Source organism: Brassica napus (genome assembly GCF_020379485.1).
Source record: "Brassica napus cultivar Da-Ae chromosome C7 unlocalized genomic scaffold, Da-Ae chrC07_Random_2, whole genome shotgun sequence".
Classification (NCBI taxonomy): Eukaryota; Viridiplantae; Streptophyta; class Magnoliopsida; order Brassicales; family Brassicaceae; genus Brassica; species Brassica napus.
Window position 1 is genome coordinate 1 of NW_026014330.1, and position 55,740 is coordinate 55,740.

General features: G+C 39.6%; 4 protein-coding genes across 11 annotated transcripts; 1 reads left to right on the top strand and 3 right to left on the bottom strand.

Moving 5' to 3' along the window:
* The first annotated feature begins 7,092 nt into the window (after nucleotides 1-7,092).
* LOC125575148 (probable LRR receptor-like serine/threonine-protein kinase At1g29720) lies at nucleotides 7,093-20,227 on the top strand. 6 transcript variants are annotated; one of them, XR_007330066.1, is made up of 25 exons: nucleotides 7,093-7,275; nucleotides 7,358-7,550; nucleotides 7,641-7,712; nucleotides 9,232-9,303; nucleotides 9,448-9,519; nucleotides 9,595-9,666; nucleotides 9,738-9,809; nucleotides 15,740-15,811; nucleotides 15,898-15,969; nucleotides 16,047-16,112; nucleotides 16,202-16,273; nucleotides 16,655-16,714; nucleotides 16,799-16,867; nucleotides 17,020-17,070; nucleotides 17,154-17,192; nucleotides 17,285-17,328; nucleotides 17,431-17,834; nucleotides 17,936-18,134; nucleotides 18,254-18,274; nucleotides 18,376-18,510; nucleotides 18,589-18,707; nucleotides 18,793-19,003; nucleotides 19,097-19,328; nucleotides 19,422-19,555; nucleotides 19,629-19,871. XR_007330066.1 is itself a non-coding variant. In XM_048770961.1 (25 exons), the coding sequence occupies exons 1-25, from the start codon at nucleotides 7,101-7,103 to the stop codon at nucleotides 20,022-20,024; spliced, it is 3,141 nt and encodes a 1,046-aa protein (XP_048626918.1). In that variant the 5' UTR covers nucleotides 7,098-7,100; the 3' UTR covers nucleotides 20,025-20,227. The 6 variants fall into 6 exon arrangements, 5 of the variants coding, with proteins under 5 accessions (XP_048626918.1, XP_048626919.1, XP_048626920.1 ...); XM_048770961.1 differs by having other exon boundaries at nucleotides 7,098-7,275; nucleotides 19,405-19,555; nucleotides 19,629-20,227; XM_048770962.1 differs by lacking the exon at nucleotides 7,641-7,712 and having other exon boundaries at nucleotides 7,098-7,275; nucleotides 19,405-19,555; nucleotides 19,629-20,227.
* On the bottom strand, nucleotides 17,885-22,490 carry LOC106421814 (pyrophosphate--fructose 6-phosphate 1-phosphotransferase subunit beta 1). Of its 3 annotated transcripts, XM_048770966.1 has the most exons (7): nucleotides 22,304-22,490; nucleotides 22,008-22,166; nucleotides 21,800-21,921; nucleotides 21,625-21,678; nucleotides 21,422-21,528; nucleotides 20,402-20,463; nucleotides 19,949-20,285 (listed from the first exon to the last, which is right to left on the bottom strand). In XM_048770966.1, the coding sequence occupies exons 3-7, from the start codon at nucleotides 21,854-21,856 to the stop codon at nucleotides 20,248-20,250; spliced, it is 318 nt and encodes a 105-aa protein (XP_048626923.1). In that variant the 5' UTR covers nucleotides 21,857-21,921; nucleotides 22,008-22,166; nucleotides 22,304-22,490; the 3' UTR covers nucleotides 19,949-20,247. The 3 variants fall into 3 exon arrangements, with proteins under 3 accessions (XP_013718092.1, XP_048626923.1, XP_013718090.1); XM_013862638.2 differs by lacking the exons at nucleotides 19,949-20,285; nucleotides 20,402-20,463 and adding an exon at nucleotides 17,885-18,214; XM_013862636.3 differs by lacking the exon at nucleotides 20,402-20,463 and having other exon boundaries at nucleotides 20,058-20,401.
* A 10,833-nt stretch (nucleotides 22,491-33,323) lies between these two features.
* Nucleotides 33,324-34,610, bottom strand: LOC125594977. The gene has a single exon (XM_048770967.1). It carries the CDS (start codon nucleotides 34,608-34,610, stop codon nucleotides 33,324-33,326), a length of 1,287 nt encoding a protein of 428 aa, XP_048626924.1.
* A 12,602-nt stretch (nucleotides 34,611-47,212) lies between these two features.
* LOC106421736 lies at nucleotides 47,213-47,734 on the bottom strand. Its single transcript, XM_013862568.2, has one exon. The coding sequence runs from the start codon at nucleotides 47,732-47,734 to the stop codon at nucleotides 47,213-47,215; it is 522 nt and encodes a 173-aa protein (XP_013718022.1).
* Nucleotides 47,735-55,740: the final 8,006 nt, after the last annotated feature.

The following is a 55,740-nucleotide window of genomic DNA, read 5'->3' on the forward strand; positions in this document are numbered from 1 at the left end:
GAAGACTATCTTTTCTGCAAGCTCTTCAAGTACTCAATGGCTGAGAAGCTTCGCGTGGCTTAAGCAGTTACCACCAAGATCTCTCCCATCCTGGCTGATATAAGAATGTTTCTGCGCAACTTCTTTGATGAGTCACGAGCTGAGGACTTAAGGAGCAAGATTTCTACATTCACTCAGGAGCCTACAAAGTCATTCAAAGCCTCCTGGATCAGATTCAAGTCTTATTAGAGAGATTGTCCACACCAGATTCAATGAAGTGCATCAGCTCAGTACTTTCTTCTGAGGCATCGCGCTGGCATATCAGATGGCTCTGGACACAACTAGTGAAGGGAACTTCAACACTAGGAATCCGAAGAAGCTGTGAGATTGATTGAAACTTGGCGTCTACCAAAAACACTGATTTTGAGAGGAGAAAATCGGCCACCCTAGGAAAGGAGGAGTTGGACGATGTTAAGGCTAAGCTGGACAGTATTCACAAGCTTCTCAAGAAGCAAGTTAGCTTCGCAGAGGATATGAAAGCTGTAGAAATCAACAGTGATGGAGATCTAGTAGAGGATGTAAAATTCATTAGTGGTACAAGCTTTCAGAATCAGATGCCTGGAAATCAGAGTGGATAAAGAAACTCTTATGGGAATGGACAGATGAGTAATTTCAACCAGAATTCACATTTCCAGAAACCATACAACAACAACTTCAACAACAGCAACAACATTAACTATGGCAATTCTTCCTACCAGAACGTGCGACCACAGAGTCGAGAGAGCAAGATAGAAGAAATGATTGATCAAGTTCTTGAGGGTCAGCAAAAGCTTATGGTGAATGTTAATGGGAAAATAGATGGTGTATACACTGAGCTGAATACAAAGTTTGAAACTTTGAACACACATGTGAAGAAGTTGGAGACGCAAGTGGTTCAGACAAGAGAAGCTGTTTAGAAGCAAGAAACTTTCATCAAAGGCAATGAAGCACTGAATTACCACATCAATGCCATCATAGAGGATAATTTCTGCAAGTGGTTAATGAAGAAAAGCTTCAGGAGAGAGATTTCGATGTCAAAAGCTCCATGAGCTTCGGCGGTTCACATTGGTGTCGACCGACACCAAGAGATGAACATCGATCGATGGAATGGGATGAACAACGATCGACATCGGATGTTCAACATCGATCGATGGAGTCAGTTGCATCATGCGAGACGGTCATGATTATGACCCATGACGAGTTCGCAGCTAGACACCCTCATCCACCAAAACCCTTACATGTAGACATCGATCGGCAGAGTAAGCATGTCACCGATCGACAGAGAGATTCAACCGGCGATCGACAATCAACCTCAGTCATTTATCGACGAGCACCTCTCTGCTACCGAGTGAAACTACACAAGATAGATGTAGCACGAATGAATGCACTCAGAAACCCATCTCACCTTCAGAGACACCAATAGATAACATCAATGAACAAACTGAAGATGCAGCAGAGCCAATGCAAGTTAATCAGGCTACTGTGGGAAGAACCTTGAGGAAGAGGAAGGAAAAGGTTCCCAAGCATCTGAAGAGAGGAGCTAATGATAAGGAGATGTAGAATTTCAGAAAGATGATTCTAAGGATCCCATTAGATAAGCCATTTGAGGAGGCATAAGCTGTGGATGTTCTTCAGAGAAACCAAGGAAACTAAAGAGGACATTAGGAGAATGTTCCACCATGTCAGAGAGAAGAAGAGACATAGGATTACCCTGAAGAAGAAGAGTAATCTGGAAAGTTTGTAGTACTCTGCTTGATAGGAGGCATTGACTACCCTAGTGCGCTCTGCGACACAGGATCTTCAATCAGCATTCTACCTAAGGTGATGGCAGACCATCTAGGTCTGAAGATATAGCCTTCAGAGGATTCATTCACTTTTGTGGACTGTTCTCAGAGGAACTCAAGAGGATTCTTCAGAAACCTTGAGGTGCAGATTGGTAATGCCTTAGTTCTAGTAGACTTCCATGTCCTGGACATCAAGCTCAACTGGAATTCTTCTCTGCTACTTAGGAGAGCCTTCATGACTACTGTAGGAGCAGTATGCGACATGCAGGCCAACAAGTTGTGCCTGACACTCAAAAACCCTACCGTTTAGTATGATCCGGTGAGAGTTGTCAAGCAACAGACTGGCTACATGGAGATTGGAGACAATCTTGGATTCATTGCAGCTTTCCACTGCGATTATGAAACTGATGAGGAATCGGAGATTGAAGCATCATTCTCCACTCAACTTGAGATATCGATCGACGAAAAACTTGTAGCGACGATCGACAATGAGTTGGAAACACTGATCAAAAGTGACTATGCGAATGAGATAGACTATTTTCCAGAAGGATCTATCAACAGTTGGAAGAATGATTACTACCAACCTAGCTTTTCTGTTCACACTGCTACACCTTCAAAGAGGAAGATGAGCGCAATGGAACCTGATGAGTATGACGAGGACTACAAAGAAGAAGCAACTATTGAGTATCGTGGTCTTGCCATGGAAGAAGCAGAAGTTCTCAGGCGTTCCCATGAAACCAGAGGAGAAACATCGATCGACGGATATATCAGGATATCGATCGATACTCACTATGGAGCAGAGCCAGATGCTAGAGCGAAAGATTGGCATCGATCGACAAGAGAGGCCAGCCATCGATCGATAAATGGTACGAGTTTGGACAGAGAGCCTACAATTCCAAAAGCAAAATATCATTCCATTGGGAAAGAAAGGTGAATATCGTGTATACAGAGACGAGCATGGATTTGCATGAGCACCAGATGGAAGAATCATTCATGTGTCAAGGGAAGACATCAGAGATATTCTAGAGAGAGAGCTACAATGTATGAGGAGGCTAGTATTTGTCTACCAGAGCATGAAGAGAAATTCACCAGATTATTGCCAAGTCTGAGAAGCTACAGCAAAGCAGATGTTGATGATATGGTACACAGTATCTACAGAGCCCAAGAGATGTCATTAGATGATACCTACAAGAGGCTTGATGATGTCTACTTCCCACTTAATGACAACATTGAGAGGCTGACTACACGCATGGATGAGCTGAAAGAGAAGATGTACATGATCCGGAGACAGAATACAATCCGAACTGAAGCAACGATCGACGGTCTTACTCGACTATCAATCGACGGTGGATACGAATATCTGAAAAACAGGCTGGTCACAGTGAAATTGTTAGAGGACAAGCTTGATGAGATTAATTTTTCTCAAGACTTAATGCGAGAAGACTTGTCCCAGAGATTGGAGGGCATTGATGAAACAACTACAACCAGACTTGGAATGCACCAGTGCAGCATCAATAACCTTTAGAATAGGATGCATGTCATTGGGGTTGATAAGGAGATACTGAAAAATCAGTGGACCAGAGGAGATGAAGCCATAAGAAGCTTCATTGGTACATGGTTTCAGATGAGCAAAGAAGATGTAGACACTAGTTTCCCAACAAGTAGGCATCCACCTCCTTACTAGCCAACCTACTTCCAAAGTCAAGCTAAATGACTATAATAAAGCGCTGAGTGAGAGACAACCCACTATTACGTAATTTTACTTAGTCTTATTTCAAAAAATTTACTTATTTTTGCATTTAATTTATTACAAGTAAAAAAAAATAAAAGAATACCCGAGGAGAGGATTGCCCAGTCTATCAACCGATGATACCAGGTCGACATCGTTCGACATTACCATACCAGAATTGACCGGCGAGCACTTATTCGCCTACGCTTTGTCAAATAAAAAAAAAGAAAATCAAAAAGAAGGTGATTAAAGATGGACTGTATTACTCCCAAGGTAAAGCCTACACCTTTTATATATGTATTAAATGAGACCAGTAGAGGGGCGAGTCAGACACTATTAGCTAAGTTACTAGTAAATGGATTTGGTTTCTAAGCTAGGATATGGTATATAGGATACCTCTGAAGTTAGAATTGATTTGAAGTGGCTTGCAACATTGTAGAGGTGATGATATGAGTTCTTAAATTGTGTGAGTCTCTGCTGTTTTGAAAACCTCTTTGCAAAGACTATCATTTGTTTTCCTTGAGGACAAGCAAAAAGGTAAGTCTGGGGTGTGATATACCATGGATTTTACCCTTTTTAGCCATGGAATATGGATGTTTTAGGAACTACCCACTATGTTTTGGAGTCCTTTTGGCACTTTTACAGGTTCATGGATGATTTGGAGAAAAGTGATGATTTGGGTGCAGTTTAAAGATAAAATGAGAAGAAGCTCGAAGCAGACCATCGAAAAAGTTCGAGGTCGATATTCAAAGTCTACCATCGATCGATGCACACTATGTGCCATCTATCGACAGCGTAGCACACAAAGCCCAGCCGGCTTAAAATCCAAGTCACAACATATTTACAGAAATACCCCTGACCGACTTTTAACCTAATATTTATGTGCTCTGCCATTGTTCTAGGAAACAAACGCTTTCCTACTTTCTAGTTTTATACATCAAAGGTTTTTAGTAAATTTGGAGAAAAGATCTAAGACTCCTCCAGAGATTTGTATTGGAACTGCAGTATTTCTAAACTTAATTTATTTATGAATACCTTTATGCTATTTGCTATGAATTGCTTTGTTATGTCTGAGTAGTTCATCTTGTTAGGTTTAGGGTTCAAAAAGGATTATGAAGGATTAGCCCCAAATATAGATTGTTGAGTTGTCTGTGATATCCATCAGTTGAATTGCTCTTATTGCTTGTGTTCTAGAGTAGCTAACTAGAACCTTGATATTAGGATAATTAGGCGCAAGCGAAAGCATGGTATGTTACCTGAAATAATTCATATTGTCCTAGGATTGCTAAAAACAAACGGAAGTTGATCTTGGAAACCAAGTGAACATAGTCAAACCCGCTCGGTAAAGCTTGCTAGAAGGAACATCGATCGCCAACCTTATAGGTGTATCGATCGACGTTCTGAAAGATGTATCGATCGACTATCTATTGATAGCGCATCGATCGACTATCTATTGATAGCGCATCGATCGACGCTTTCTCCAGATCAATAAACGACAGTTGAAATCTGAGATCCAGACAATAAATATTCTAAACAAACGAAAGCTGATAGTTTATTACTTTGTTTGAGTTCTAGAATAGCCAATAAACTACTCTAACTTCTATACTATTATAATCTTGATTACCTGAATAGAACCCCCAAGTATAACGGTTTTTCATTATTGTTTACAAAACCTAAAACCAATCAACCGAACAACTGCCTTGTTTACCACTGCAATTTACTATTTCCATAATTGACCTAACTTAATTATAATATGTTTAAGATCTTTTGTGTGCCCAATTTATTGTGGATTCGATCCGTAAATATTACAACTCGACCTCTTATTTGAGAGAGTACAAATCACTTAGGCTAAATTGAGTGATATCAAAAACTCAATAAGTTTTCATAATATTTTCGAAACTCAACTTAAAAAGGACTACTGGAGTATATACAGTGACATGAGCCGATTTAATAATCCAGTTAACTTGGATCTTTGTACATCTATGAATGCTTTTGTGCATGCTATTTTACCTGTCGACATTTTGAAACTGAATTGAGAAATTTCTTTTCATACTAAACATGTATTCAAACACACACACTCTCTCTCTCTTTCACTCTTTAGTTTCTCTCCTTTTGATACAAACATCTCTTCTTGACTAATTGCGTTTACTTCTGTTCAAAAAAAAAAAAACAACAAAATTGCGTTTACTTTGAATTTCGTCCCGGCGAACTGTTCATTTAATGCTTTCATAATAGCATAAGAACTACTGGTGTGTATATGTATCCATACGGATGTGATTGTATACTTGAGTCTTCCTACGTTTCCATATCCTAATTAAATTTTGTTATGTATTTATTAAAACACATTTACTCTTTCATACACGCACACTCATTGAAGTGTGTGGCAATTATGTAAATTACTACTATTTTTGAAACATTAACTCTCAAATAAGTTATTTATAGAGCTTGAGGGTTTGATATAGGGGTGTTCAATCCGGATATCGGTTCGGTTTCGGTTCGGTTCGGTTTTTTTTCGGTTTTTTCGGTATTTCGGTTAGTAAAATATAACTACCATTCTAAATCCATATTTACTTCGGTTCGGTTTATATACCGTCGGTTTTCGGTTTATTCGATTTTATACCAAAAAACATAATTCTTTATTTTGGGATCATATTATATGAATTTTAGAGTCTTGTTGTCAACACATTCATTTATTAAAAAATATTATAAGTTTAAATAAAAGAACAAAAATAAAAAATGTTTCTATCATCTAATAAAATAATCAAATCTATAATTAAAATCAAAGCTCAAAATTTTGATAATAAAAATAAAAAACAAAAAATAAAACAGAAGCACGAAGCAAAAAAAATAAGTTATTATATTCTTTCATATTTAGCGTTCATCAAAGTCATGTTTCATCTATTAAACATGAAACTCTATTCGTTTATAGATAAAAAAATTGTGAAGAATTTCCACTAATTGTTATCATCAAATTTATAATCTTTATTTTAATTTAGTCAATGCTAAATTAAAGCAAAAAGATCAAAAGAAGACTAAGAAAATAAGAAGCATGTTTGCGATGAATTGTTATTTAATTATAGTTCAAGTGTTTTACAAATCAGGACTATTTTATTACTGTAAAAAATATGGTAATTAGTTATTAGCAAAAAACTAACTTATGATTTTCATACGTTGTTTTAAAATATATACATATTTACATGTTTCTATTTTTTGATCGGTTTTATTCGGTTTATTCGTTTTTATCGGTTATATACCGAACCATATCCAAATCCTACGGTTTTTTAAAATCATATCCATTCGGTTTGTATGGTATATATCAAATCCAAACCATATTATCTATTTCGGTTTGGTTCGATTCGGTATGGTTCGGTTTTGCCATATTGAACAGCCCTTGATATTTTTCGATGGCCAAATACGTACGGCTCTTGGCATATCTTCGAGATTAGTCTTAAGACTTGTTTGTAGTTGAGTTCAGCGATACAGGACCAGATATTTTTTTTTGTCGAAATGAGGGACCAGATATAGATGAGGAGTTGAGGACGTTATGGTCAAACTTTAAAGCATTATATATGTATGTGTGTATTATTGGGAATCAAACAGACAAGTGCTCATACAAAGAATCGCAATATATAATTCATTTAGATATGTTGATCGTCTTCTCAATTATTTTCCCCTTCTTTACAATCATCACAAGCTTCTTAGCAATCTCAACATCTGTTTCATCAATTCTTCATCAAGATGAGTGTATGAGAATAATAGCCATTCATTTGTTATCAAAATCCGCGTATTTATATCTGTACTTGTTATAAATATATATTATACGCAGTGAATGCTCTAAAGAAGATAGCCACTACACTTGGTATCAACGGATTGGACCTAAGTTCTGGAGACCCTTGCTATTTAGGATACCTAAAGATGATTCCCGAAGTTGCTATTGTTTCGAATCCGGAGCTTAGAAACAACACCATTGACTGTGATTGTAGCTTCAACAATAACACAACATGTCGTATAATAAACATGTGAGTGTTTTTAATTGTCTGTCTCGTCTGCCTTATATATATTCTCGTGTGATATGTTTTATATTTTCTGATTGCATTTGAACGAAAAAGAGACCTAAAGACCCTTAGCCTTCGAGGAAAACTTCCACCTGAGTTAGCTGAGCTTCAATATCTCCAAACGATGTACGTTCAACCACCCGGAACCTTTGTAAAGAATCGATAATTAGTTATACTTTTTCCAATTAATAGTTTCTTTTTAGGTTTTTACAAATATTAAAAATATATTAAATTTTGATTATAAATATATTATTTCATTAAATATTTTCAAAACGTTAATTAAATAAGTTTAATTAATTTTTGAAATTTAAAATTTAAAATTGCTAACTAATAAATTACATAAAAGTTTCAAAATTTATCTTTCTTAAACATATTTTGTAATATTTATCTTTAAAAATATAAAGAATAGTATTCAAGCAAACTCTAAAAAATCATAAAGTTGAAACTCTGATATTTTATTAATTTTTTTATTTTATTTTTCAGATTCAAATAGTTTGAAATATTTTTAAATTAAAATAATATTAGAATAATATTAATTAAAATTTATAAATTTGACTTTAATATGCTTGGTCTTTGGTGTATACCAATGACTATGAATGAGTTTTAGATGTAATCTTGCTAAATAATATCAAAATATTTTGTAATGTTAATAAGATTATGGATGAATTTTCTTCTGGAGATAAAAATGATACAATGTATTTTTTAATATTTAAATAAAATTTATATGTACTAAATAGTAATTTATTATTTTAAAAGGATTGCATATTTACATAACATTTTGTAAAATTTATAAACTTATTATTTTATCAAACTATATCATATTTTGAACCGGTCTAACTCAAAACCGATAAAATTAAATGATTTATTATATTCGTATTTTATCAAACAATTATTTATAGAGTTTCTACAACCAGAATTTTTGATCGTTTTATATTGTGTGTATATATATATCTATCAAAAGGTAAAAAAAAAATATCAAATTACGTACTTGATCTGGTTAACAAATTCCAGTTTATTGTTTACTTGTCTATATCCAATCTTGTGAAGAATTGGACCAAAAAGTTAAGGATTTATATTATAGTTTGACCAAGTTTGTTACTAACTGGCTCAGTCAACATAAAAAAATAGATTTACTTGAACAGTATGAGTAAGTTAGAGATTATTATTTTAATTAATAGTTATTTAATTATAAATATTAAATTAAAATTATGCATATATGCATAGAATAATGTCATTTAAGTTAATATACATGTAAAATATTTTAATTAAATATGGAAGTCATCTATATATATATATATGTGTGTATATATATATTAATATAAAAGCGACCAAGCTCATGAGTTAGCTCATGATCATTAAAGATCGATTATATAACTCGTTCTCGTGATCTAATTTAAGCTCGTTCATTAAGCTTATTTATTAAATGAGTAAGAAAAACAGAGATCATGCTCATAAAAATCGAGTTGAACCAGCTCATAAGATATAACTCATTTTGACACTTCTAATTATTTAGTATAATATTATAATTTTCATTAAATAAAAAATTGTCAACATAAAAAATCCCATTAGTTGCATACTTAAACAAAACCTGAAGCTTGAGAATATCCAGAAAATTTATAGCGAGTTTCTGCTTCTTTTTTTGCAGAGACTTGTGTAGAAATTACCTTTCGGGCTCAATCCCAATGGAGTGGGCTTCGCTGCCAAACCTTACTTATATGTCAGCACTCTGCTCTCTCTCTCTCTCTCTCTCTCTCTCTCTCTCGTTTTGCAGACAACTTGGGTGTAACCAATTTAGGCTTGATAGTTTTTTGGGATAAAATAATATTCATGTTTTGCGAGTTAACTTTGAATGTTCACGCAGCTCGCTCTGCGCGAATCGTTTGTCTGGGCCTTTACCATCTGGTTTACAAAATTTCAACAATCTGAGATTCCTGTACGTATCAAATTATTTCCTACACTACGCCTTTTGATTTGACCTGATATTGCGTTGATGTGATGAAATTTTCAGAGGGGTTGAAGCAAATCAGTTCTCTGGTCCGATTCCCGACGGGATTGGTAACTTGACGAACCTAAAAGGATTGTAAGACATATCCCTCTTAAAGTTAACCATTAATATTTTGGCGTAATGGGAATGCTAAATGGATATTGCAGACAACTTGGGTCCAACCAATTTACAGGAAGCCTGCCTAACTCTCTCGCGAGACTGGTGAACCTTGAGGATTTGTAAGTGCTGTATAAACTATAAATTTTCATTACTAATTAGACCTATATGATTAGTAAAGTCATGGACATATATTCTTCCGGAAGCTTTGAGGAAGTTGGTTTACAGCTTTTTGTTGAACTTCGTCTTTGACCTTTTAGTATGCTATGTTTCTTCTTAAGGTTAATTGTTTGGTTGTAAATTGATTTGACACTTACAAAATGCTCACCTAGGGCTGGAATTTTGAACCTAACCAAAAAGTTTAGGTTTTTTTGTTCAAGTTCGGCTATGATCTGATCGGTTTAATTTGGCATATTAAAAAATTGGCTCTTGATTATCAATTAGTTCAGTTTTTCATTATAAAAAAAAATAACTTATACCAAACGATACCAACACAACTAAAATTTCTGAAATAAACCAACCAAATTTCATACCAGAATAATTGAACTAACTGAAACAACCAAAATTAACTAAAATCGTTGGCTTTGGTAAAATTTTCATTAACCAAACTAATTCAAGAATGAACCAAACGAACCCAAATTTTCGTACAGTTCAATTAGGCACAATTTTTGGGTAAGAACTAACTGAAAACCATTTAACCCGAACCGAATTAAAAAGACCAACTCACCTGTAGAGTAGTCCAAAAAGATAAGTTTTAACAAACCTTGTTGTTGAGATATTGCCTAAGTGTCAAGAAGCCTCTAACCCAAGGGGAAGGTCTCAGTTGATCGTTAAGAGCAAAGGAAGCACGAGGAGCTCACGTGCTTCACTTAACGGTATCAAAGGGTAAAGGAGTAATTAACCTTTGTTGTAAGCATTGGCTTTTGTCTTCTTCCTCTGTACGGAAACGAAGAGAATACAGAGGAGAGAGAGGAGCGTTGCACCGCCAGTGCAGTCCTATAAAGCCGACAAGAACTGAGACATTAGGGTTAAGAGAGAATCAGAGAACAGAAGAGAGCAGCCGCAAGTTCAGCGTTTTTGCTCTGTCGCTAAGGGTTAAGTGTAACCAAGCTTTCTAGTGGATTTCCGAGCAAACCTCGGCCAGACGTAGCGTCCTCACACTGAGGCGTGAACTGGATAAATTTGCGTGTGTCTTTTCTTTACTTGCTTAAAGAAATACACACGAGTGAACAAACGAGAGAGGTGAGAGAAATTGCAAGCATATCAAGCATAAAACAGAGCAAAGAATCGACCTTTTCATCAACAACTGGTATCAGAGCCAGGTTGGCTGGCTGGGATCGAGGAAAGGTTGAAACCTTGTGAAGTTTGAAGCTTTTTCTGTAAAGCTTTGCCCTTTATGCGAGAGATGACCTCAGGGCGTTCTGAGGTGGAGAAGTTCGACGGAGATGGAGACTATGTTCTCTGGAAAGAAAAGTTGTTGGCTCACATGGAGCTACTGGGCCTGCTAGAAGGACTCGAAGATGAAGAGGACGTTGATGTTGAAGATTCTACAGCTGAGAAAGGAACAACATCTGCGACCAAAGCTTATGTCAAACCGGAAGAGAAGATTCTCAAAGACAAAGCTCTCAAGGAAAAGAGAGGAAAAGCTAGATCTACGATCATACTAAGTCTGGGAGATCATGTTCTCAGGAAAGTCATAAAGGAACCAACTGCAGCTGGTATGCTCAAGATGCTAGATAAGTTGTGCATGGCTAAGTCCTTACCCAACATGATATATCTGAAGCAGAGGTTGTATGGGTACAAAATGTCCTGATGAAGACCAAGCCATCGTTCTGTTAGTGTCCTTGCCGAAACAGTTTGATCAGTTAAAGGAAACGTTGAAGTATGGCAAGACAACTTTGGCTTTGGATGAAATCAATGGAGCTATAAGGTCAAAAAATCTTGAACTTGGAGCAAGTGGTAAACTAAGCAAGAGTAGCTCATAGGCTTTGTATGTTCAAGAAAGAGGTAGATCAGATCGGAGAGGTAGAAGCTCAGACAGAGGGAAGAGTCAGAACAGGTCACAGTCAAGAGAGAAGAAGACTTGCTGGATCTGTGGCAAAGAAGGCCACTACAAGAAGCAGTGTTTTGTTTGGAAAGAAAGAAACAAGAAGTCTAACAGCTCAGAGAAGGGAGAAACCTCGAATGTTATGAAACACGTTATCGATGCTGCTGGGTTAAACGTTGAAGAAGAATCAAACGCAGTAAGCGATGGACAAGAAGATGAGTGGATCATGGACACAGGGTGTTCATTTCACATGACACCAAGAAGATATTGGTTTGTCGAGTTTGATGATTCAAAGATAGGAAGAGTGAAGATGGCAAATCAAACTTATTCTGAGATCAAAGGCATTGGGAGTATAAGGATTCAGAATGAGGATCTCTCAACGGTTCTGATCACAAATGTAAGATATGTTCCAAGCATGTCGAGAAACTTGATTTCAATGGGAACGTTGGAAGATCAAGGGTGCTGGTTTCAGTCGAAGAATGGTTCTCTGAAAGTAATCAAGGGCTGCTTAACACTGTTAAAGAGGAAGAAGGTTGGAACTCTATACATTCTGCAAGGAAAGTTGATTGCAGGAAGTGCTAATGCTGTAGTGAGCTCCAAGAACGAGTGAAAGTTGTGGCACAGTCGTCTTTGTCACATGAGTAAGAAGAATACTGATTTGTTGATCAAGAAGGGATGTCTACAAGCTGATAAAATGAAAGGATTTGAGTTTTGTGAAGACTGTGTGTATGGGAAAACACATAAAGTGAGTTTTGGGACTGCAATACACGTCACAAAAGAAAAGCTAGAGTACATACACTCAGATCTTTGGGGAGCACCTTCAGTACCAAACTCTATTGGTAATTGTCAATACTTCATGACATTTATTGATGACTTCACCAGAAAGGTCTGGATATATTTTTTAAGAACGAAGGATGAAGCTTTCAGAACCTTCGTTGAATGGAAGACAATGGTGGAGAATCAGTCAAACAGAAAGGTAAAGAAGTTGAGAACTGACAATGGACTTGAGTTCTGTAATCAAGAGTTTGATGGTTTCTGCAAACAAGAAGGAGTGGTGAGACACAGGACATGTGCCTACACCCCACAGCAAAATGGGATTGCAGAACGCATGAACAGAACTATAATGGAGAAGGTGAGGAGCATGCTCAGCGAGTCGGGTCTTGAAAAGAGGTTTTGGGCATACGCAGCCTCAACAGCGGTATATGTGATCAAAAGGACTCCTGCGTCTGCCATTGAGTTTGAAATACCTGAAAAGGCTTGGACAGGAGTACTACCTGATCTGGGTGGTCTGAGAAGTTTTGGATGGATTGCATATGTTCATAGCAAACTCAATCCTAGAGCGAAGAAGGGTGTGTTTCTAGGTTACCCAGCTGGGGTAAAAGGCTACAGAGTATGGCTCATTGATGACAGAAAGGTTGTAATCAGCAAAGATGTAGTCTTCAATGAAGAAGTCATGTACAAAAGCTCTACCGAAGAAGGTCCAAGTGAAGATAGATCAACAGCAGAACCTGAAGTTGCAGTGATAAATGCTCCAACTGTAACTACAGAAGAAAGTAATGTTGATCAAGGTGGAGTTGTAGAGAGAGAGAACACAACCCAAGAAAATTCTTTTCCAGAACAAGAACAAGGATCTGAGTCAGAAACAGATTCAGAAGAAGATTATATGCCACCAAGTCTTGCTGATTATCAATTAGCAAGAGACAGAGAAAGAAGAATCACAAGACCTCCAAAGAGATATGATGAGTTAGGAGATCTTGGTTTTGCGTACAATCTAATAGAAGATGGTGGAGTTCTTGAGCCACAGAGCTACGCTGAGGCAATGTCGAGTTCAGAGAGTGAACTCTGGAGAGAATCTATAGATGAAGAAATGATATCACTGAGAAAGAACCACACTTAGGATTTGGTTGACAAACCAGTGAAGAAAAGAGTAATTGGTTGCAAGTGGGTGTTCAAAAGGAATATCGGTATTCCAGGAATAGAGAGGCCAAGACACAAGTCAAGACTTGTTGCAAAGGGTTACTCTCAAAGGGAAGGCATTGATTTTCAAGAGATTTTCTCGCCTATAGTTAAACATGTAACTATTCGTCTAATGTTGTCTGCTGTTGCTCATTTCAATCTAGAACTAGAGCAGATGGACGTCAAGACAGCTTTCTTGCACGGAAACTTAGACGAAGAAATTTACATGAGTCAGCATGAGGGATATGTGGACAAGAACGCACCAGAAAAGGTCTGTCTGCTGAGGAAGTCATCGTACGGCCTGAGACAATCACCAAGACAGTGGAACCAGAGGTTCGATGAGTTCATGAGGTCTACTGGCTACTCAAGATGTCTAAAAGACAGTTGCGTCTACTTCAAGATAAACACAGAAGAAGAAAGGACTTTCCTTTTGCTGTACGTTGATGATATGTTAATCATATCGAAGAAAAAAGATACAGTGAAGGAGTTGAAGGAAAGTCTAAGCTCTACCTTCGAAATGAAAGATCTTGGTCCAGCGAAGAAGATATTGGGAATGGAGATTCAAAGAAACAGGGATCAAGGAGTCTTGGAGTTGTCACAGAAAGAGTATCTGAAAAAGATATTAAGGTCTTTCAGAATGGAGAACTGTAAGCCTGTGAAGACACCGCTGGGAGCTCACATGAGGCTTAAGTCTGCTACTGACAAGGAATGGGAACAAGAAGCTGACCAGATGAAGTCAATTCCCTACGCAAACGCAGTTGGTAGCATCAAGTACTCGATGATAGGGTCGAGGCCAGACCTAGCTTATCCAGTCGGAATGATAAGCAGATTCATGGGAAAGCCTCTTATGAGTCACTGGCAAGCAGTAAAGTGGGTCCTTAGATACATTCAAGGATCACTCGACACGAAGCTACAGTTCAAGGGAGAAACAGAGTTTGTGGTGACAGGGTACTGTGATTCAGATTACTCAGCGGATCTTGATAAGAGGAGATCAATTACAGGTTACACATTCACGGTGGGAGGTAATGTGATAAGCTGGAAGTCTAGTCTGCAACTTGTGGTCGCGTTGTCGACTATGGAGGCTGAGTATATTGCTTTGACAGAAGCAGCAAAGGAAGCTGTTTGGTTAAAAGAGTTGATGAACGAGTTGGGTTTCAAGCAAGATGCAGTAGAGATTCACTGTGATTCTCAAAGCGCAATAGCGCTGGCGAAGAACGCTGTTCATCACGAAAGAACAAAGCATATACAGAGAAGGTTTCATTACATCAGAGACACAATCACTGATGGGGAAACAAAGATTCTGAAGATATCAACCGTTCACAACCTGGCAGACATGCTTACTAAAGTACTGCATGTGAACAAGTTCCTGAGCGCATTGGAGAAGCTCGGGATCACCAGTGACTGATAAGAGTATCAGGAACCGAGGGGGAAATCAAGTAACACTAGAAAGAAAAGCTAAGAGATGAGAAGAAGTTGATGACACTACGACAAGGTGGAGTTTTGTTGAGATATTGCCTAAGTGTCAAGAAGCCTCTAACCCAAGGGGAAGGTCTCAGTTGATCGTTAAGAGCAAAGGAAGCACGAGGAGCTCATGTGCTTCACTTAACGGTATCAAAGGGTAAAGGAGTAATTAACCTTTGCTGTAAGCGTTGGCTTTTGTCTTCTTCCTCTGTACGGAAACGAAGAGAATACAGAGGAGAGAGAGGAGCGTTGCACCGCCAGTGCAGTCATATAAAGTCGACAAGAACTGAGACATTAGGGTTAAGAGAGAATCAGAGAATAGAAGAGAGCAGCCGCAAGTTCAGCGTTTTTGCTCTGTCTCTAAGGGTTAAGTGTAACCAAGCTTTCTAGTGGATTTCCGAGCAAACCTCGGCCAGACGTAACATCCTCACACTAAGGCGTGAACTGGATAAATTTGCGTGTGTCTTTTCTTTACTTGCTTAACGAAATACACACGAGTGAACAAACGAGAAATCGCAAGCATATCAAGCATAAAACAGAGCAAAGAATCGACCTTTTCATCAACACTTGTTTGTTCTCATTATGCAGTAGGGTAAGTGACAATAACTTTGATGGTACCATCCCAGCATACATTGGCAACTGGCCTCGGCTTCAAAAGCTGTAAGCTTGTCCTGCAACAATTTTCGTTAGTTCTCTTATACCTTCTGTTTATGCACCGTCTAACTTGTGCTGGCCATGATCAACAGATATCTATACGCGAGTGGACTAAAAGGACCAATACCTGATGAAATAGCGCGCCTAGAAAATCTTACTAACTTGTAAGTGTACTACTTTCAATTGATTAGCAAAATATACAACTGAAACGGGACTGGTGTTTTATATGTCTCATATGCAGGTTTATCACTGATACGAGTGGGATTAACATCTTCCCATATATATCGAGCCAAGCCATTGAAACCCTGTATTTAGTTTCCTGTGATATGTTTTTCCTTCTTGAGGCGTGATTTAACTGAAATTTTCAAACTGAAGTCTCCCCTCCCTGTGTTCCAGGATTTTGAGGAATGTGAGTTTGTCTGGTCCGATTCCTTCTTACATCTGGAATATGCCAAAACTAAAGATTCTGTAAGTTCTTTCTGGTCACAAGTGAAACGACTTTGTAAGTTTCAAAGTTATCATTCAGAACTAGAATGCTTAACAAATACTCCACGAATATCTGCTAAGGAACTTGTGCATGACTAGATGGGTATGCTCATGACATTCATTTACATGTGCTTATAGAAATACTGGCCTATATAATTTATATGTGTGTATATTTAGATTATTATTAAGTCATGGGTAACAACATAGATAGCGATCATAGCGAGAAATATGTTAACGAGTGTTATATGCAGATATGAGAGCGTCTATTAAGGAACTTTCGATGGATCTATCAAATATGTATATGTAATAGTTACATATTAACATTTGTACCAAATTTATTTATTTTGTACACGTTTTACGCAGTGATTTATCATTCAACAATTTGACTGGTGACGTTCATGGAGGAAGAGCACCAGCATATACGTAAGTACTACAGTCTGGATACCTTTCATTGTGAATAGCATAATATCATGATCATGTATATATTTTCTTGACATGTTCTTTCAGATATTTGACTGGAAACAGGCTTTCTGGAGAAGTTGAATCTGGTGTTTTTCTCAAAAGCAACGCTCAAATGTACGGTTAGACCTTCCTTTTTCTTATGTCAATTTATGTTTTTCTCAATTGCAAATCTCATGTGTACGGTTAGGCCCTGCTTAATTTGCCTATATTACAAAGTATTTTTTTGTTATGTTAATAATATTTTTCAATTTTGGTTATTCTTACAGTGATCTCTCTTACAACAATTTCTCATGGTGGCCTAGCTGCCAGGAGAATAGGTACGGACATAAATGTTGGGTAGATATATACATTCTCAGTTTCTCATGTTGAAGTGTCTGTTTTCAACTTTTCACTGTTTCAGTAACATTAACACATACCGGAGCTCATACTTAAACAATTTGTAAGTACACTGTTGAACATTATCTTTACAACAATCAAGCAGTAGATATGGTATGGATATTCTGTGCTGAAAAGCCTAACAATTTGGTACAGAACTGGGATTCTTCCATGTGCTGGTCCAATCAACTGCACGAGCTGTAAGTACATAATAAGCTGTCTTAACATCTCCAACATGCAACTATTCAGCTACTACTTAATTATCTCTTTCTAATGATGGTTATAATCATTATGGATGGTAGATCAGCGAACACTACATATAAACTGTGGTGGAGACAACATAGTTATTACAAAATCTTCTCATAAAATCACTTATCAAGCTGATAACACTAAAACCAAAGCCGCAACAAATCAGCAATTCAAAGACTGGGGAATTAGTAACACAGGGGAATTCTTCTCAGATGGTCATACGAAAGAATCAAGTAACACAGATGACACGTACATCATTTCAACTAGTTTAAGATTATCTGGGGATTCCCCTGATATCTATAAGACGGCACGTCGATCTCCCCTATCTCTAGTTTATTATGCGTTTTGCATGGAGAATGGAACCTACAGTGTGAAACTCCATTTTATGGAGATCCAGTTTTCAGACCAAGAACTATACAGTCGTCTTGGCAGACGCATATTTGACGTTTATGTTCAGGTAAAGCTTCACTGCAGATCACAAAAATAATTTTGTTTGTTTCAGTCATATGCATGGAAGATTGAAGTTCATTTCCTTATGTACTTTTTCTCCCCGGTTAGGGAGTATTGTTCTTGAGGGATTTTAACATCAAAGAGGCGGCTAATGGGACTCTGAAGCCTGTTTTCAAAACAGTGAGTGCGAATGTGACAAATAATATATTAGAGATTCAGTTGTACTGGGCTGGTAAAGGAACAACACTTATTCCTGAAAGAGGAAATTATGGTCCTCTTATCTCTGCTATCTCCTTGTGTCACAGCAGTAAGCAACCTTCACCACTTGTTCTGCACCAACTGTACTCCTTCTCGTACTTTTTTGTGGCTTTCTCAAGTCACCGGTTCCTACATCATAATTATAATATTCATTTTTAAAAATTTCAGGTATGGAGCCACAATGTGGAGGTCAAAAACAAAAACTACTTTAATAAAGACATTTTTCTTCAGCTTGGTTTATATATGATGCAATGTATTTATATTTACACTTTTGAGTGTTTCATTTTCAGCAATGAAAACAGAACTTGACACCAATTATCCACTAATTTTCGGGGTAGTGGGTAGCTTGATAGCAGTTACTCTCTTGGCTTTTGGATTATACACTCAGAAAATATGCATACGAGACAAGTACACACGAGAAAGAGGTACCAGATATCATAGAATATATGAATCAATTCATTCCATATGCTCATACCATTTTCTCCATGTAACATGATACATAGATTTGAGAGCACAGGGTGTGCAAACCGTTTGCTTTACTTGGAGGCAACTGGAAGCTGCAACAAACAATTTTGATCAAGCCAATAAACTTGGAGAAGGAGGTTTTGGATCCGTATTCAGAGTATGCTAAAACACACACAAACTTCTTCTCAATTAGAGACAAGATGGCTTTGCTTCTGGTTTCTGATATGAGAAACCTAATGCAGGGAGAGCTTTCAGATGGAACTATCATAGCAGTCAAGCAGCTATCTTCCAAGTCATGCCAAGGAAACCGCGAGTTTGTGAATGAGATAGGCATGATCTCAGGTCTGAATCATCCAAACCTTGTCAAGCTTTATGGATGTTGTGTAGAGAAGAATCAGTTAATGCTCGTGTACGAATACATGGAAAATAACTCCCTTGCTCTTGCACTGTTTGGTAAATAAAAGTCATTCATAGTTTTTTGAAGTTTTCAGTATGTTACCAAATGTAAAGCGATATCATATCTTTTTGGTTTTCGTCCATTTCCAGGAAAGAGCTCCCTGAAATTGCAATGGGAAGTTAGACAAAACATATGCGTGGGAATTGCAAGAGGGCTTGAATTCCTCCATGAAGGATCGATGATCAGGATGGTTCACCGTGACATAAAAACCAGTAACGTGCTTCTAGACGCTGACCTTAATGCAAAGATATCAGACTTTGGATTGGCTAGGCTCCATGAAGAAGAACACACCCACATTAGCACCAAGATTGCAGGGACCGTGTAAGTATCGCACATAAAAAAACGCACATTGGCAAAAAAAAAAAAAAGCTTAGCCTTGGTTTCGCTAATGTTGCAGTGGATATATGGCTCCAGAATATGCACTGTGGGGTCATTTGACTGAGAAAGCAGACGTGTTCAGCTTCGGAGTTGTGGCAATGGAAATTGTTAGTGGAAAGAGTAATATGAAACGGAAAGGAAGTGATGATCATGTCTCCCTTATCAATTGGGTAAACATGGAGATTTTGTTTCTCTTCAACTCATTCGATTCACAATGTTTATACTTTCTACATGAAATTTCAGGCTCTGACGCTGCATCAGAGAGGGGACATAATGGAGATTGTAGATCCAGTGCTCCAAGGAGATTTCAACAGCAAAGAAGCAGTAAGGATGATCAAAGTTGCTTTCCTTTGCACAAACTCATCTCCTTCCTTAAGGCCTACCATGTCAGAGGCTGTTAAAATGCTCGAGGGAGAGATCAACATAAGAGAGGTTATGTCAGATCCTGGTCTATATGGACACAATTGGAGCATCTCAAATCTTAACATTGATACACATGGAAGCTCGAGTGTGTCTGGTGTGGCCCATCAAACGGCAACGACAATGCAATCCTCTGTTTCTGGTTCTGATCTCTACCCATTTTGCAATGAATCCATGATCCTAAACTCCACAGCAGAGTTTTCCTCCTCGCCAATATGATATCAGAAAGTTGTGTACATTGCCTTATCTCTTAAAAAAGAAGAAAGGCTTGTGAAGTTATCTTATAGATAGTTAGCTACATTTGTACCATTCAAGTTGTCTAAAACCTTACTACATTTGTACCATCCAAGAGACTGGTATCTCTCTGAATGCATGTCAAACTATTATTATATATTTTTTATGAAAGGCTTATTGAATCTAAATCTTTTTTTTTTCTATGAAATTACGTCGATTTCTCTCCATGGAATTGACTCCGACGGCTTGCACCACACGGAAAAGTAACTCGATGATCATTCAACCAAATCTAAAATTTATTTGATTTTCAGTTTGACGCGTCTGTGTTCCCAGACATTTTGAATATGAAGCAGGAATCAGACCTGAAGAAGGAAGGAGTGTTCGATGTGATGGAGGCAGAGAAAATGATGAAGGCACTTTCATGCTCCATAAAGTATTAGTCATTAAAAGTTACAAAAAAAAAGAAATATTAGTCATTAAGGCTAAGCATGTCGGGAGTTGTGAAGTTACTTGTACGGAGATGACTTGCGAGGGTACCAAGTCCACTGTTTTCACTAGAGAGTAGCCTAAATGGCTAAATCCCTTGATTATCTCTACAAGTCTAGGGTTTTAGTTGTTGGTGAGAGTATAGGATCCCCTAGAGATCTAACTAGCTTAATTCCAAAGACGTCTAGGGTTCTTGTTGTTAATGAGAAGGATCAACCAAAAATTTAACGGTCCGAATAGTAACATGGGAAACAAATGAGGAAAAACAGCCGTGCGATCATAATAGTGACATATAACATAGGTGAATGTAGAGATTTTGTTAAATATTAAATGCGGTGCGGTTTTGTAAACATTATGAACATAAGTAAAATCTAATAATAGTTAAAAGGTTTAATCCCTAGACATTATTATACATTATTTGAGAACTGATTTTTTAAACTTTACATATATGTCACAGCACATTCATTTTCATTAGAAAAAATATGACATGGATTACTAAAAATGATCACATGGCTAAAAGCTAATTTTAAGATGGACATTGTAGCTTTTATTTCTATTTGCTCTTGTGGGTTTTTATTTCTATTTTGATAGTCTTTCTCATTCATATTCTTCTAGATGTTCCATATTATTCATGAAAAGGACCTTAAATCAGGCTCCTTAGAGCATCATTAACCTTATAACCTCATTTGGATTTCTTAATGATTTGTTTAATAATAAAAGTTAGTTATGAAATTTAGTTAAGAAACCCCTAGTCTTTGTGCTCCACCGGGATTTCTTAACTAAGGATTCTTTAAAAAAAATTATTAAACATTGTTTTATCTTGAAGAACAAGAACTTTAGACTAAGCTAAAAAACTTTCAAATACAGACATAGAAAGATTGGACTAAAAGTAATACCTGAAGTTTTCAGCAAGGAGGCAAGCATTGGTGTTGGAGTCATCTCCATCGATAACCACCAATCCATCCAAATCTAGCTTCTTTGCTTTTTCCTCAGCTTGTTTAAACTACACATGTGAGACAACATACAATTACACACGACATGTAACTACGGAAGCAGTAATAAATCACTTAAGAAGCTTCAAAAAAAAAAAAAAATCAACCTGCTCAGGCGTTTCAATCTTGTCTCTTCCACTGCAGATCATGTCAAAGCCACCCTATTGATACCAAAAGAGAATTACAACCACATCAGCATAAAACGATTATTGAATTTCTAGAATCCCAATCAGATAACAAAGTTTGTGACAAGAATCCATAAACTAAATGCTGTCTAAGAACCTGGTTCCTGTAAGGCTGAATGTATTCAGCATTCAACTCGACATATTTGCATTTCATGATACCAGCTGGATCACCCTTGAACCCGTAAAATATGCTTCCTTTAGCACGTTCCTGCAAGTAATCTAAAACCCCAAAAAAAAAATTACAAGACTGAGACTGAAACAATGTGAAGAAAAACCATAACTTGACATAGATATTAAAATACTACCGAATAATCCAGAGATCACATTGTGTCCACCAGGCGCCTGACCTCCAGACAGAACAACACCGATCTTCAACTTCTCTCCCGACGAAGCTGCACTCTGATCCGGAACAACTAACACAGACGGCTAACCATACAGACCAGGAAACAACTTCGCAATCTCATCTGCAATCAAATTTTTTTTTAAAAACACACCACTAAATCCTCTTACAAAGTCTATAGAACACAGATCTGTACACAAGATCTATACACAAACAAATCCAATCGAAAGTTTCATCAGATCAGACAGAGAAAACCCTAACCTGGGTTCCCGGCGGCGGAGCTGGCGGGACCTTCGACGATTTTGAAGGGTCCTTTGAGCACAGAAGCAATCGTCGACGGAGAAGAAGACGAGAGAGGAGGAGAGAAAGAAAAAAAAAAATCAAATTTCACAGTTTGCTGACACGTGGTCTAAGAACCCTCTTTATGATCGGACCCCAAAATCATGTATTAAAGATCGGTTATTACTCTTTTATTTATTTTTGATTTAATTAAATGACTTATTTTGTTTAAGAACTTTTTTAAGAAACTGCAATAATCATGCTCTTAGGTAGTTTCTAGAACAAATAATCCATAATCTCAAAAACTGAGGCCTTAGAAACAGACCACGGGGGGTGAAGGAATTTCAAAGAGGGCCATGTTTGGATTGTTAGTGAACATTTGAAAATAACACGATTTATAGATTCCTTTTCTGCACCACAAATATTACAAGATGTGTCGCATTTAATACCACGAGACCTTAAATTCCTTGTTACCACTAAACTACCAGATAGTACTTGCCGGACTAAATTTTGTAATTTCAGATGACAATGTAATTTCCAAGTAAACACTAGTAGAGTTTTGATATCTTGTCCATTCCTGCATAACTTGACATCAGTGAATAACTGTTATGTTCTATAACCTGATTTGACCGTGTATCTACCTGATACCCCTGTTCGAAAACGCATCCGCCTAGCCGCCTAGGCGCTGTTCGGAGGTTGACTGCGGCGATTATGCCCAAATCGATGTAGCCAGACGTTGACTCGCGTAAGACCGCCTAATTTCCGCGTTGACCGTCTAATTTTCGCGTTGACCGCCTAATTCCCGCCTAATCCCGCGTTGACCGCCTAAGTTTTTTTTTTCGTCTGTGTAAGTTAAAACACGTTTGATTATTTTTTTACTCATTATTAACAGATTTTGTGTAATTATTCATTACTAAATAATTATAATTCACTACCAAACCTAAAACAAACACATACATACTACATTTAGGGATTTTTTTCGTACCAAACCCATCATTTACGAATCAAAATGAGACTGTTTAAAATTATGGGTATATACAAAAAATTATATAATTATGTCTAAGAACTTATATCATCATGTTTAAAATTAGCTAAATATATTATAAATATATTAAATTGTATTTAAAACTATGCCCCGCGTAATCCCCGAGTACTCCCCGATTTTTTGGTAACTCGCTAGGCCCGGGGTTACTGCCCGACTAGCGCCTAGCGTAGTTCCGAACAGGGCCTGATACTGTAAAATTCCAGCCATTTTTATATGGTCTAGATAAACAACTTACCTTCATACTTCGAATGATTTCTACATCATCTGGGTGTATATAAACATGAGCAAATTAATATACCAGGAGAAATAAACCGGATTAATAAGGGTTCTCATCTTTAGTAATGGGTTCAAAAATTGATTTTGATGTTTTGGTATCGCTGACCTCAGGCGAGGAGCAAAGATCTATGAATCATTCCATACAGAGATAATTTTTCATTTCTCCGTTCCCACGCTTTTCATTAGCCTTTTATTAACTAGATATCAAACTGAAGTAATACTTTTCCATCCAAAAGAAAGTGAATATGACTTTTTTGGATCCATAGGACTGGATTTCCAATAGTATCTTCCTTTAAAATCCTTCGCAAATAAGGAGTTTTTTTTCCCTATTAGTCTTCATAATTTTTTAGCTAATAACACATTATTAAAATCATGCAGATCAGGGAAACCTATACCACCCTTTTCTTTACTCCTGCATAATTTATCCTATGAGAAGCAATGAATATTTTTTTTGTTTCCACTATTACTCCACCATAAATTTGTTATTGCACTCATCAGTTTTAGTAATGCGTTATTTGATTAACAGAACTGGAACTACAAGGTTATAAAATCCTAGTTTTAACCGTCTAATCTATAGTCGGAGTCTTGAGTAGTAAATCATTTATTCTAGGGTTTGGGATCCTTTTTATAGGTCGTCGTTAGTCAAGAACTAGGTTAGATCATTGTATAATCAGGAAATATAGAAATATTTCCTTTTATTACATTTTTTCATTTTATCAGGAGACATGAGGAAAATCCTGTCCTGAGAGTTGAAAATTGTCTCGGCAAAAGAAGAAGACCAGCATTTAGAATCACTTCTTGAATTAGTTATCCACAATAATTATACATATTTTTATTTATATCAATAAATTTAACATTTCAAAAGCATACACATGAACCTTTTTTTTTTGACCAAACATACACATACACTCAAGACATGCAAAAATTGTATATTTTTCCTGTTTTTCCTCTTGTTCAATAGAGGTGGGCACGTATCGAATATTTCTATGATTTTTAGTATTTTAGATTTGCTTTATAGTTTAAGAATATCTGGGTTTTTTTGGATATCCGAAAAATTTACAGATATTTACTAATATTTACGGATATTTCATTCACTTTATTCAATAAAAATAAATTTTGGAAACACTATACAAGTTTATTTTCAAAAAATATTGTTCACATAATAAAAAATAAAAATAAATATTAGTGAAATTATATGTTTCATAAAATTTTAAAATTAATTAAAAGTTTAAAATTTTAGAATAAATTGTAGTTTTATAAGTATTTTATATTCTTTTTCAATTTAATAATTAATTGTATTAATAAATTATATGTTAAAATAATAAGTATAAAAAATTATACATTTAAAATTCTATATTTAAATATACATATACATCTATTTGTATAGAAATCGGAGCGGATCAAATATCTGACTCTAATTTTTTAGTATTTTTTATTTGTTTCGTTTTTATTAGATATTAATTTTAATATTTGTTTTGCTTCGAATACTTATGGATATACAAATTTTTTGGATGAAATTTAAACGAATATAATAAATCAAATCAAAACTACCGGATAAAATGGTGACCCTCCTAATGTTCACTTCTTTTTTTCTATAAATTTTACATGGACTGCTTAAGGAACACAAAATTTTATACGAGTCAAATTCATTAACTTTTTTTCTTCGTTTACTTTTCTTTTCCTCTTTTTCTTCCTTTTCTATGACATACTTTATGTCAGTCTATGACACTATGTAAACAGTCAACGGTCACTAAAATATAATGGAATATTTGATTAAAAATAGAATATACCATTTCTGAAATCGTATAGAATGGTGCCAATGTAATATTTAACTAACTAGGTAATAATCCACGCATTGCACGGAATGTAATTATTAGTTTCGTTATTTTTAATAAAAAGACAATAAATCTGTTTATTCTGGATATTGGTTCAGTTTTAAATTTTTTTTTTGTTTTTAATCTTCTAAAATATAACCATTATTTTAAATTAATATTCATTTTAGTTTATTCGGTTAAAATGTTTGATTTTTTGATTTTTCTAGTAAAAACAAAAAATTAATATTATTTGTTTATTTTGATGTTATGAATTTTAAATAGTTGTCAAGTCGAACCAATAGTTTCATATTATAGTTTCTAAACAGATAATAATTTAAGAAAAAGAAAAGAAAATTAGTATTTCAATACAATTTGGTCTGTAATGAAAGAAGCACTAAGAAAAAATATTTCAACTTTAAAAAAAAATTAGATACTTCAGTTGTGGTGAATACTTAGTTACAAGGTGCTCACATCAAGGTGCTCACATCAAGGTGCTCACATCAAATTGCACATGCATGTGTATGTAAAAAATATATAAAAATAGTTGATAAATATATAAAGATATTGTTAATTAATATTAAATGACATTTTTTTTCAAAATAATACATGAAAGATAAAATTAAAATTAATTTAAAATAAAAAGGCCTTGACATTAGTCATTTTTTACATACAAAGAAAATAAAATTGTATCCGTAAATAGGGGTGGACACAGATCGAATATCTAGGTATTTGGAAGCATTTGTGTCGATTCGATCTTTAGCCACCTAGATATTCGGTGACTCGGATATCCGAAATGTTTTAGAATTTTACAGAATATCCGATTTGATGCGTAAATAAAATAAAATTTTAAAAATAATTGAAAATTTTAATAATAACATTTTATTACAAAAATAAAACATTATTTAAAATTTTAAATTCTAGTACCGATAAAAATAAATTTAATTCATAAAAATATTGTAAAACTGATATAAAGTATAATATATATAACATATATCTATATTTCTTTACATATATGTATATATATATGCATATAACATATCGAATTAAATATATGTTCCTAAAAATATTGGTATTTGTGATTTGCTTCTTTTTTGGATATTGTATTTTAGTATTTGATTTGTTTCGTAGAGTTACGGATATCCAGATTTTTTTGGTTCAAATCAAAACAGATAACGAATCGAATCGAAATTTATGAATATTTTGCTCAACTTTATCCGTAAACAATAAAAATAATATAAATATATAGTTTGACTTTTGATTCGTTATCTATTTTTATTCGAACCGAAAAATCCAGAGTTTTATTGAAACCATGTATGTGAGTTTTATATTAAAAAAAACGCAAAGTACATAATGTGAACACATTTATGAATATAGTGTGAACGCGTTAACATATTTATTGTCAAATCATTGTGAGGCTGCTACGTGTCAATTATAGTGTGAATGCATTTATTACAATGCTTGTCTTTTACTCCCTCCGTTCCCGAAAGTAAGACGTTTTAGATTTTTTACTTGTTCCACAAAAATCCTAAATTTTGGTTAAATACTTCCAGTTGGCTTAAAAATTGTCTCTGGAGAGATGCTCGATTCACACCAAACAAATCGTATAAGCCGAGAACCTATCGCGGACTTTAAATCGGTATAAATCAGGTTGAAATCGCAACATGAAAATCGATAGCCGGCTAGTCACCGCATAAACCTTAAAACCGAAAGTAAACCTAGATCTTGCCCTAAACCCAGCACACTGGTCTCTAACATCTCAAGACATGATATCTAAAAAGTGATACGAGATCTTAAAAAACATGTCTCTTCGTCTATATCTTAACTTTCACGAAACTTCGTAAAAATAAATAAGTAATTTTTACGAAATTCACATCTCGAGCAAACCAACAGATTGAACGTCTCGCTAAAACTAAATATGAGACGACAACTCATATTTATTTCAGACATATTCAGAACAAAGTAGTTCGATAAATATTCATCATATATAAAACCGCAAAGCGGTAGGGATTCGAAGCCACCAACGGCCAGTCCCGATTTAAACAAAGCGACCAAACATGCCCACACAAAGTCTCAACATAAAGGCCACACTCGGCCAGATACAAATAATAAAGGCCACACTCGGCCATAAACACAAGATAGGGGGAAACCTCCTCCCGTCAAATGCTAACTTTGATTTTCACAGATCAAAGTTAAAACCCCCGGACATGGAAGCTTCAAATGCATCCGCGGGACAATCCACTTCCTCATCATAACCAGCAACCTCGGTCGCGACCTCCTCCGTATCGGGAAAAACCGGGATGGGGTCCCAGAATCCCTGAATCCTCCCATCGATCGGGGAAATAAGCGCCTCGGCATAGGCATGATCATTCATGCCACCTTTCATGAGTTCCATCTCATCCTCGAAAACAGAGTCGTCCGCCTGCGTCTTCCAAAGGGTACAAATTGAACCACGCGCCCACCGAGGAATAAGCCTCCTTAAGGTTTCCATACTTGGCTTTGAACTGAGAAGCACGGTTTTTCATCATCTCGGTGATCTCTCTCCTACCTCTCCTTTCCGCTTGACGAACGGCCTTGGCATGATCCTTGGCAAGTTTCGAATCTCGCTCTAAAATTTCGTTTTGAACACGCGCAAGGTATTTTTCCGCTTTCTCTGCCTTGAAACGATAAAACATGGCCTCCCTGTGGCTTATCTCAAGGGCTGAACCAAGCATGTTCAGACCCTGCAAAAAACAACTAACGTGTTTAAAAAAAATAGGGGCGCATGATTCTATCCGCGAAGTTCCTAAAGGAAAAAGAAACTAACCCCGTTGATTATGGACGAAGGAGGATCGAAACTCGAGGGCAAACCAGCGAAGAAATCGTCAAAATCTGGAATAGGTACCTCGATCGAACCGCTACCGTCACCATAAGCAAGGTCTGGGTCCCATCCTGGGAGAATAGAGTCATCTACGGAAAACTCTATATCACCAAGATCAATGCCTTTACGCTTAGAAGATCTCGCGTCCTTTTCCTCCGCGGGAACATCGCAAGGAGTAAGAATCACTATTCTCTTCTGCACCCACTCCAAGATCGGGATGCACGAGTCTCAATGTTATGCGGACTCTCCTCGGCGTAAAGAAGGTCCAGAAAAAGGACCATTCCTGAGGAGATCCCTCACTTCGATCACGTCTTCGGGAAATGGGGGAAGCGGGTTAATGAAGGGACTGTCATTCGGCTTGCTCCGGAACAATGGGTTGCAATTCTCTTCGAAAGATGCAGCATTTATACGGACGAAGAAGAAGAACTTCAACCACGAGTTAAAGTTGGAAATAAGCCCCTTAATCACCGTCATATATGTCCGAGGAACCAACTGGTAGAGGTGCGGCTTCGAGACAATTTGCAGCCTAAAGATCGCTTCAAAGTGGTCAGCGGTAAGGGAGAGACCATGCTCGTGGCTCAGGATCACAACACCGATGAGATGCTGAAAGCTGGTGGGGTTCAGCTGGCTTATCGGTACTTCTAAACGGTCCAACACACGGACTATGATTTCAGGAATCGGAAACCACATACGGCAGCGCACCAAGAATGAATTGTAGCAAGTAAATAACCCTCCGGGTGTTAGGGGATTTTTGTGTAGGATCTTTGTGAGTACTACGGAACGATGGACAAGCTGGTAAACCGAATGAGTTTGTATGTATTTCGTAAGGATTTGAGAGAATAATGAAAATATGGGCTTGAAGAGACGTATTATTGATCAGACAAACAAGAACAAGAGAGGTTACAATGATCTTTGAATAAACCCTACTAATTCTAGTGTCTAAGCCTTGGAGAAGTCGATCCCCTGCTTTAGGGTTTTAGTAGCTCTTACATAGTCGTCTAAGAGTCGGTTTCATTAGGTTAAACTCTTCCATATTCTGAAATATGGAAGGTTTTCCTTGTCGGAAGTTTTCCATTTCTTGGAAGGGAGCTCGGTTCCTGGGACCGAGCTCGGGGTTCCTTCTAGCGGGGACCCGGAGCGTTCCCTTATCGGGGACCCGAGGGTCTAGGTCCTGCCGGGAGGCTGGAGGAAATGATACCAGGGTATTTTTCCCAACAGTTTGCCCCTTATTTCTCGATTTCGTCATCGAAGTCGGGGAATAACCTGTGCACTCAAGTCAACCGGGTTTGCTCATTCTCAGCAGGCTCCCCTTAGGTAGGACCCCGTTCCATTGGTCTTGCTAGCCTGGGTTCCACTCAAGCCGGAACTTATTCTGAACCCAGGTGAGGATCGGTTCCTTCGTGTTTGACCGGAGTCTAGTAGTAGTTTCTCTTATCTTCTGGAGATGATGAGGTCGGAGATTTGAAGTTTTAAACCACGCGCGGGCTGGAGAGACGGAGAGATCCAGGGACATTTCCTGTTTTTGGAAGATTCCTTCCTTTAATATCAGAGATTCGACTGATATTTTCTTCCCTTTGCGTAAAGGAAATAATTTTGAATTTCAAATTTTGCGGTCCGAGATCTGTTGAGACGTACGACTTCCTCGGGAAGACTTTCAACGGCTTTCCTGTATATATTCCTCTGCCTTCTCTTCCCTTTTGCTACGCTCCTTGCTTTCCCATATCTTCAACTCAGGTACTTTTTCTCTTCCTTCTTTGCTTACGCCTTTCTAGCTTAGCCATCGTGATTTCCTAGGCCCATAGTTGTCCATTTTACTGTGGTCGCCATCTATCGATTAGGAACCGATTGACCATGTCCAAACGATCTGCCTCTTCGACACCTTCGATGATCGAAAGGGCTGGTTCGGAGAGAAGGGTAGATTCTCCAGTTTCTCGATCCGACAGCTCTCCTGATCCGGGCACGGGATCAAAGTATGACTTAGCAGCTCCCCGTCCATATGCGTATGCGTCTCCTCCGCCGATAGGTCATGCGTCTTCTGTGAGGGAAGACGACATGGTATCCATTATTCTTCGAATACCGGCACCGGAGGAACGGGCATCTAGCTTCATCCCAGGGCAGATAGCCATTTATGACGCTTTCTTCGATATCAGCTTTAGAGGAGTGATCCCAGCGCTTATAGCGAGTTTATGCGATTTTTTCGAGATCTCTCCTTCCCAGCTGAATCCTCCGTCTTGGAGATTACTCGTGGCTATTCATAACCTGGGTGACCTAGAGAGCTTATCCTTTGGGATCAATGAGGTTCTATTCTCTTATCACTTGGCCCCTCTGAAATGAAACGAAGGTCGGCTTCAACTTCATCCTCGTAGCTGATTGCCTATTGTGGAGGAGCTTCCAAGGGGTGATCGTAAAGGATCTGCTTTTAGTAAAAAGTGGCAGGACCGATATGTTTTCATGATGCTTCTAGGGGATACGCATGGTTATACTGGTTTTTTGAACTTCTAACCCTCTTATTGTTTTTGCAGCTGGAACGCACCCTGCTCTTCCGGAGGGAGAGGATACCGGTTTTCGAGCACGCCAGCTTCCCCTTGATCGTCGTCAAGTACCTTTCTTACTTAGTGACAGTGCGTTACACCGTAGCAGCCTCTGGGGTAAGCGTCTTTCGACTGATGCACTTTGAATGTTCCTTTGTTTGGATTCCTGATGATTCTTTATGCAGGGAACATGTCTAGGAATACTAGCAACGATCCTTTCGCAGCCTATCAAGAAGCGGCCAAGGTGATGTCTTCAAAGAAGGGCTCCACGAGCAGGACAGTGTCCGGAGACGACTTGGTGATTACTGGTAGTCGTCGAGCGGCGACAGTGAAGATTGAACCTTCCGCCCTGGTTCAGACCAAGAAATCTAGGGGTGGAGGTATGGCGGCCCGATCTTTGCAGCAGTCAGCCGAGGTTGCGCATTCCACGGGAAGTCTCGCCACGGATTTGTCTAACTTGAACCTCCAGGTGTTTCCTCAAGATGGCACCATTCATCCTTCGGGAGAGCCATTGGAGGTTGTTCAGATCCTCCGAGGGGGACTTCTTCGGGTACGTTGTTGTACTTTTGATTTCTTTCTATTCCGGTTTCTGATGGGAGACTGTGGTTTCTGTGCAGACTATCTCCCAGCTGTTTCATCTTGGAGAGCGGCTGTTTATTGAGGGCTCGTTGGTTAGCCAAGAAGAACTAGATGATTTGAAGTGTCATGTTTCAGAGGTGAAGGCTCAGCGTGTAGCCCGTGAGATGGAGATCCATGATCTCAAAGACAAGCTAAAGGATGTGGAGAGGACAGCCGAAATATCCTCGACGGATGCGTTGAGTATTGGCAAGAAGAACCAGGGGTTGGAAGAGGCCATAGAAACTCTGAGGCTTGAAATGGTGATGGCCGTAAACGGGGCAAGAGTCACCGCTCGGTGGGAATTGATGGCTACAGAAGAAGAATAACCAATGGGACCTGGCCAAGGCTTTGGAACAATATAAAACAGTAGCCTTGGAGGAAGCCAAGAACAAAGCTGCTCCGGTTCCTACGTTCGAGGACGAGCCTGCTGTTCCCCCTATTTCTGAGATTGACTTAGATTTGAGGCCTGGGGGTTTTCCTCTTGAACTCATGTTCTTCCTTTTTTTTGTAATAACGGCCTTTCTCGGCCTGCTCTGCTTTTGCTTGAACAATATCCCTGTTGCGGCCTTATGAAATAAGTTTCTCTGGTTTTGTTCGCTTTTCTTCTTTGAGATATTTGGCTTTCGTAGATGATATTCGTATTGCTTCTGTAGCTGTCTCTTCTTTCGTAAGAAAGCATTTTGCAGGATGACCTCGGGGTCTTGAAACTTGACTCATGAGTCGTAATCGGAGGATTGGTGACCCAAGTGTTGATCGCTTGATAGTCTCTTACAGGACTTGAGCCGTCTGGGCTTTGGATGATCGTCGAAGGACTCGTGGATCCTGGATGCTAAAGGTTCCTTGGAACCTTTGGACCTTGCAATGATCAGACCTCGTGGGTCTCGTATGACTGGATCTCCTCTTGGGACCCTGGGGTCGATTGGAGAATTTTAATAATCTTGGGACCCGGGGGTCACTTCTTAGGGAACCTGTGGGTTCTGGACCCTGAGGTCTTAAGTTGTACACATGGTCTTTGGACCCTGAAGTCTTTTTAGGGAACCAATAGGTTCTTGGGCCTGAGGCCTGTCTAAGCCTGGAGTTTTTTCTCAGAACCCGAAATTAAGGTTTTAAAAGGACCGCATTCTGCCATCCTAGGTGAGGCCACTCTCGGTACCTGTTAGGGTATCGCATTCTACCGCTCGAAAGCTGGTCACTATCGAGTTCCCGTGCTGCATGTTGCTTTCTGCAGAAAGCCACTATCAGGCTTTAGAGGGTGCTGGTGTGGGTGAAAACCCAAGTGCCAGGCTTTGCTGCTTTCCACGTATGGAGAAGCAGGATATTATAAGGTGCTCCCGGACTTTTTCACTTGCTCAAGGGAAATTATACCTCGTGTCCCCTGTATTATTCTAGCACGTAGCATTTTAATACAGGTACTTTCACATTTTTGGTATTTTTGTTTGGGACTCCGATATGCCTGAGGCTATACATGGGTTTTAGGTAGTATTGACGGCATACTCGGGCTTGCGCAGACCCATTCCTACCTTATGTCTCATACCCGTTTTATTTTTGCGTGGTCGTACCTTATGTCTCATACCCGTTTTGTTTTTGCGTGGTCGTACCACTTGTCATTAAGGGTTGGCCAGAATCGAAGGTCTGTTGGACCTGATCCAGCTCGTTTTCCCGTTAAGTATTATGACATTCCTACTACTCTTTTATAGTCGGAACTATTTTATTATATAAGCTTTGTCCGGAGACGTTTCAGCGTACATAGGAGTAGGAAAACATAATCCTTAAATAATTGATAAAATAATTAATAGAAATCATGGTCCGGACACCGTACAAGATATCAGCTTGCGAGGTACCCCGAAGGTTAGGCCATGTTTTACCTCTTGTTGCTAGGTGATCCGCAGGTTTTGACTTGCTTTTGGGACGAGCGTCCTTGCTGGAGGGTTCCTCCTTCTTCTTCAGGGTTTGACTCTTTCTTGGGTCTAGGGACCGCGGTGCTTTTCTTTGCGGCTGCGTGGCTCACTCTGCTTACTTCTGAGCCTCCAGATAAGACATGGATCAACCGATCTTGGCGAGGTGGTGAGGCTGGTGCAGCTCCTTTGGATTTCCCTGATGTCTCTTTGCTGAGGTGGGCCTTGGCTTTCTCTGAGAGGAATTCTCGGAGATGCCCCTTTTGGAGTAATTCGTTGACCTCGATCCTCAGGGTGATACAGTCTTCGGTTTTTTGGCCATGATCGCGATGGAAGTCGTACCAAAGTCCTGGAGTCCAGAACGAGTCAGGTGCTTTCATCTTTGGAGGCCATTGCACCTGTTGGCCCATCTGTCTCAGTGCGTTGACTAGATCTGGTGTTGATATTGAGAGATGGAAGATATCGGGCCTGGTAGATACCGACATCCCTTCTTCCTTCTCTTGCGGCCGGTACTGGAACATGCCCATGTTTCTACTACCAGAGTCCTTGGATCCCCTTTGGGAGGATCTTTCATCTCGGTATCCTCGATCTGATCGGGCTGACCTTTGGTCCTGCTTTTGCTGAGCCTTGGCACGGCTAGCAACATCTTCCTCCCACTTCACTTGCGCCCAGGCTCGGGACAACACATCTTCCATGGTCTTGCAAGGATACATGGTCCGCTCTTTGTATAGCTCCCCATCTGGAAGTAGACCTCTCTTGAAGGCAGAGATCGCAGTAGGGATGCTGCATTCGGGGACCGCCACTTTTTCCTGGTTGAAGAGGGCTATGTAGTCTCGCAGGGGTTCCACTCGATGCTGGAGGATCTCGTAGAGACCATCTGAAGTCTTCTCCAGGCTCCTACTGCTTGTGAATTGCTCCACGAATTTGTCGCTCAGGCCTGCGAAGGAAGATATGAACCTGGTAGGGAGATTGATGTACCATTGCAAGGCGGGTCTGATCAGAGTGAAACCGAACCCTTTGCACATCGTGGCCTCGTGGGATTCCTTAGGGAGTGCAACCGCCAACATCCTTTGCTTGTACTGTGCGATGTCATCGTCGGGGTCGCCAGTACCGTTATACATCTTGATGCTGGGGAAGGAGAACTTTCTAGGCATCTCAACCGAGGCAATCTCTTCCGCAAAATGGGTATCCGCGTAGGAATCAGGGTTTCTCCTTCGGATTGGGGGAGCTACTCCTGGTAGGCGTTCTACCATGGATTGCATGGCATCGAATCTCTTAGAGAAAATCTGCTCTAGGTAGGCGGTTATGGAGGATTCGGTTGCTACTTTCTCGGCTTCTTCCTTCTCAGGTTCTGGCTCGGAATCACTCTCCTCCAGATCATAGATTTGAGGATTCTCGGTCCTTTCCCGTGTTGCCCCAGCACCCCAGATGCAGAAGGTGTGTCGGTGGTACCTTCTCCGGTGCTGGGCGTGTTGAGATTTCCCATAGGTCGAACCCGGGTGTTGAAGCGACGCTTCTTGTTACCTGACACGTTGAGGGTTTGATTATGGTCCCGGAGGGCAGTGTTCTCTGACTGTAGCTGGCTGAGCTTCTTGGCGCTTAGCTCCAACTGTTTGGAGTGTTCGTCAAGTTTTTCCTTCAGGCTCTGGACTTCTGAAGAGAGTTTGGAATCTTCTCTGGTAGTTCTTTGAGTTCGGTGTATGTCGCTTATTTGGCCTCGCAGGCTGTCTATTTGCCTTTGAAGCTCAGCTGTTGTTTGAGTAGCTTCAGGTGGTTCGCCGTCGTGCTCACCCACCGTCATTGTCACGTAGTTAGATTACCCCCCTCCTTCTAGCGCCAAATTGTTAGGGGATTTTTGTGTAGGCTCTTTGTGAGTACTACGGAACGATGGACAAGCCGGTAAACCGAATGAGTTTGTATGTATTTCGTAAGGATTTGAGAGAATAATGAAAATATGGGCTTGAAGAGACGTATTATTGATCAGACAAACAAGAACAAGAGAGGTTACAATGATCTTTGAATAAACCCTAGTTCTAGCCGTCTAATTCTTGTCTCTAAGCCTTGGAGAAGTCGATCCCCTGCTTTAGGGTTTTAGTAGCTTTTATATAGTCGTCTAAGAGTCGGTTTCATTAGGTTAAACTCTTCCATATTCGGAAATATGGAAGGTTTTCCTTGTTGGAAGTTTTCCATTTCTTGGAAGGGAGCTCTGTTCCAGGGACCGAGCTCGGGGTTCCTTCTAGCGGGGGATCCGGAGCGTTTCCTTATCGGGGACCTGATGGTCTGAGTCCTGCCGGGAGGCTGGAGGAAATGATACCGGGGTATTTTTCTCCAACACCAGGGGATTGTCAGCACTTTCTCCTCGACAAGGAATTCGAAACTCTACCGTGTCTGAAATCTGACAGAACGCTCGAACGGTCTTATGAAATTCGCCAGTGCTTCTGCTCGGCGCGCCTGTTTCGACCGAACGCTGTTTCATGACAGGAAATGACTTTTCGCTAGGGGGAATAATTGAACCATATCTCGCTATCCAGTACGCCTCACCATCGGCAGGATCTATGGAGTAGGGCGCAAACTCAGCCTTCGGGACGAGGATATCATCACGAACCTCTTCGGACGAGGAACCGCGGGAGGTACCTCTTTTCGAAACCTTTTTTCTGCTAGACATCTTTCAAACTTAAAGAAAAAAGAGAAGGAAAGGGAAAGGAAAATTTTCTCCCAAGAAGTTTCTTATGAAAATAAGTAAGTGAAAATATGAGGAAAGTTACCCTCCTTCTTATAGGCATTAAAAGTTACTATTTGTCTGTGGATTCTTGGATGTAAACTCCGTCCAATACTCCTATCTTGCCTAACTTACCAAACCGCACGCTAGAATCTCATCGTAATCCATGATTCTAACGGGCTGGGGGGCTAACTGTTGGGGTCAAAAACGGACACAACGAAGTTAACATCCAAATATCCGTAGAAAAATATCATGAACGTTTTTACGAAGGTATTCTTTATAAATATTACTTTTACGAAGAGTCTTGCGGTGAAATATTGCACTAATCTTGGTTCATTCATCGAAACTAAACACTCGAAGCCCAAGAACACGTGCATGGAACATCGGAAAAGGATCCAAACAAGGTCGCCACGTAGCGACCGACCCACGAACGAGCCGGTCGCTACGTAGCGACTGATCCGCAAATGAGTCGGTCGCTACGTAGCGACCGACCAAGCCATCCGTCGGTCGCTACGTAGCGACCGACCAAGCCATCCGTCGGTCGCTACGTAGCGACCGATCCGCAAACGAGTCATTCGCTACGTAACGACCGACCAAGCCATCCGGTCGGTCGCTAGACCAACCAAGCAAACGAGTCGGTCGCTACGTAACGATCGACCAAGCCGTTCGTTTGGTTGCTACTTAGCGACCCATCCATCGCGGACCCGGTCGCTACGTAGCGACTGCATTGTCTTGGACATCGATCAATGGGTACGACCCAAATCTGTGCATTCTCGTATGTTCCTCATTGCCAGCTACCATGTACCACAGCCATATCATTTCTCACTCCCATCGATTGGAGTTATCACTTAAACTTTACGATAAAAATCGCGGAAAGTTTTTTTTTATCGATAAAAATCGTAATAAACGTATCGATTTGAAAAATGGCCCAAATAGGTCTAAAACGTTATTAGAAACCCACTTACGATTTTTTAAGGAAAATCCCATAGATACTATGGCGGTTTATACTTAGTCCGCAAGAAAAGATAAATGTCAAATTTCCGCAGATAAATGTTAAGTTTCCGCAGATAATCATGAAGATCGAGAAAAAATGGAATATCTCCATTTTCGAGTTATGACGGCTTAAAGGTAGAAGAGGAAAGCTCAAACCGACCTTGGAGGGAGTATATAAGGATTCCTAGGCGAGAGGCACAAGGAGATAACTTCTTCGGAGCAAAATTAGCACTTAGAGCAATTAGGCAACTTTCCGTTTTTGTTATTTCGAGCTGCGACTCAACTAGGTTCTGCAGTCTTAGGTTATTAGAACTAGGGAACTCGCCGACAGCTCTTGTAGCCAAAGCTCCTACCTTGTTGTAAACGCTCATACGCAAATTCGGAATAAGATCTATTTTGCTCTCTTTATGATTTCTTATTTCTTTTCGTCTTTGTTTTCATGTTCTGATTGGTTGGCGTGTTGTTTAGCAGATATCCGGGACCTCTGGGAAATTAGAGTTTTCCTAACTTTCCTTATTTAAACGGAAATCGACAGTGCGAATTTCGGTTCCCACAATCAATATGAATCCTTTAACCATACGATTCTCTGATTGAATAAACATAAGCGGAAGTGTACCCGATGTATCCATTGCTCTTAGGATCTGATGTTAGGGAATGGATCTTCCGAAGCAAGCCCTACGTGACTTTAATTCTCTATGGGATATAGAGAGTTCGTTATTTTCGGCTAGGGTTGCCTTGGGGTTCATAACCCTCTTTATATAGAGAATTAATTTCTAGTTCAGCCCTTCATTAAACTAGAAATTACTTAAGGTATCCACATATAAATATTTCATAACACTTATGCCCAAATCTTTACTTTATTCACAATAGTGACCACTTAAACAGACTAATTAATTAATGGTCATATCACATTTAATCCTTAACATACGTGACTCCACCAAATGATCTTACAAACATTTTTTGAAGTCTACAAATCATTATTAAAAATACATAAAAAATCTAAAACATTGATCTTTTAGAAACAAGTAAGAAGTGATAGAACTATTTAGAAAAATAGGGAGTATATCCTACTGTCACAAACATAACCCATTTCTAGTATTTGCGACTTCAAACTCGCTACTATCTCATAGATTGTATCCATATCGATAAACACACTATAAGGCTAACATCATCACAAGAAACCAGAGCAAAGATGGACTAATGAACAACCTTTGGTTGTTTCAAAGATTCTGGTTTAGTACAGCACCGTTACCAATAGGATCTCTGCAACCTAAAATCATCTGAGGAAAGTCGAGTTACAGAATGACAAGATATTGTGTGATTTTAGTAGATCCTCCTCTAATATTTATCACTTAAGAATAAATCGAAAGCATGTATGATTAAAATTCATCATAAGATTACTTCCTAATTTTTGACAAATTTCGGTTCAGTTTAATAATCTAAACTATTAAAACTGAAGTACATATTGTATTTAACCCTAATTTTTCCTAAATAATTACTATCCTCTTCCACTGACTTTAAATACTAAACCAGCCTAATTAAATTGATTGAATTAACCTTAAATAACATGTTACAAAACTAGTTGAACTTAAAATAACATGTTTCAATTATTGTCTTCTCCAGATTCATGGGTTGTTGGTAGTTGCAAATTATTTTGGAAAAGTTTTCATATTTATGAAGAAATGATTCTTGTTTTTATTAAACACAATGAAGAAATGATTCATCTTTCGTTCTTATATGTAGTTTGGGCATGAATGAGTAGCGCAACAAATGAGTGTTTGTTCTTATCTTTTGAAAGAGTTGACCTTTGTAGATTCCTGTAAAGTATGTCTGATTTTAAATGTTCTTTTATATGTGTAATGTTTAGCTTTATCTACTTAGACTCTTGGGCAGTTCTTACATGCAGTTTGGGCGTGAATGAGTAGCAAAACCTATGAGTTATTTTTCTTATAACTTGAGTTAACATTTTTAGATTCCTCTACAGAATATTGGATTTTAAATAGTTGTTGAGATGTGTAATGTTTGGCTTTAACAGTTTAAGCTCTTGGATAGTTATGTATCACCACATCACATCGATCTCTTTTTTGTTTTGTTGTTTGATATTTGAGGCTTGGTTGTGAATGGATACTTAGCTTGCCTTAATAGTGATATCACTCCAATTACTCAAAAGAATGATTTGTACTCTTTCAAATAAGAGGTCGAGTTGTAGCACTTAGAGCATCTCCAAAAAAGAACTCTATTTTGAAGTTTCCAAAACTCTATATTTGAAGTTTAAAGGTGTTTTTCTCCAAAAGCAAAACTTCAAACTTAACTTCAAAACTATTTGTATTTTATAATATGGTCCTTATATTTGTCAAACTAATTTGAATTCATAAAAATTTTGTAAATAACTAGCGCATATATAAACATATTACAGCAATATTAATTAATAAAATATTATATTAAAATATAAAATTTTAAATAAAATAACTTTATTAATATTAAACTGCTAGCAAAATACCATATTATTCCATAAAGTAATTTTCGTATTACATATATGATCTACTAGTGCATTTCGAAGTAAAAATAGTTCTCCTCATTTTTAATTTGTAGATTAGAGATAAAAATTATTCAAATCAGAAGATATTAATACTTGTAAATACATTAGATCAGAATAAGAAAGTAAAAGAGATACATAAAATATTACTAAAAGACTAACTTTTATCGATGATATTAGTACTAATGAATATAAGAACAAGAAAAAATTGTACGAAAAGACATCATCAACAACAAAACAACAACCATCTTCAATTATACAAAAACAAATTGGACAATATTTGGAAATTTTAAAGGTTCCGGATCAACTTACCTGACTATTAGTGTTGTTGTAATATTTAAATATGTGTAATAGTTATGTCTTCATGTAATTTTTTAAAAGTTTTTTTGTTAAGTTTCTTTTGTATATTTTTGTTATCTAAATATTTCAAATCTTCTTTTAAAGTTTTATTTAATTTTATGTGTAAACTTAAATTTTGTAAACAAAACTTAAAATATTTATGAGATATAATTTTTATAAGGATTAAAATAATAAACAAAAAAATTTATGAATTATAAATGTGATGTGTAATTGTAGGGACCAAAATACAAATAAAAATATGAAACTTCAAATTCGAAGTTTTGAGTAGTGAAACTTCAAATATAGAGTTTCACTCCTCAAAACTTCAAATTTGAAGTTTTGAAGTTCATTTTTGGAAAGGAAAAAACTTCATATTTGAAGTTATAGAGTGTCTTTTGGAGATGCTCTTAGGGATCGAATTCACAGGGAGCTAAGACACACAATAGATCTATCTAGTTATGTAGTTAAGCTAGACAAGTAGGTTTAAAAGCAGTAAATAGCAGGGGTGAACAAGTAATTGTTCGATTGATTGATTGGGGGTTTTAAGACAGATATGGAAAGTGTTAGACTTAGGGTTTCTATTCAGACAATCATGATTATAATGATATAGATACTAAGCATGTATGGATATTCTAGAACTCAAACAATAAGAATATTCGATCAACTTTCGAATTTGACACTATCTATCACCGGATCTAGGACCTCATCTGTCGCTTGTTGGTCCTGAGAAAGTGTCGATCGATTCCAACAACGGGGTATCGATCGATACACCTTTCAGCCCGTCGATCGATGCAACTAGTGAGTTGTCGATCGATGAACCTTCCAGGGAGCGTTATCGCGCGGGTTTGACGTGTTCACTAGGTTTAACTAAATCAGCTTTTGCTTGTTTCTAGCAATCTTATCACAAGTTAAACTAATTAGACAGAGAACCAAAATTCCGCTTGCGCCCTACTATCTATAGGCAAGGTCCTAGCTAGATACTCTAGAACACAGGCGTTAAGAACAGTTTAATTGATTCATATCCTAACACTTAGCAATTCTATATTTAGGGCTAATCTCTCATGAATATTTGAACCCTAAATCTAACAAAGAGAACTACTCAGATATGGCTAAGCAATTCATAACAATAAGATATAAAAATTTCATAGATAGAATAGAGTAAAAAATTGGAGTTCCGATCACATATCTCTGAGGAGTTCTTGGATCTTCTCTCCAACCCTAAGACTCTAAGTATTATTTTTGAAAATTAGAAAGTATAGAAAAGCGTGTGTTGCCTAGAATAATGGCAGAGCACATAAATATTAGGTTAAAACTCTTCAGTGGTAATCCGGTAATTCTTATGGGACTTGGGCTTAAAGCCGGCTGGAATCCATTCTGGCTTCTGCGCGCTTCGCTGTCGATCAACAACACAGAGTGTGTGTCGATCGATTATTGCCTTCGCCCATCGATCGCTAGGCTGGTCGATGGTTAGCTACGGGGCTTTATCATTTTATCTCCATAATGCACCAAAATCACAATTTTCCTCCAAATCACTCCAAAACCTGAAAGCATACTAAAAAGACTCCAAAACAACTGATGTATTTAAAAACACCTATATACCATGGCTAAAAATGGGTAAAATCCATGGTATATCAACACCTCCGGACTTACTCTTTTGCTTGTCCTCAAGCAAAACAACAAGCAGTCTCTCTGGAAGCGGTTTGAAAACAGCAGGGACTCACATAATTTAAGAACTTTAGAAATACTTTCTATGCAATATCCTAGTTTAGCAACCAATTCCATTCATCCAGCAACTTAACTAATCATGTCTGACAAACTCATTTACTGACCTCATTTAATACATCTAAATAAAAAGTGTATGCTTTACCCTGGGAGTATCGATCACTGAACAAGTGGAATCAACTTAAACAAGTATCTGGAACTAAAGGTAACCTTTTCCTGGTTCCCTTTCTCTCTTCTCCCTTCTTTGAATCCGATTTTTTTGGGCAAAGTTGTAGGCGAATAGTGGGGTCATCGATATTGTATCTACCCATCGCTTCCAAAAAATGTATGATCATTCCTTTGAATTAGAATAGTGGGGTCATAGGTAACGTACCTACCCCTCTACATCTTAGAAAATCATTTCAATCTTTTGTAAATATATATACATGCCAAAGAGAGGTGGAAGGAAAACCAGGGACACTAAGTCTAATACCTTCCAGACTTACAGGAGGATTCCGATCTAATGAATACCAAGTCCCAAGACAAGAAAGTTAAGCTCAATTAGGTTGGAGGTCAGCTTGGTTCTTTCAAACGTTCTCAGTAAGTGTGAACAATTGGTAGGATGATCCACTTTAGCATCTATACAATCTTCAGTCAGTAAATCTAAGAATGGTGCTAAAGAGTGGTTAGATAAGTAAAGAAAATTGTAAAAATTCATTGTCCCCTTCTTGACTCAATAAAAACTTTTGAAATCTTTTATAAAACTCAGAGTAAACTAATATCAGTAAACCTCCCCCCCCCCAGACTTAAATTACACTGCCCAGTGTGTATTCAGTCGGAGTTTGGTGAAAACATAAATCATAAGGACAATTTGTAACAAGGAGTACGATATACCTGAGCGCGGATGTTGCTGTCGATTGATACATGGAAGTGTCTATCGATCGTTTCTGGTGTTGTGATGTCGATTGGGTCTCATCAGTCGATGGCAAGTAACGGCTCCATGGTTCTCTTTTTGGTTTTTTCTGGTTTTTCGATTTTTTTTGTTGTTTATTTAGACCTGAAATAAAGGTAAAAACGAAAATAAATAACTAGTATAAATTAAAACTATAAGAAGTTACCTAGTAGTGGGATGCCTCCCACTCAACGCTTTGTTATAGTCATTTAGCTTGACTTTTGAGGTTGTTTGTGTCTAGTAATGATCAAATTGACCACTTGGTTGTACGCAAGTGTCCACTTCGTCTTTGATCATCTGGAACCAAGTGCCAATGAAGTTTCTTATGGCCTCATCTCCTCTGGTCCACTGATTCTTTAATCTTTCCCTAGCAACCCCACTTGCATTCATCCTATGCTGAAGATTCCCAATGCTGCGATGTTGAATTCCAAGTCTGGCATATGTGGATTCTGAGATGTCCTTCGGCTCTTGGTAGACATCTTATTTCCGCAAGTCTTGAGAGAAAGTGATCTCATCAAGCAAATCCTGTAGTGACTTCTCGGTATCCAGATTGTTTTGTAATGCTGCATAGTCGCCGTCGATCGATGGTTGATTCCTTCTCTCGATCGATGGTGACGGTTCTGCTTGAGAATCGAGTTGTCTCTGAATCGTGTCCATCTCCTGTCTCAAAGCGTCCAAGCGTGTGGTCAAGAAATCTACACTATCACGTAATGGGTAGTACAGACCATCAAGCCGACAGGTGAATTATTGTAGCCTATCTTCGAATGATGTGAGTCGAGCGTCGATCGATGCTTGGATGTGGGCGTCGATCGATGTTTGAGCGTGAGCGGATCAATGTTGATCTTCCTGCACCAACTAAATGTTGTTTCTGAAGCATGGTTATGTCATGCTTTATCTCATCCGTGCGTGTAGTTAACCAGTTGATAATGTTGTCGGACGGGTAGTAGATGTCATCGAGCCTCTTCGAATGATAATCATATGAAGTTCTGATGGCTCTGTAGATCTCTGCTACTAACTCGTCAATTTCTGCTTTGTTGTAGATGTCTTGCTCTGGCACGGACGGTATATATGCCTTTGTGTTCTCCCAACGAGGTTTCCTCTTCCTGTTCGGTTGAAGTGTGCTTCGTGTGGATTCGAACTGACCATCGATCGATGGTGCTGTTGCATCATCGATCGATGGTGGATCCTCTGATCTTTTCTTCGGAATGAAGAAGTTACTGCATCCATTCATGAGGAATGGTTTCAGCTATGTCCTCCTTGGATATGTGGAGAATGTGTCCATCCATTGCTCTTGCTTGGCCTTCTGGATCACCCAAAATACCAAATTCATCCAGATTTAGATAACCATAATATATATTATCTTTGACTTGTACCTCAAGATTTGGTGTTTGACGATCGTCAATCGATGGCTTGATGTCGCTGTAGATCGATGTTGACGTCGCAGATGCAAGCGATGTAGGGAGAAGTCCTCTTGTAACACCCCCGAACCGTTTTAGACATCGGTCAGTCAACCGGGCAACAATCAAACAAGAACATGCCCGAACGACCTTTCTCTGCCAAGTCCGGAAGTGTTACGACGGGTTGAGAATAGACGTTCCAAGTCACAAAACATAATTCTGTAACCCAGAGTATCCATTCAAAACTCGTGTCCTCTAATCTTTGGCCCGAGGCTTTACAACCCGTACCGAATCATAGAGTTGTGTTAGGTTGGAATAACCTAATATCAGATTCAACACGTCGCGAATATAAAACATACTTTATTTCATATATATAAAACATGAAGTTCACAAGCCCAAAATATTATACATAAGGTCCATGGACGCAGCCGAAAGTAAAACATACATTCATATATCTTGAAAACGAGTCTTTAGCAAAAGATGTCCAATCTACACCAGCTCCTACAGTTCCGCGAGCGCTATGGTCCTTTCTACTGGTCACATGCAAAAGGATGTGAGGAATGAGTGAACTAGTTTCACTCAGTGAGCCAGGGTTCCCTATCTAACATATACAACTACCCGTCAATCTAAACCCCACCCCAAACACAAGCAAGACGAGTAGTTCAACAACCATATTCAAAGCTTAAATGATTAAGTAGTAAACAATTAAACCATAATAAATTAAAACACTCTTTATGAGTGTCACATCAATCAACCATATATATATATATACTCCTAGGGCCCAACAGAATCATTCTTCCTCCACATAAGGGACACCGGCAATCCCTTCACTATTACACCACACAGGCGTAGGCGCTAGGGAATCGCCCGGTCATGGTCCTCAATCGGAATCGCCGTGCCCCGGTCCTCTATCGGACTCGCCGGGGGCTGTCACATCCACGTGTGACACTCGGCCTTGGTGATCAAGCCAAGTTAAACCGAGCCCACCACTTTCTGGACCACGAACGGCTTAGTGGTACCATTTGAGGAAGCAATGACCTGCAAACTACTACTAGAACCACCACGAGGTTCTCACACAACTGTACCAACACGAGGTACACACCATAACAACATATAATAATCACACAATCACAATAATCCGGGTGCTTAGACTAGTCTTGCTATCCACTTAGCCAAGATATTGTCTCAAGCCTCAGATCCACAAACTGACACCTAGACCGGTCCGGCTATCCTAGCTCGGAAGCCGTCTTCAATGTCAGGAACCTGCATTAAAAATTCGTTAACAATCAATTAACTGTGACTCACAGTGATTAACCGATGTGGCTTGACTTTCTGATTTGGATGTTGACCAAACCCTTTTTATTCCATCCAAACTTTGTCTTGGTACCGTGATGTTAATCCCCAAAACACAACCTCAATGTCTTGAATGAACTGGTCTGGACAGATCAGAACTTGGAAAGAACCTTCTTTCTCTTCTGGACAGTCTTTCAGAACTTCCCGGCAGTTTATTGGTCTTCGAAAATGTCTATACTTCTAAAGCATCTCACTTCTTTCTGTCTCTCTCTCTCTCTCTCTCTATGCCACGTTTTGGAGTGTCCTTGGTGTGTCTGAATGAGCAAAAATGAACCAAGGTATCTTGGTATATATAGAAGTTGCCGGCCAATAACAATGAGCCACCCGATCGCATGTGTGTCGTCCTGCATGCTTCCGGTCGCATACGTGGCGACACATGGGCGTCCACATGCCATGTTGCATGCTCTCTAGCCATGCCAGAAGACACCTCCACATCCACTTGCCCTTCAGCATGTTTGGTGTTCATGCATCGCGACACACGGGCCTCTGCATGACGGTTCGCATGCGCAGATCGCAGGTACTGCAACACCAAGTGCTTCTGTGTGTCAAGCTGCATGGAACTGCTTCATGCACGTTTACACCTCCTTCTTGTGTTGACACTCAGCAGGTTAAATGGTTGACACCACGTCCTGATCCCTTAGATCAAGCCACCTCGAGGTTCTCACACAACAGTACCAACACGAGGTACACACCATAACAACATATAATAATCACACAATCACAATAATCAGGGTGCTTAGACTAGTCTTGCTATCCACTTAGCCAAGACATCGTCTCAAGCCTCAGATCCACAAACTGACACCTAGACCAGTCCGGCTATCCTAGCTCGGAAGCCGTCTCCGATGTCAGGAACCTGCATTAAAAATTCATTAACAATCAATTAACTGTGACTCACAGTGATTAACCGATGTGGTTTGACTTTCTGATTCCGGATGTTGACCTAACCTTTTTTATTCCCTCCAAATCTTTGTCTTGGTACCGTGATGTTAATCCCCAAAACCCAACCTCAATGTCTTGAATGAACTGGTCTGGACAGATCAGAACTTGGAAAGAACCTTCTTTCTCTTCTGGACAGTCTTTCGGAACTTCCCGGCAGTTTATCGGTCTTAGAAAATGTCTATACTTCTAAAGCATCTCAATCCTTTCTCTCTCTCTCTCTAAGCCACGTTTTTTAGTGTCCTTGGTGTGTCTGAATGAGCAAAAATGAACCAAGGTAGCTGGGTATATATAGAAGTTGCCGGCCAATAAGAATGAGCCACCCGATCGCATGTGTGTCATCCTGCATGCTTCTGGTCGCATGCGTGGCGACACATGGGCATCCACATGCCATGTTTCATGCTCTCTAGCCATGCCAGAAGACACCTCCATGTCCACTTGCCCTTCAGCATGTTTGGTGTTCATGCATCGCGACACACGGGCCTCTGCATGTCGGTTCGCATGGGCAGATCGCAGGTACTGCGACACCACGTGCTTCTGTGTGTCAAGCTGCATGGAACTGCTTCATGCACGTCTACACCTCCTTCTTGTGTTGACACTCAGCAGGTTAAATGGTTGACACCACGTCCTGATCCCTTAGATCAAGCCACCTCGAGCTTCTCGGTCGATTTGCGCGATTTCGGCCCTTCTGGTGAATTTTCGTCCAGCGATCAATCCCGAATATTTTTCCGCTCCTGTTCTGATGAGCTAAATATTTTTAATAAACTCCAGACTAACCTTAACTTTGAGGATAAAAATTTTCCTAGCGTTCGGTTTCCCCGAGAAATTCCATAAAAACGAAATCAGGGTTTTTTTTTTTTTTTTTTTTTTTTTTTTTAAGACGGGGTATTACATCCTCCTCCCCTTATTAGAATTCGTCCCCGAATTCTCTATGGATCCGGTGATCCCCCTTCTTCCATTACTACATCTTCATGGAAGAACTCTGGATGCAACGCTTTGAATCTTGGTTCATCCTCCCAGGTCACAACTACACGGTTCCGCTTACCCCAGAAAACTTGGACTTGAGAAATATCTCGATTCTTCAATCTTCGTATCCGACGTTCACCTATTCGAATTGGTACCTCTGGATAAGTGAGGATTGTTTGCAGATTTTCGATTTTCTCTGTCTCAATAGCGTTGGGATCATGAACATGTTTCCGCAGCATTGATACGTGAAATACCCGATGTATTTGCATCTCTTCAGGTAGGTTGAGGCGGTAAGCAACATCTCCGATTCGTCCTTCAATCTGGTAAGGCCAAATGAATCTAACAGCTAGTTTCCCGACCTTCCCGAATCTCTTCTTTCCTTTCTGACCTGACACTTTCAGATAAACCCAATCACCAATATTAAACACCACTTCTCGCCTTGATTGATCGGCGTACTTCTTTTGTCTATCCTGCGCTTTCTTCATATTGGTTTGAATGATCTCCAACTTTTTTCATTGTCTCTTCTACAATTCCGGGTCCAAACTCTCTTCTTTCTCCAACTTCGGTCCAGCATAAAGGTGTTTTGCATGGCCTCCCATAAAGCGCCTCATATGGCGCCATACCTATGCTAGAGTGAAAGCTGTTGTTGTAGGAGAATTCGACTAATGGTAAATTATTTTCCTAGCTTCCCGCCCAATCCAATATACACATCCGCATCATATCCTCTATGGTGCGAATGGTTCTTTCGGTTTGGCCATCCGTCTCGGGATGATACACGATGCTTATGAATAACTTAGTTCCCACTGCTTCTTGTAACGCCTTCCAAAAATTTGAGGTGAATCTAGGATCTCGATCGGAGACTATATTTGTTGGCACACCATGCAACCTCAAAATTTGGTCCACATACATCTCTGCCAATACTTCTACCTTATCAGTTTCCTTCATCGGTAACAAGTACGCCACATTCGTAAGCCTGTCGACAATCACCCATATTGCGTTATTTGATCTACCTCGAGCCGGAGGTAACCCAGTGATGAAATCCATGGATATGGAATCCCATTTCCACTGAGGTACTGGTAAGCTTTGTAACAATCCTCCTGGAATCTGATGCTCGACTTTGACTTGTTGACAAGTTTGACATTGAGCCACCCATCGTGCCACTAATTTCTTCATTCCTGGCCAATGATAATACCTTCGGATATCTCGATACATTTTCGTACTCCCGGGGTGGATACTGAGTAACGAATGATGCGCCGACTTCAAAATCTCATCTCGTAGCCCTTCTCCTTGTGGTACTGAAATTCTCCCATTAAGTAATAGTGTACCATCTGACGCCATATGATAGCCACTTGGGTTTGGACCTTCTTGACACTTGACTTCCTCAATAATTCTCTTTAACTTTTCATCACGTTGTTGCTCCTGTCTGATCCGTGCGAGTAAACCGCCTGGTTTACTGCATGCATGCCTAATGCCTCACTTGGCTCTCCTTCAATTGCCCATAAAGTCATCAACTTAAGTTCATTCGATAACGCTTCCACTTCCTTTCCAACATCGGACGCCAACTTTCTACGACTTAGTGCATCTGCGACTACATTAGCTTTGCCTGGATGATATTGAATCTTCAGGTCGTAATCCGCCACAAACTCCATCCATCGCCTTTGTCGGAGGTTCAGATCAAGCTGCGTGAACAAATACTTGAGACTCTTATGATCTGTGAATACTTCCACGACTTCTCCATATAAGTAGGATCTCCAAATCCTTAACGCAAACACCACTGCCGCCATTTCTAAGTCGTGTGTTGGGTAGTTCTCTTCATGTTTCCTGAGTTGCCTTGATGCATAAGCAATTACTTTGCCTTCCTGCATCAACACACAACCCAACCCAACCCTAGAAGCATCTGCGTACACAGTGTAAGGTTTACCTTGTTCAGGTAATGCCAATACCGGTGTTGTGGTCAAAGCTTTCTTCAGTCTCTGAAATGCTTCCTCCGTTTCTTTTCCCCAAATGAACGGAACTCCTTTTCCAGTCAACTTCGTCAGGGGCTTAGCGATCGAAGAAAAGTTCTTGACGAACTTTCGATAATACCCGGCTAACCCGAGGAAACTTCTTACCTCGGTTACCGTTGATGGCCTTTGCCATTCCTCGATGGCTTTCACCTTTTCCGAATCTACGGAAACTCCTTCTCCAGACACTCGGTGCACCAAGAACCCGATCTCTCTTTTCCAGAAAGAACACTTGCTGAACTTGGCATACAGCTTCTGGTTTCTTAACCGTTCCAATACTAGCTTCAAGTGTGCTTTGTGCTCTACCTCTGTCTTGGAATATATTAAAATGTCATCGATGAAAATTATCACGAACTTGTCGAGATAATCGTGGAAGACTTCATTCATCAATCTCATGAAGGCCGCCGGTGCGCTAGTAAGGCCAAAAGGCATTACTACGAACTCGTATTGTCCATAACGAGTTCTAAACGCAGTCTTCATGACATCACCTTCTGAAATTGGAATCTGATGATAACCCGACGCCAAATCGATCTTTGAAAACCAACTTGCTCCCCTTAGCTGATCCAACAACTCGTCAATCCTCGGAAGAGGATACTTATCTTTGATGGTGATATTGTTGATTCCTCGATAATCAGCCGCATGCTACCATCCTTCTTCTTGACAAATAAGACCGGAGCTCCCCATGGTGAAGAGCTAGGGCTTATGAAACCTTTCTCCATTAAATCTTCAAGCTGTTTCTTCAACTCTGCTAACTCTGCAGGTGCCATGCGGTAGGGAGTCTTTCCTATCGGCTTCGCTTCAGGTTCCAAGTTAATTGTGAAAGAGTTACTCCGAGATGGAGGTAACTCTTTCAACGCTGCAAACACATCCTCGAACTCTTGTACTACCGCAATATCCGTAATTCCAACTCCATTGCTTGCGGGTCCTTCACTAGTAGTTACTGTTATCAGATACGCTTCTCCATCCTTAAACAAATCTTCCACTCTCAAGGCAGCTACTAAAGACACAGACTTGCTTGGACTGATCCCGTAGAACACTACTTGTCGTTGCCCGTTCTCCTTGAACAAAATACGACCTTTTCCACAATCTGATTGTGCCCGATAGCCTGATAACCAATTCATGCCCAAGATAACTTCATATCCTTTTAAGGGCACCACCAACAAATTTGCCAAGAACATCTTCTTGCAAATGACTAACGGAACTCTTTTGAGGCATTCTTTTGCTTGGAGGGTTTGGTCTCCGGGAGTCATTACAACCACATCCATCCTGTCAATCACAAATGATCCCATAAACTCGGCAGCTACCTCAGGGGTCACAAAACTATGTGTTGCCCCGGAGTCGAACAATACATGTGTGGGACGCCCCGCAACATGTAAAGTTCCTGCCACAACATCAATATATATCAACAACATAATAAATATCCAATAGAAATTAACCAATCCATCACAAGCAATCACACAACACAAAGTCAAATTAGTAAGGTTAAAGAACCCAAATACCTGTGATGGGAGCCTTAGATGGGCCTGGAGGGTTAGTATCCTCTAGTTCTAAAGCGTAAACTCTACCTCCTATAGCTTGCCTTTTTGGCGCTGGTGCGATTGCAGGTAGAGCTGGAGGAGGATGGACAGTGATTGGCGTAGCTGGGATAGGACGGTTGACGCTGCACTGGGTAGAGATGTGCCCTTTCTTTCCACCCGTGAAACATGTAGGATTGTAGGAGTTTGACTGAAAGGATCCAGGTTTCTTCCCGTAGCATTCACTTGACTTATGGTCTATCTTGCCACAGTTAAAGCATTTCCCTGTGAACAGAGATCGTCGACTTGGCCCTCCCGATTCCTTTTCCTTATCTTTACCCTTAAAAGATCTTTGGTTTCCACCATACTTTCCTTCTTGATGCTGCTTGGATTTCTTAGTTGCCGCCTTCTCAGCTTCCAATCCAATCTCCACATTCACAGCCTTTTCCACTAGCTCGGTGAGACTCTCATAGTTCCCTACTGCCAGTCTATTTTCTAACTCTGGTTTTAGACCAAACATAAAGTTAGATATCATGGTTTCTTCATCATCTTGTCCTTGCAGCACATGTCGTCACAGTCGCATGAACTCAGATTCATATTCTCTAACTGTCTTGTCTCCTTGTACTAGGTTAGAAAACTGACGTTGAAGCCTTCGCTTGGACTCCGGGGTGAAATACTTGCGTTCAAATTCTTTTTTGAATGCCGCCCAAGTGGTGACCAGATGTCCTACTTGGCGATCCCTACTCTCCCACCATTCTGCCGCGTCTTTGTCTAAGTAACACACCGCCATCTTCTTTTTAGACTCCTCGGAACACGTCAGGGTCTCAAAAATTTTCTCCATAGTTTGAAGCCACTGGTTCGCTTCAAATGGATCTGTCCCTCCTTCAAAATGTGGTGTCGTCATATTCTTCATGGCAGTTATCAACGGTAATATCGGTGTAGCCACTGTAGGTTGTGGTGGCATGAGTGGTTGAGGCTGCACTTGAGGTTGTTGTAGTGACCTTGCTATCACGTCATGAAGCATCTTCAAAGTGTGCTCCATTCCTTCTCCTTTTAGTGGTTGATCATGAACTTCTGGTTCAATAGGGTTGTTCCGACTTATTGGTCTTGGTCCCTGGACACTTGACTCGCTATCATCTGTTTCTAGTCTTCCCCTTAACGTACGGTTTGGTGGAAAGTTTTCTTCTGGTAGTATCTCTTGATCATGTCCAAACAGATTGTTGTTTCTTCCTACATTTTCTTCACTGGATCCTTGGTTGGTGTGCGCCAGTGTTTGCACCCTTCCCTCGGATTCATATCCCAGTCCTCTTCTTCTTGAGACTCTTTCTGTACCCAACATCCAATCATGTCCTCCTTCACTCCTTCCCCTTCTTGCCATCTGCAATCCACAAATAGGAAATTTCCTATTAAGAATACTAATTAAAACGGAACTCTGCTGGTTTCCTAACACATCTTTTGCGACACATTTGACTCGATAAAAACACGGAAAGTACGTGATTGACCGCATGATCTAAACCATGCTCTGATACCACCTCTGTAACACCCCCGAACCGTTTTAGACATCGGTCAGTCAACCGGGCAACAATCAAACAAGAACATGCCCGAACGACCTTCCTCTGCCAAGTCCGGAAGTGTTACGACGGGTTGAGAATAGACGTTCCAAGTCACAAAACATAATTCTATAACCCAGAGTATCCATTCAAAACTCGTGTCCTCTAATCTTTGGTCCGAGGCTTTGCAACTCGTACCGAATCATAGAGTTGTGTTAGGTTGGACTAACCTAATATCAGATTCAACACGTCGCGAATATAAAACATACTTTATTTCATATATATAAAACATGAAGTTCACAAGCCCAAAATATTATACATAGGGTCCATGGACGCAGCCGAAAGTAAAACATACATTCATATATCTTGAAAACGAGTCTTTAGCAAAAGATGTCCAATCTACACCAGCTCCTACAGTTCCGCGAGCGCTATGGTCCTTTCTACTGGTCACCTGCAAAAGGATGTGAGGAATGAGTGAACTAGTTTCACTCAGTGAGCCAGGGTTCCCTATCTAACATATACAACTACCCATCATTCTAAACCCCACCCCAAACACAAGCAAGACGAGTAGTTCAACAACCATATTCAAAGCTTAAATGATTAAGCAGTAAACAATTAAACCATAATAAAATAAAACACTCTTTGAGTGTCACATCAATCAACCATATATATATATACTCCTAGGGCCCAACAGAATCATTCTTCCTCCACGTAAGGGACACCGGCAATCCCTTCACTATTACACCACACAGGCGTAGGCGCTCGGGAATCGCCCGGTCACGGTTCTCAATCGGAATTGCCGTGCCCCGGTCCTCTATCGGACTCGCCGGGGGCTGTCACATCCACGTGTGACACTCGGCCTTGGTGATCAAGCCAAGTTAAACCGAGCCCACCACTTTCCGGACCACGAACGGCTTAGTGGTACCATTTGAGGAAGCAATGACTTGCAAACTACTACTAGAACCACCACGAGGTTCTCACACAACAGTACCAACACGAGGTACACACCATAACAACATATAATAATCACACAATCACAATAATCAGGGTGCTTAGACTAGTCTTGCTATCCACTTAGCCAAGACATCGTCTCAAGCCTCAGATCCACAAACTGACACCTAGACCAGTCCGGCTATCCTAGCTCGGAAGCCGTCTCCGATGTCAGGAACCTGCATTAAAAATTCATTAACAATCAATTAACTGTGACTCACAGTGATTAGCCGATGTGGTTTGACTTTCTGATTCCGGATGTTGACCTAACCTTTTTTATTCCCTCCAAATCTTTGTCTTGGTACCGTGATGTTAATCCCCAAAACCCAACCTCAATGTCTTGAATGAACTGGTCTGGACAGATCAGAACTTGGAAAGAACCTTCTTTCTCTTCTGGACAGTCTTTCGGAACTTCCCGGCAGTTTATCGGTCTTCGAAAATGTCTATACTTCTAAAGCATCTCAATCCTTTCTCTCTCTCTCTAAGCCACGTTTTTTAGTGTCCTTGGTGTGTCTGAATGAGCAAAAATGAACCAAGGTAGCTGGGTATATATAGAAGTTGCCGGCCAATAAGAATGAGCCACCCGATCGCATGTGTGTCATCCTGCATGCTTCCGGTCGCATGCGTGGCGACACATGGGCGTCCACATGCCATGTTTCATGCTCTCTAGCCATGCCAGAAGACACCTCCATGTCCACTTGCCCTTCAGCATGTTTGGTGTTCATGCATCGCGACACACGGGCCTCTGCATGTCGGTTCGCATGGGCAGATCGCAGGTACTGCGACACCACGTGCTTCTGTGTGTCAAGCTGCATGGAACTGCTTCATGCACGTCTACACCTCCTTCTTGTGTTGACACTCATCAGGTTAAATGGTTGACACCACGTCCTGATCCCTTAGATCAAGCCACCTCGAGCTTCTCGGTCGATTTGCGCGATTTCGGCCCTTCTGGTGAATTTTCGTCCAGCGATCAATCCCGAATATTTTCCGCCCCTGTTCTTATGAGCTAAATATTTTTAATAGACTCCAGACTAACCTTAACTTTGAGGATAAAAATTTCCCTAGACTTCGGCTTCCCCGAGAAATTCCATAAAAACGAAATCAGGTTTTTTTTTTTTTTTTTTTTTAAGACGGGGTATTACACCTCTGTCATCCATGGCAAGACCACGGTACTCAATGTTCTTCTCTCTGTGGTAGTCGTCGTCATATTCATCAGATTGCATCTCAGGTAATGCAGTGTATACTGCAAAGCTCTCATGATGTCTCTCGTCTGCCCAATTGCCAATAGAATAGTCGTCTTGTCTGCTGATCGTGTCACCATGATGGTAATCAATCGATGTCTGAGGCTGGGTAGATACGACAAAGTGCAGATATTAGTGTTCTGGTAAGGCGAAAGTCTCATTCGCAGGACTACTATCGATAAATGCTCCGGGATGGTTGTCGATCGATGGATGAATGTCACTGTCCATCGATGGCGGAGTCCTGCTATCGATTGATCATGAATACTCTGTCTCGTATTCATCCTCAAAATCGCAGTAGCAAGCTGCTATGAATCCTGAATCAAATCCAGTGTTGGATATATGTGGCTTGACAATTCTGACTGGACCATAGTAGACATCCGAATTTATCAGTGTTAGACATAACTGATTGGTCGGCATGTTGCAAACTGCTCCTACAGTAGCAATGAAGGCTCTCCCAAGTAGTAGAGAAGGACTCATGTTCTGCTTGTTTTCGAAGACATGGAAGTCAACTGGAACTAGTGCATTACCAATTTGCACCTCAAGGTTTCTGATGATTCCTCAAGAGTTCCTCGTATAATAATCCACAAAAGTGAATGAATCCTCTGAAGATTCGATCTTCAGACCTAGATAGTCTGCTATCGCCTTGGGTAATATGCTGACTGATGAATTGACACATAGAAACTCAATGCCCTTCAACAAACATGGCACTGCAAATTTTTCAGGATCACTCTTATTCTTCAGTGTAATCCTCTGCTTCATCTTCTCTCTGATCTGATTGAAGATCCTATGTATGTCCTGCTTAGTTTCCTTGGTCTCTCCGAAGAAAATCTACAACTTGTGGGTAAAGTAAGCCTCCTCAAACGACATGTCCAAGGGAATCCCGAGAACTCTCTTAGTGAAGCTATCCATCTCCTTCTCATTGACTCCCTCTTGAGATGCTTAGGAACCGTTTCCTTTCTTCTCCTCAAGGTTCTCCTTTCAAAAGTCTGTTCAACTTTCATATGCTCTGGTGCATCATATGGATGTTGATCGAAGTGGTATGCAATATGTTCTGAATGTTGAGATGGGTTTCTGAGTGCATTCAGGCGTGCTACATCTATATTTGGTAACTGCACTCTGCAGGACAGAGGTGGTCATCGATCGACGCTGGGTGAGTTGTGTCGATCATTGGTCAAGTCTGGATGTCGATCGGC

What these genes read in the sequence shown, in the direction of transcription:
- LOC125575148 (XM_048770961.1), top strand. Translation starts at nt 7,101, where the DNA reads ATGTATGTGTGTATTATTGGGAATCAAACAGACAAGTGCTCATACAAA. An exon ending in AGCCAAGCCATTGAAACCCT is followed by an intron (nt 16,113 to 16,201) that starts GTATTTAGTTTC and finishes CCTGTGTTCCAG; the next exon opens with GATTTTGAGGAATGTGAGTT. An exon ending in ATGTCTCCCTTATCAATTGG is followed by an intron (nt 19,556 to 19,628) that starts GTAAACATGGAG and finishes ATGAAATTTCAG; the next exon opens with GCTCTGACGCTGCATCAGAG.
- LOC106421814 (XM_048770966.1), bottom strand. Translation starts at nt 21,856, where the DNA reads ATGAAATGCAAATATGTCGAGTTGAATGCTGAATACATTCAGCCTTAC. An exon ending in CTCCTTGCTGAAAACTTCAG is followed by an intron (nt 20,464 to 21,421) that starts GTATTACTTTTA and finishes TACTTTATGGAG; the next exon opens with CATGAAAGTGCCTTCATCAT. An exon ending in AACACTCCTTCCTTCTTCAG is followed by an intron (nt 20,286 to 20,401) that starts GTCTGATTCCTG and finishes CGTGTGGTGCAA; the next exon opens with GCCGTCGGAGTCAATTCCAT.
- LOC125594977 (XM_048770967.1), bottom strand. Translation starts at nt 34,610, where the DNA reads ATGGTAGAACGCCTACCAGGAGTAGCTCCCCCAATCCGAAGGAGAAAC.
- LOC106421736 (XM_013862568.2), bottom strand. Translation starts at nt 47,734, where the DNA reads ATGAAGAAAGCGCAGGATAGACAAAAGAAGTACGCCGATCAATCAAGG.